General features: G+C 35.3%; 3 protein-coding genes and 3 non-coding genes across 8 annotated transcripts in view; 4 read left to right on the forward strand and 2 right to left on the reverse strand.

Moving 5' to 3' along the window:
• The window catches only part of LOC106109681, a 26,416-nt gene extending 22,421 nt beyond the window's left edge, over window positions 1-3,995 (forward strand). Inside the window, exons 9-12 of the mRNA XM_013291266.1 lie at window positions 207-901; window positions 1,022-1,247; window positions 1,429-1,571; window positions 1,744-3,995. Of these exons, the coding sequence (XP_013146720.1) occupies window positions 207-901; window positions 1,022-1,247; window positions 1,429-1,571; window positions 1,744-1,968 (1,289 nt within the window). The 3' untranslated portion in view covers window positions 1,969-3,995. The remainder of the gene's footprint in view (window positions 1-206; window positions 902-1,021; window positions 1,248-1,428; window positions 1,572-1,743) is intronic.
• Window positions 3,996-5,028: 1,033 nt separating this feature from the next.
• Window positions 5,029-18,216, reverse strand: LOC106109759 (senecionine N-oxygenase). The gene is made up of 8 exons (XM_013291359.1): window positions 18,064-18,216; window positions 13,277-13,475; window positions 12,183-12,321; window positions 11,751-11,934; window positions 11,117-11,392; window positions 10,505-10,668; window positions 9,858-10,001; window positions 5,029-5,317 (listed from the first exon to the last, which is right to left on the reverse strand). Exons 2-8 carry the CDS (start codon window positions 13,471-13,473, stop codon window positions 5,126-5,128), a joined length of 1,296 nt encoding a protein of 431 aa, XP_013146813.1. The 5' UTR covers window positions 13,474-13,475; window positions 18,064-18,216; the 3' UTR covers window positions 5,029-5,125.
• A 3,843-nt stretch (window positions 18,217-22,059) lies between these two features.
• LOC106109844 (sodium-independent sulfate anion transporter-like) lies at window positions 22,060-36,389 on the forward strand. 3 transcript variants are annotated; one of them, XM_013291478.1, is made up of 14 exons: window positions 22,060-22,235; window positions 26,038-26,172; window positions 28,603-28,673; window positions 28,906-29,098; window positions 29,507-29,611; window positions 30,219-30,337; window positions 31,198-31,348; window positions 31,950-32,114; window positions 32,762-32,923; window positions 33,279-33,416; window positions 33,888-34,033; window positions 34,546-34,698; window positions 35,869-36,022; window positions 36,239-36,389. In XM_013291478.1, exons 1-14 carry the CDS (start codon window positions 22,202-22,204, stop codon window positions 36,271-36,273), a joined length of 1,761 nt encoding a protein of 586 aa, XP_013146932.1. In that variant the 5' UTR covers window positions 22,060-22,201; the 3' UTR covers window positions 36,274-36,389. The 3 variants fall into 3 exon arrangements, with proteins under 3 accessions (XP_013146932.1, XP_013146933.1, XP_013146934.1); XM_013291479.1 differs by lacking the exon at window positions 22,060-22,235 and adding an exon at window positions 24,802-24,992; XM_013291480.1 differs by lacking the exon at window positions 22,060-22,235 and adding an exon at window positions 25,426-25,659.
• Window positions 36,390-53,943: 17,554 nt separating this feature from the next.
• On the forward strand, window positions 53,944-54,015 carry Trnaa-cgc. The gene has a single exon. It is a non-coding gene; the product is annotated as a tRNA-Ala (tRNA).
• Window positions 54,016-54,350: 335 nt separating this feature from the next.
• On the reverse strand, window positions 54,351-54,422 carry Trnaa-cgc. Its single transcript has one exon. It is a non-coding gene; the product is annotated as a tRNA-Ala (tRNA).
• A 1,492-nt stretch (window positions 54,423-55,914) lies between these two features.
• On the forward strand, window positions 55,915-55,986 carry Trnaa-cgc. The gene has a single exon. It is a non-coding gene; the product is annotated as a tRNA-Ala (tRNA).
• The last annotated feature ends 1,384 nt before the right edge of the window (window positions 55,987-57,370 follow it).

Below are 57,370 nucleotides of genomic sequence, written 5' to 3' on the forward strand. Positions count from 1 at the left end.
CGTCGCCCGACCCGCGCCACGACCACCTCGTGCCCGTAGAGTTCGACGACGGTGACTCCGGCCGCATCGCGCTTGAGGACATACGCTTTCTCGAACCTAACTATCCCATTGTTGGTAAGTCTAAATTTATGTTTTGTTTCTGGTGCGATGTCCAGGGTTAACCAATAACTAGGATATCAGATTGATTTTATTGTCTTTGCTTTCAGAATACGAAAACACGTTATTCACACTCGGCAAGCGGAGAAGAAACACGAGTGTCACAGAAGATAAAAAGGCTGTTGTCCCATCGACTAGCACAGAAGTTAAAACTGAACCAGCACCCCAGCCGCAGACAGCCGCAGAACAGAAAACGGAAGAAGAGGATAGACATAGAGATAGGAAGAAACTTAAGAAACATCGAAAGGAAAAACTCAAACGTCTCCATTCCAGTGAAGATGATCCAAATTCTACAGAATACGTGAAAAAGAAAAAGAAGAAACACAAGTGTTGCGAGGAGCACTGCAAACACAGGAGACATCACAAGAAACATCACAGAAAACACAAGAAAAGACATCATTCTAGTTGCAAGGAACATTCGAGTTCGTCGGGTGATGATCACCACAGGAGGAAGTCTTCCACAGATTATGTCGATTCTATCAAGTCTAACGAGGACTCCGGAGACTCCAATGACAGGCTGTCCACTCTAATAGCGGTCGAAAAATCTCCAGACGATCAGATGAAGACAGTCATCAAGAAAGCTGTCTTGTCGAAGAAAACTCTTGTGAAGAACGCCATTTTGGACTTCAGCAATCTCGGAAGGATAACTCTAAAGAAAGACGAAGATGTTAAAGATAATCTTAAGGACAGTGGAATTGGACTGGAAGCGGATGCACCGTCAACTTCCATGGACACCCCAAAAAAGGTATTTTTTCCCACCTAATCATAATTGCCTTTTTTATTTGAAATTATGTTGTTTTTTTAAAAGGATTTTTTTAAATAATCCTTCGTGTCATATTTAAAAATGGGTGTACTGGGATTGCAGAAAACAAAGAAGCGCACCGTGTCAGCTACGTCGACGGACAGTGGCGCGGCGTGCTCGGCGGGCGCGGGTGGCGGGTGCGGAGCGGGGGTGAGCAAGATGGCTGCGTTCCTGCCGGGCGGCGCGCTGTGGCGCTGGCAGGGCCCCGCCTACCGCCGCACCGCGCGCCCCCGTCACCGCAAGCTCTTCTACCGCGCCATACAGCGCGGCGAGGAGACCCTTCACGTGAGTGCAACAGCTTCTACAGTCCTGGTAGCTTATCTTGGCACACTAGTCCCGTAAATAGCTCACAAAAAATGGGGCTCGTATTGTTATTGTCCATTGTCCATGATATTTTGTCTCCTTTACCGGATTTTTGTATAATCTATAAAATCTATATTCTTTTTTGAGTTTGTGGTGTTTTGCTGCAGGTGGGCGAGGCAGCAGTGTTCCTATCTACGGGACGCGCAGACCGGCCATACATCGGGCGCATTGTGGCGTTGTGGGAGGCGCGCGGCGCTATGGCCGTGCGCGTCAGGAGACTGTCGGCTGCCGCGGACCACTCAAGTATCCGGTAAGTTAGACTTCTAAGATTTTTCTTAATTTTTAAGAGTCTAAATGAGTGTTTTTCATCGTTCCTTTTGTTACATTGTCACATCATCATATCTGATTTTTACAATAGGCTATTTTCGCTTTGATTGTCGTATTTTTTTAAGTAACTTATGATGGTGTTTCTTTTTTTCCAGGGTGGTTTGTTCGAATCCCCACACACGGACGAGAACGATGTGCAGACTATATCGCATAAGTGTGAGGTGGTGCCGCTGGCGCAGTACCAGGCGCGCATGGCCGCGGAGGCGCGTGCTGCCGACGACAACAACGACCTCTACTACCTGGCAGGGCGATACGAGCCCACGCAACGCGCCCTCACCATGCAGCCTGATGTGCCCTTCGCCGACGACCCTGCGCCGTAGTCCTGTGAGGCTTATGCACGCCTGGTACATACTAGTGTCATAGTCTCAATCTTTATTGACGGGGTAGGCAGGTCATATAAAAATATGACAATTGTTTTGAAATTTTACTCATGGCAACTAAAATTGTGAGAAAGTAAATTGCACTCAGGAGATATTTATACATATTTTCTAACTTCAACAATGTTTATGTAGTTTTGTCAAATTAGGGTTTAGTTACATTTCGTAAGGGATTGTTTCGGTCCCTGAGAGATTACAATTTGTCCCACGTTTATATTTAAAAGAAGTACATTTAAGCGCTTAAGTATTTATATTCTATATTGAACTGAGAAAATGATTTTTCAAGCGATAATTTAGTTGGTATAAGATACACTTTTGTCTATAACAAACCATTAAAATATTGCAGTGGTTTTGACTGTTGAACCATTTGTCATGAAATGTGTCAAAACAAGTGTAACAACAGTCGAAACGCGTAACGTAGCATTCAGTTTATGGGACTTTTTTGACGTAGTGTTTGCAGTCGACTCTCGGTGTTAGGGTAGCGGTAGTCCCCTCTCCCCGTAGCCGTAAATATACAGGTTTATAAAGTACAATTGTAGATCGTGAGGCTCAATAGTACGACATTACACCAGTTGGGGCATGCGTTGCCCCAGATGGTATATAGAGTACATTGCCCCAGTTGGGGTGTAGTACATTAAGTTATAGTTACCCTTGTTACGTTATTGGGACGTTATTGCGGTTGTTGTTGGGCCGTTTTCCATTGGCGGTGTTTTCGATGTGTAGTTGTGATCGGGAAAGTTGATGATATGTGATTTATTTTTTTATAATCTAGTTCTTAATATCGGTACGTAATTGATTTAGTCTTTTTTTTGTATATTTTCTAACATTGTAACTAATTATTTCTAAATTGCAATACTATTTCTACTAGTCCGTTTAGTTTCAAAATTAACCAGTGTCAACGGGGCTTTTGGAGATGCAAATTATTTAGGGGCAAATGTTTTGTTATTGTTTTTTTTTCTTTGATTCTACTTATATTTTCGGTTGATAATTTTATGTTTGAGGTATACAATTTATGGAAATGGTGCTAGATTGGTTTATTTCGGCGTAGATAAGGATGTACATACACGAGGCCGGTGCACGTATGTTGCCATTTTTCTACTTTATTATTCTTCGTAGCGTATAATTTACAGGGTACTATGAACCCTGCTGGTAATGTTTTTCATATCAGGATGTAAATAAGGTACTGAAAAGACAGGGATGTAGGTAGGTGGAGAAAGGATAGGTAGGTTTTGTACGAGGCGTTGCCAAAATTGTTACGGAAACTGAAGGAAAAATCCCATAGTCGGTTGTTGCTGTTTGTAAAGTACACTCACCGACAGAAGTGAATAAAAAAATAACTTTTTTTTTATTACAAATAAAAGAAATTCAAAGAAATTGTTATATAGAGTGTAATAATAAATCTAGTATATAACAATAAAAGTTGTTAGTGAAGATTTTTTTGCCAGGAATCACTAAGTTTTGGTTTAAATAAACAATTTTGGAGCATTCGTTTACTTTTTTTTCATAGATTTATGTTCAAAAGTGCTTATAATATTCTGTCGCTGAGTGTACCCTGGTAGGAAGCATAGTAAGGTGACTTTATAAGTACATTTCTGTTGTGAATAGTTAACATCCGCAGTACTCTAACATTGTTTCCCTGCATTGTACTTTTTTGTTATCGATTTGCTTGATTAAGTTACATTAAGTTCTAGTTTTAAGATCTTTTTAATTTTATATACGAAAAAAATGATATCGAAAACTCTAGAAATCTTAAAATTATTGGATACAAGATGAAAAAAAAATTACACAAAATTTTCGGAATTATATTTAGAGTGGTATTTTTGTATTATTATAAAGTAGTGTTTATTTTGAAATATCTGAAGCGTTAAGTACAAAGTTTGTTTGTACGTATGGCGGGAATGTTGCACTCGAATGTCAAATAGCAACATTTGAAAGGAAGCCATAAAATAATTATTAGATTTAAAAAAAAATAATATATCAAGCATTGATAATATAAAGATTATAAAATACGCTTAAATAAAAATATTTTTGGCTGAATTTTGTGTTTTATTTGAAATTCCATATCTTAGTTCACATAATACAACTTAAAACATATCATAATTTAGTATTTTTGTATAATATAAAATAAGTGTTGACACTTAGACCCTTCACTGAACCCTAAAGAGCGATTTCTATGAATAATTTTTAACTACAGGTCTGTATAGTGCGACTAATTTATCTGACCCGGTGTGTTTGCGGTTATTTCAGGAATTATATAACCTATTTAAGTATAGATAATGCGATAAAAAAAATTACAATAAGACAAGAAATCTTTTGATACTTTTATCATTAGTAGTGTTATGATTCAGTTTGACACCCGGTGAGCCGGGTCAAATAATTTTTTCGGCCTATAAACTAGAATTCCCTTAGATAACGTATAAATATTTATTATAAATAGCCTCAGTAATATAAATATTTAGTTTGTAGTTATGTAACAAACTTTTATATTTGCAGACAAAATGGAAAAGACCGCTTTTAACTAAGGAAGTTGTAAATTCGATATATTTTTATTTATAAATAACATTAACCTAAGTGAAACCTAATCTATAGTGTGTCTAAATAAGTTAGATTAGTTTAACAATTCATGTCAATTCATGTGACAATTTAGTAGGGATGGGTTGTGTAAAACCAAGCATGAATCTTTTCGATTTTCGATTTTTACTCTCATAGATGTTAGAATCGATAGATTCATAATTATACTTTATGGATCGAAATAAAAAAACACGATTTTTCATTTGTTTACTTAGCAAATTGATGATGTAATTACTATTTCCTAAATTAACTATGAATTGTTAATTAGAAAATATGAATCATGTTCGATTAATTTTATTTTTGTACCGATTTTCGATAGTTCATAGTTGTTCGGTATGCGCGTATGTTCCATCACTACGTTACCTGTCTATTAAGTACGACAATTTCCTTCATACAAATTTAATTTGATATTTCATATGCGTCATTTATCAAACTAATCTAAATTATTTAGACACACTATAACTGTGGTCTCCTGTGATAACATATTTAAAAAAAAATATTTTTCATACATGTTTCCAGTACTTGAGGGTCAACAAAGCACTTGCCGTTTTCCATCGCTGATGAGCTCGTAGGAGTTATCGTCAATAATGCGGTAAACATCACGTCGGTAGTTTTGTATGTTGTGTAAAAACCTCACAGAGCTTTCCTCACGGATTTTCGTCACCACCGGCGGCAAATTATTTGTACACGCTTCTGATGCCAGCGAAGAGTAATAACGATCCTGAAATAAAATTATTCATACTATAAATCTTACTAATATTAACTAACTCGTCCGGCGCGTGCACGAAGCTCGCGAACGCAGGCTTCAGGTCGCAGTACTATGCTGTGACCTGTCAAAGGCTTTCGACGTCGCGGACCACGGAGCGCTCGCCTGTAAACTGCGCCACTACGGTATAAACGGGAACTCTCACGCTTTACTTATAGATTTACTAAAACATCGGGAACAAGTCGTCGTCGATAGAGGGAACGAAATTAAATCAGATCCCCTTTGCACGAGCAGGGGGGTAGCGCAGGGTTCGTCGGTCTCCAACATCCTGTTTTCATTGCTACTTAATGATCTGCCGAATAATGTAACTTCGGGCGAAACAGTTATGTATGCAGATGACGTGGCCGTCGTCGTGTGCGCGTCATCGCCGACCGAACTCGAACGACGGCTGAACTCGGCCGCGCAGGAGGTGGCGCAGTGGCTCAAGTGGAACGGTCTCGTAATGAATCTTCAAAAAACACACTACGTCCATTTTGCAACGTCAAGTAGTAAACACCGGGAACTTTCGGTCTCAATAGGTAATACTAATATCGAAGAAGTAAACTGCACGTCATTTTTAGGCTTCGAAATTGACCGCGGCCTCGCGTGGGGTTCGCATATCGACAAACTGTGCGGTAAACTAGGCGCCGCGTGCTTCGCGCTGCACCGGCTCGCGCGTGTCGTCTCTGCTGACGTCGTCCGCACCTGCTACTTTGCGACCGTACACTCGCTGCTACAGTACGGCGCCGAGTTGTGGGGGCGCGCGGCCGACAGGGATAGGGCATTCCGGATGCAAAAACGCGCGGTTAGGGCGATTGCTAGGGTACCGCGGACGACTACAGCGAAGACGTTGTTTGTTTCGTATAAAATTCTTACATTGCCATCGTTAGTGATTTTCCAGGTTGCGATGTTTACACGGCAGTCGCTTCACGACTTTAAAACGCAAAAGGAGTCCGGCAGCTGTAGGATGGTGACTCGCGGCGCGGACAAGCTGGCTCCAGTGGTGCACCGACTCGCCAAGACAGAAAAATCTACCCACGTCATGGGGCCCGCCGTCTACAACCGCCTGCCGGACCACGTCACAGCGGCTACCAGCCTCGCGTCATTTAAAAATAAACTTAGGTCATGGCTAATACAAAAAGCCTTCTATAGTTTCGAAGAATTTTTGCTTCCATGATTGTTTTATGTACCCAATTCTTATTCAGTCATTTTTAATATATGTAAAGTTTTTTATTTTTTTAAAAAAAAATTATGACTTGTAATTCGATTACCAATAAAATATTTGTATTTGTATTTGTATTATAAATGCGAAAGTTTAGATGGATGGATGGATAGATGGATGTTTGTTTGTAGCCTAAACGGCTGAACGGATCTCCATGAAATTTGGCACAGGTTTAGAGCATAGTCTGGAAGAACACATAGGCTACTCTTTATTCCTGGAATAGTTACGGTTCCCGTGGGATTCATTAATTTAGTTTTTTAATGTTTACTCGATCATTCTGCAACGGTTCAACATATCTTATTGACATTTGGCACAGACATAAAACAAAGTCTGGAGTACACATGGGATAAGCTTCATCCCCGAGAAATGTCCGGTTCCCGAGGGATACGTAGCTTTTTGTAATTTTTATAGTTTGTATGTTTTCTAATACCACGCGTACGAAGTCGCGGGCAACAGCTCGTGATATGATAAATGCGAAAGTTTAGATGGATGTTTGTAGCCTAAACGGTTGAAAGGATTTCGATAAAATTTGACATAGATATAGAGAAGTCTGGAAGAACACATAGGCTACTTGTATTCGTTTTTAGTTCCGCACACGGAGTCGCGAGCGAAACCTAATCCATGTGTACTTCTATACTAATATAGTAAAGCGTAAACACACTACTTCGTGACGTAAGATGTCAGCAATCACAGCATATTTTTAAATAATTCTTTCTATAATAAAAAGCCCTACACTTACACGTTTAGGCTGTATATTTTCACGCTTTTAAACTTGAGGGGTCAATGGAAAAAAATTGAGAAACCTTCACGTGGGTAAAGGGACCCTAAACTGCCAACATTTAGGATGCTAGGTTATTATAGTAACGGTAATTTTGACATTTGCAATTGAGTTTGACACGCATGTAATATAATTTCATGCGGATAAAACCGCACGGGAACAGCTAGTATAAACAATAAATCTCAGTCTGAAAGTCAATGACACTAGAATTATTTAAAAGACTGGAAAAGTCTTGAGAGTATAATCAAACGGACTGGAGGCGATAAAATGTCCGTCCGGACATAAATCGTCCGTCAAATAAAATGTCGTCCGGAGCAAGGCTGATAACGTCACTGGTCAGCCGCACGATGTACTAGGACTGCATAAAGTGGACGGAGCTAATAGAGTGCGGACGCAGGACATGTGAGTGTTATCTGTTTCTACTGCCGAAACATCGGTACAAAATGTAGTGTCTTCTCTTTTATTCACGTTGAATAAAAAGAGATAACGATACAAAAAATGTGTGTTGGGTAAATTCGTAGTGATACTGGTTATAGTTTAGTGAACTCTTGTGATGTCATGTAAATAAAGATTTAAAAAAATCGGTTTAAATAAAATGTGAATTTTTAATGCAAAAAGTTTGTTTGTAAAATGTATTTTGTAATAAATGTATTTTTTTCTTGTTTTTTATTTTACCTATAAAGTAATTACTACGAATGGCTATTTTCACATACCATCCCTTAAATTTAAGGGTCTCCTAAGTAACGCTTAGGAGGCCCAATAATAATTATTTTCACCGAAGTTTTCTAAGTTTATATTTTTTTGGATTCAGGGATATCTTTAACCAAAGGGATGTTTGTTGAACACAGGCACGAGTCGTTTAATGGTCCCTAAGGGCGTCTGTTAATATAGATTTATTATGAGAATTCTCCACTAAGAGATTGCCTAATTGACCATTATACGTCTCTGAGTGAGATAGCTTTGAATAAGTGAACGGCAATCATAATGCAAGTAAAATAAACTTATTGTAGATTATATTATATACCATCTTTCGACTGCATCGTCACCTCCTTTAGGTGGGATCGTGGTCAAGCGCTAGCTTAACAAATAATAATTAAAAAAAAAGACAAGAGAATACTAAAATGATAAATGCGAAAGTTTAGATGGATGGACGTTTTACAGTTTGTAGCCTAAACCACTGAACGGATCTCAATAAAATTTGGCATAGATGCAGAGGATAGTCTGAAGGAGCACATGGGCTAATTGGTTTTGTTTTTTTTTCAATACAACGCGGACGAAGTCGCGAGCGAAAGGAAGTAAAGAATAAACCTGTAATCGCCTTTTACGTAAATAACAAGAATCGAGGTGAACGAAACCTTTAAAACGTTTCCTACTAATAAGGAATACTTTAAGAAAACTAAGTTATAAAAATTCTAGTTTAAATAATTAAGGTCATAATAAAAGTTATAACTTTTAACTTGATTAAATTTTTGAGCAATCAAAATTCTGAAATTGAATTTTGTAAAACTTAGTCATAGCTAAGTTGTATTAATATTTGATTGTTTACTAACTTTATTTTTTTTTTTGACTTTAAAATGTAAGTTATTTTTCTCATTTTACTAAAAAATTGCAATGTTTATTGTAATAAAAAGAATACCAAAGCATATTTGATATATTTATTTGTTTACAAGTAATTATAATTAAGTGAAGATAATTTCTATTACTGAGAGCCCTTAGATTACGTAAAACATGTTAATTCTCCACTAAAGGATTGCTTGATAACCGACTCTGGGAGCAAACAGATATATCGGAATTAATAGCAAATGAAATTTTTATCATCAATAAGACGGTATCTGTCCCGCCTATAGGAGGGCAGATTGTGTAGGAATTTCCCGCTGCTGTCGTTGTGCACGGCCGTCAGCACGGCGGGCAACGGCGCGGTGCCCGACTCAAGGGACAGCTCGCTGTAGTACATCTCCTAATCAACCCGACTAATGTAAAACCCCTTTTTCACTAAGCAGTCGTGACCAGTGGAATAGTACTTTAAAGAAAACGCCAGTGGAAAAAGGGTCTAAAGACACGCAAGCCGATCAAAGAATATCGCAATGCAGATCCTTTTAAATAAGGATTGAAGATATTTTACCGTGTTTTTTTAATACTGAGAATAAAGGAATAAGGAAATCGATAAAGTTTATGGAGTTACAAGTTGTTACATTGACCGTAAAAGGAGTACCTTTTTAATAAAAGTGAAGTTTTATTTACCTCGGTTTGTGGTAAACCTTGTAGATAAACTTAGCAACTTTTCTATTTTATCTTTGCTTATAATAAATAGTTACTGCCTTAACGCAATTTCACTAACTTATTAGCACTAATACTTCAGTAAATACTAAACATATCCTGCTAGAAGGACCAGAAATCTCAAATAAATGCAAATTTCTTTCTAAAATGGAAGTAAAAAACCACAAATTAAAATTAGGTCGAAGTATGTGTCTGACTATTGTAAGCAGACCTGTTATACCCATAGCGGGTGTGGTTACCTGGTCGGGGCCCATCATGTGCGCCTGCCGGCGCGTGTACCCGCGGGCGGCGCGCTGCAGCTTCTCCTGCTCCCAGTGGCGCAGCATCTGCTCGCTGCTCGGCAGACGGAAGCTGCCGTTCATCGACCGCACGTAGTACCGCACCTAGCATATTAAATTTGGTACCCCAATAGCCTCATTTCGGGGAATATTCCCAACCGTCATACTGCTCTGTCCCCACGGGGGGACAGATAAAAATGAAAGTTTCATCCGTCCTACGACGCGATGAGGGGACGGCTGGGCTTATTTTTGATCTTAACGGATCTATCTGTCACCTTATGATGATATTGACACTAAAAGGTGGGACGGATGAAACTTTTTATTATATTCTGATAGTTAGGAATAGTACCGATTAGTATGGACTATATCTTGCGTATTGCGGATTCTAAAAATCTTATCTTACTAAAATATTTCAATGTGAAAGTTTAGATACATAGATGTTAGAGTTTGTAGCCTAAACGGCTCAATAGACCTCGATGAAATTTGGCATACACCTAGAGGATGAAAGAACACATAGGCTACTTTATGTTTTTTTTTATTCCACGTAAAGTCGCAGGCGAAAGCCAGTAAATTGATATATTCACAATAAAGTCAGCATAGCAATATACCTGCAAGTCGAACATAGAGAATGCGCAGACGTAGTAAGGAACTCCGACAAGACACATGGAGGGATGGCGTACGTTCACCAGATGCTTGTACAGCGGCTCCACGCAGTTCTCCTCCACTACGATGTCACACGACTCGTGCAGGAACGGGAAGTTGTACAGATATCCTGCACACATTAACTGCTCTCAGAGTCGCTAAGTAATCCCTTAGTAGATTAACTTATGATACTAATTGAATGATTATAATGACTCTGAGTAGCCCTTTAGTTATGTAAATTGGAATTGTATGAATTTTAAAAGGACTAGGACCACATAAAATGTAAGTTGGGTTTATAATTGTAGGTATGAGAGCAGGCGCACACCTTTGACTAAACTATCGCACAACTGTTGTGCGATTTTCGATTGTTTCAGCCACATTAACTGTTTAGTTGCATATCTAAAAAGCGAGTAGTGAACCTGTATATAAGCTCATAGGATTCAAAGCGAGAGTAAACAGTTGTGCGATAGTTTTAGGTGTGCGCTCTCTAATACGACTAAAGTGAGGGCCTAATCTTTATCTCTTATCCTATTCTTTTGTTGGTTGTTAGATTTTTTTTATATTTAGTTATTACTTACCAGTACAAAGAAATACGACATCCACATCTTCTTCCGTGCCATCTTTGAAGACTGCAGTATTCCCATCCAATTTGACGACGTCAGGCTTCTGCAGCATGTTGTCGGGGAAGACGGAGCGCGGCTTCTCGCTGAGGTGGTGGCTGAGGAGGACCCTGGTTGCTACTCCGGTAACCTCCAGCGCGATGTCCATGCCGGAGGGACCAGCGCCAACAACTAACACGCGTTTGCCAGTGAAGATCTCTGGTACACGGTAGTCGTGGCTGTGCATTACGTCACCTGACAAGTCAAAATGATTCGTCAATAATTAAAGAAGTGGAAAAGGTTTTTGTATTTCTCCCAAATATCTACTCGTATAGAAATGTTATAAATCGTAAACACACTACTTCGTGACGTAAGATGTCAATCACACCAAATTTTTGAATAATTCTTTCTTTAATAAAAAGTCCTGCATTTACGACATACTCTAAGCTATATGTTTTCACGCTATTAAACTTAGGAGGTAAATGAATTGGAAAAACCTTCATGTGTGAAAGGGACAATAAACTACAAGCTGACAACACTAAGGAAGCAAGGTTGCCATGGTAACAGTAATTGTGATCCACAAATTCTAAAAAATAAACTCTTAACGAGGTACCTTTAAATTCCTTAAGTCCTGGTATACTGGGTATGAAGGGCGTATTGTAATGCCCGTTACACACAAACACGTAGTCATACTCGCGGGTCTCAGACACGCCGGTGCTGAGGTCCTTGTAGCTGACGTCCCATAGCTCCCCGTTGGGACCCGCTTTGGGCTTCACTAGCTGCACGTGGTGTTTGAACTGGAAACACAATTCTTATGGTGGTATATTCCCATACATCAGACAATCTAATAATAAAAAAATGGTCTAAGAAAAACAGAGATAAATGGACAGGTTGTAACTGTGGTATTTTGTGTTTATTTGGGGTTGATGGTTACGGTTTTCTAACTTATGTTAGTGACTTTACCATATCTATGGATAAGAGGATTACAAGAAAGAAGTTTACGAGAAACTAGTTCGTAAATTTTCTAGATATGGGAATTACTTACTTTTATATAAGGCGTGACGTTATGTTTGTCCGCGTAAAGTTGCAAGAAGGCGAGCATGTCCTTGGCGGGCAGGTAGGACTTTTCGCTGTCCGGTACTGGAAAGTCCGGGAACCCCATGATCTCCTTAGGCAGGTTGGTTCTGGAAAACAAGCTCATAATCATTCAGAAACTATTAATTAATAAAACTATTTGATTTTTTCATAATTCGTGCATCGCCTTAAGAGCGGGTGCACAACTATGACTGAACTATCGGACAATTGTGCGATTGTCGATTGTTTCGCAGACCATTCAACTGTTTAGTTATACAACTAAAAATCGAGTAAAGTGGACAACACCCTAGAAATCAATATGCGACTAAACAGTTGTGCGATAATTTAGTTTCAGGTGTACGCACGCCCTTAGTACTCCTTTAGGATCTCTGTCTATAAGTTTCATTCTATAAGGAAGTATAAATATTTGTTTCATACGTATTGATAGATTGCACTAATTATTTCCTGATAACCTTTGCCAGCTCTGGCAACATGATTACGCCAGTTCTTATCAGCTGTTGTTTTACCTAGGAAATATGGACTGCATAAACATGTCACATCTAGCGTAAACATCTTGAATATTTAAAAGATGGCTTTCAGACCCTGAATGGAATTTTAATGATCATTTCTTTCAAGCCCACATTATTATCATGGCCAGGATATAAATATGCTTCATAAATAATCTTATTTCAGAAACCCTTCGTGTATCACTCCGTTACAACTTTGTATGCATCTGACTTTATAATAATTGCATTGACAAAACGCAAAGAAATTACGTGGTTGACCTTTTTAATTGTGAGTGCATTTGTTATCAAGAATAAAGCTATGTTATCCTGGTACTTGATATCTATCTTGTTTAAACATTTATGAGTGTGCGGTTAATGTATGGAAAAACTTTCATTATAAAGTACTCTACCTGATTACGCGTTAGAAATACATACATTAAAAAAAATATTTAGTACTATAGTCTTGTTTCCTTGTCAGAATTTTTACTTCACTTATATGAATGATTCTTATTGAATGAAAATCTGATGAATGATGAGGGTGAATGAATGAATGAATTACCTTAGACTTTTATACATGCTGGTATGTATCGGCAGTCCGAAGTCGTCGTATCCCACTGTCTCGGTGTAGACCCAGGTGCCGCCGAGCTGCGCCGCTTGTTCCAGCACGTCCACCAGCGACACACACGGCTCCACCAGCAGATGGCGCGCCGCACACAGACCCGCCGCACCCGCTCCGATCACACACACGCGAGCCATTGCTAGAATACACGTAAGGTTATGATATCCTGGTACTTCTTGTACTTTGTACTTGTACAAATAGTAGAAGTAAACCCAGAAACTACTAACTACTACTACTACTAATATTATAAATGCGAAAGTTTAGATGGATGGATGTTTGTTTGGAAGTACACATATACCTTTTTGTTTTTTAATACCTCAAAAGCGTAGTCGCGGGAAAAAACTAGTTTAAAATAAGTTAATAAAAGTTTTATTTAATCGATTGTTAACAGTATCGATTACTCGCGAGAGTTTGTGCACGCAAGCTTGTAACCTATATAAACAAGTAGAAAGCGATAGATAACGGCTAGACCGGGTTTCAATTGCTTCTTATATAATGATATTTCCAGATTAACAATAACACAAGAAAGAGATTTAATTTAGAAGTAGTTATGTTCCCTTATCAGACAGTGACGTCATTTTTAAGCTATCTGAGTCTCTATCAGACAGTAGTGGGACATGCCCTAATTCGTTTATCAATATTTTTTTTAGTTTAGATGACAGACATAACTTGTAAATAACGTCATTTGTAGGATAAATCTTCGCTCAATTCCTATAAAATTAAATACCAATAAGGCATAATTGTTAGGAAAACTGCTTCCCAGGAAACAATCACGCGCCTTGTTTGGGAAGGAATCTTTTTTATTACTTCTTGGTTATTACTTGAAGTTTTATAACATTATCGATTGCAAATACACGTATACTCCACGTCAAAAGTAAAGAGTACATTTTAAAACTTTTGCGTATTTTTGAAATAGTTACAATAAAAATTGCAAACTATTCTACAAAGAAAGTTGATGAAATTTTGTACTTTGTAACTATATTTTTAAAACTTTACGATAAATAGTAATTCTAAAATAGTTACGTCATACCATATTTATGACATAAAGTGTATGGTAAACTATACTAATATTATAAAGATGAAAGAATTGTATTTTTGTATGTAGAAATAACTCAAAAACTACTGGGCCGATTTCAAAAATTCTTCCATCATTTGAAAGGTAATTAATCTGTGAGTAACATAACCTTTTATTATTTTTTAACTTCGCGGGACGAAGTCGCGAGCAACAGCTAGGTTTTATACAGATCGCGAGTATCGAACTTGTATTGTGAAGGGCTAATCATGCAGCCCTGACTTGTCTGGCCCTACGTTATCTATATTATATTTGTACTGTGGAAGCTATATCAGCTGTTTTTGAATAAATTCTTTACGTAGTTTACAATGTTACGTAGAACTTTCAATGTTCTACGACATTATGTATTCAAGTTATATATTTGTATGTTTTTATATTAGTTATTTTTTTAATTATTGTAATAAATTATGGAATCTATACTACTCGTAATCTATACTGATATTATGAAGAGGAAATATTTGTATTTTTGTATACATCGAAATAACTCAATAAATGTTGGGCAGATTTAAAAAAAATTGTCATAATTAAAAAGCTACTTTATCAGTGAGAAACAAAGGCTGATTTTTTTTATTTCCCCCTGGGCGAAGTCGCGAGCAACAGCTAGTACGTTATACTTTTGAAATTTAGCTTTATTATTTAAGACGATGTATATTTAAATTTCGTTTCAGAATACAACCGTAAATGTTTGAAGAAATTACTTATCCAATTACAGCAGAACCTGGGCAACTTAAAAACCTCTATAACTTCAAAAAATAATAAGTTACCTTATCAGAGCCCAAAACCTCTACAACATAGACCCTTGATAACTTAAAACCTCTATAACTTATAATATTTTGTGTTTTCCTTGGACTTTAACTTATCGAGGTTCTTCTGTATTAAGTTTATTATAAGTGTTTACTTATTGAAAATGATACCTTTGTACATAATAATAATCTCTGGAGAGAAATGTATTTTGACCTTGAATTAGAAGTATGCGGTTATCGGTCGTTAACTGTAGCTTGGCCATGAGGTAACATTCTCGGGGTTTAGGTTCTATTTGAGGATTAAGTTACCCTATTACCGATCTACCGCGAGTTCGATTCTCAACGGATTATAATGATCCATTTTGTACCACGTCATATGTAATACAAAACATGTGGTAATAAATTTTAATTATTCGTATACTCGCCCGCAACTCCGTCCACATGAAATAAAAAAACAAAAGCAAATAGCCTATGTGTTCTTTCAGACTATCCTCTACATCTATGCCAAATTTCATTCAGATCCGTTCAGCCGTTTATGCTACAAACTCTAACAAACATCCATCCATTCGCGTTTATAATATCAGTATAATAGTATAATTTATCATATTAATATTATAAATGCGAAAATTTAGATGGATGGATGGATGGATGGATGTTTGTTAGAGTTTGTAGCCTAAACTGTTGAATGAATCTCGATGACATTTGGCATAGATGTAGAGGATAGTCTGGAAGAACACATAGGCTACTTACTTTTCTTTTTTTTTATTACGCGAATAGAGTCGCGCGCGAAAGCTAGTATTGCAATAAACTTGAAATGCAGTCGATTAAATTAATTACTATACTGATCCAGTTAAATCCGGTTACGATCAGATGAACTTACATGCGAGACACAAGTGAACTAATTTTATTTAAATTAACCATTAATTTCACATCATTTCCCCCAAATAAAGGGGACTGCAAAAATTAAACCAAAATATGAAAATGAAAATATAAGGCTAGGTGATTAGGATGGAAGCGAACTAAATGTGTGACACAATATCAATTGTCATTCGAAATTTAGAATAGGAAAGTACCACAGAACTTCCAAAGTTTAGTTTTTTAAGATGTAATTTTTTTACTATTTATGTGTTATTTAAGAGCGTCTGTGGCTCTTGTCATCTTTGAGTCCTGGGTTCGAATCCCACTAAATATGTACCATTTTTTCGTTTGTACATTTACCCGAAGTTACGGTGAAGCATAACCTCGTTATGCAACCTTCACATATCGAAGATATTCAAAAATATGTGTGAAGTCAACTCGCAGTGGGCCAGAATGGTTGAATATGGGCTAGTCACCCTTAACCAGGTGTATTCTTCGAGCTCTCAGTGGGGACGTTAATTTAGTATTGGAAAGGGTATATGTATTGCTTAACAAAATTACGTGATACAAAACTGTCTCGGGAACTGAAACCTCTGACCCCTGTCACCGGGTCACGATTTAATAAGTCAATTAAAGACGCTTCTAGATTTGTAGTAAAATTTTACAACACTGACAAGAATAAGCTGATCTCTGAACTAGAGTTGAAAGCTATAAAACCGGTACAGATAAAGGGAATCGTCGTAGGATTGCGGGTCGACCGAGAGACCTTATTAAAATGGTTAAATGCCGGGTCGTTGACATGTTGCAAAAGCGAATCCACTTAGATAAAATTTGTTTTATCTGTGGCAGAGACTTTTGTCTTTTTTAATTATTAATCATATCTCTCGATTATTAGTACTTCAAACGAGAGAAAATCGGTTAAAATAAAGAATAAAATGTGATAGAAATCTTAATTTCGCGCCTTTTTACTTCACCTTCTATCCATGTCCCTATATTTCTGGTATTTGACTTACTAATACTTCGACGCATCATCATCATCACCAGCTCACTATATGTCCCCACTGAGGGGCTCGGAGCCTACCCCTAAGTAAGGACTAGGTTGTCACCAACCACGCTGGCCCAGTGCGAGTTGGATGACTTCACACACATCTTTGAATTTCTTCGCCGATATATGTAGATTTCATCATTATGTTTTTTTTTATAACATAAGGTGGCAAACGAGCAAGCGGCCCCATGAAATCGCCAAAATGGCGAAGCGACCGCTGCCCATAGACATCCGCAATTGCAGATGCGTTGCCTACCCTTATACGACGGAGGAGGAGATGCACATAAAGAGGATATTTCCCCTTCCTATGCATCTCCTCCACCGTCAAATCCACTTCCTCTTCCCAACATCTCCTTAAAAGAAAAGGGTGGTAAAGAGAAAGGGACTTAAATTAGGCCTCCGGCACCACACTCATCAGACGGTCAGTCTTCACATCAGTGTGGTATTACACCGGGTGTGCCGGCCCATTCGTGCTAAGATGTTAAAGCGGGCACTACCACTGTTTTCTTTCACCGTAACAACATCGGGTAAATTATGTACATATGAAATACGAAAATTGAAAATTACATTGGTACAGCGGGATTCGAACCCAGGACCTGTAGATTACAAGTCATGTGCTCCCGAATCACTGACGCTCGACGACTTCGACGTATACGAGGTTCAAAATTCGTTAATCGTTAACACTGTTTTTCTAATTATTTTTTAAATTATTAACTAGAATTTTAATGTAACTATCGGTTGATAACCATAAAAATAAGTTGTTTATTAATAAATTAATTATGAAAGAGAAAAAAAAGTCTCATATATTTTTTTTAATGTTGCTTAGTGGCTCGTTACTCTGAGACTAAGGTTCGTTTGTAGTTGTTTTTTTTATTATTTTTCTATTGGAAAAAACTTAATTTAAACGTTTATCTTTACATAGTAAGAAATTGATTTTATTGCACTTTTACTTATAAGATAAAAAAATATCTTTGATTATTTTTAAACACATAAAAATATCAAAACGTACCGTTAAAAGGTATTCCTGGTTTTCTTAAAAAAATGCACTTCACTGCCTCACTAGAACGCAAGGTAATACTTGAGTAATATCTAAATGTCAATTAAATATGAGATCAAGTTGTTTTTGTTGTGTTGACGGACGCAACGAAAATGGCGGGAAGCGTCCCTACGCGCCGGTTTTATGTGCGCGCGAGAAACACGCGAGTGATTTTTATGACAGCTATGCAGTTTTTTTTTCATTAAGTAGGAGTATTAACTAAATTATGCCAATTTTCAACATTTTAATGTTTTTTTTTTATAATAATGTTGAAATATTAGAAATTCATTTTAATTTAATTAAAAAAAATTAAGTGCAAGAAAGGTTGAAATAGATCGATAGAAAGTTATTTCTCTTGTTTTATTACAAGTTGATATATTTGTTTAATGATTTGTGCGAAACAAAGCAATTCTTGATGTCCTTGCTAGTACAATAATGATTGGCCTTGCTTCGTGTTATTCAGTATCAGATAAACAAACATCGATATTCCTTTCGATATCCCAATAAATAAATAAGAGATGATTTTGACTCAATATTATTTTGTTATAAAAATATATTAATAAGGGCGTAACTGTAGATTTAAAATTCACTTTTTAAATATTGTCTTTGGAAATCAAAGTAATTGAGATTCACCTATAGCTGTGTTTCGTTTGTTTTTTTTATATAGGACTAGCTGTTGCTCGCGACTTCGCCCGCGTAATAAAAAAAGTAAAGCCCATGTTACTCACAGATAAATTACCTTTCTAACGGTGAATGAATTTTGAAATCGGTAGTAGTTTTTGAGTTATTTCAATACATAAACAAAAAAAAACAAATCTTTCCTCTTACCAATAAAGACAGACAAAGGGGTAAATAAGGAAGCGGTTACCTAAATTCGCTGAAGTAGCGAATCCACCACAGTCTATAGATATCCGCAAAAGCAGATACGTTGCTTACTCTAGTCGACAGAAAGAATGCACAGAATATTTCCCGTTTTTGTAAGCAACATTTTTCAACCATTGACCACCGTAAACATTTATTACCGTAACATAATTTTGTATGAGGCAAGTAGTGAAGTAATTTCATGAGCTACGCAACTATGTTGTTCTAGATCAGTCTATATGATTGTCTTGTAACCAATTTTAATAGACACCTGAAAACTTTAACTTACACAACGATAATATCACAGAAAGGTGTCTATGAGGATCGAGTTAACTTGGACGTTTACTATGATGAAACTTGCCGGCGGTTTGCGTGAAGGCTTCCGTTGAAAGAGACGGCGATATAAACAAATATCTTTTGTCTCTTGCGTAAATTTTGGTAGAATTATGAAGGCTATTGTTTGATGTAATTAATTTCAAGCATTGATTTTTCTTGTATGCGCTTTTTAATTTTTAGAAGTAATTTCCATTTTTTTAGTATCTAAATAGGAGCTCACTTATGGACTATAACTGTCTGTTGTTAGAGTATATTTAATTTATCGATGTCGCCCGGGTGAAATTAAAAATATAACCTATGTTACTCACAGATAAAGTACCTTTCTAATGGTGAAAGAGTTTTTGAAATTGGCCCTGTAGTTTTTACGTGAATCGAATACATACAAAAATGCAAAAATACAAATCTTTCCTCTTTATTATATAAGTATAGAAGTATAGATATAGATAAATATACTATAATCTAGGCTAGGACTAGGGTTTCCCCTAGTCCATTAATATTGTTTTATTTTTAATAGTTATATCTTTTTTATATATATTTTTGTACTGTTTAAAATCAAATAAGAATTACAATACATGAGGTTTTCACGTGATATGAGCATTAGAAATGGTTTCTGATTGCCGTTAGACGCATCATGATGCAATATCGTTGCGCCTTGCACCACGTGACCTCCCCCCCAACTTCACACCCGCGGGCGCCGCGTTTGTTTAGAAAGGTAAAGGATTTTCGTGTGGGCCGAAATATTCATAAAATATAAGGTCAACACAGTATTTTATTTTTTTAACACAAGTTTAAGTAGAAATTAAAGAGTAAACATGAATAAACAAAAATCGTAACTTTTTAATAATATTGTAAATGTTTGGATGGATTTATGTATTTTTGTTTCTGTGTATAATATCTACAAGACGGCTATGTCTCGATGAAATTTGGTACAGATGTAGAACATAGTCTGGAAGAACACAAACATTTAGTTCTTAATTTCGAACCGATAGTAGTGAACAAAAGCTGGTATCAAAATATTTTTAATAGAACCCATACGAGTAAAAATTAACATAAAAAGAAGCATTTCAAGATAAAAATGTAGTAATCAAAATAAATAAATTGCTTCAACAAGAAAATATAGTGTTATTTAATACGTAATTTCCTCAACTACCAATAAGTATAATGAAATTAATTTAGAAGTTTACGGCAGAGCTAATGTGCGAAGTAAGTAAAAACACCTGACGGCGTAAACACATATCTGCTGTAATACGTATAACATTGTCATCAGAAATTAGACCCACAGACCATGAACTAGTCTACCTGTAATTTTTTAGGTTAAGTATATATCAAAAATTACTCAAGCAAAGACTATCCGTCACCATAGTAAATAATACGTTAATACCGATATTATTTTTCAAACAAACGATATGTGTCGCATCATAATACTTCGATGCATCATCATCATCACCAGCTCACTATACGTCCCCACCGAGGGGCTCGGATCCTACCCTAATAAGGGGTGACTAGGCCATACTCAACCACGATTGCAAGTGCGTGTTGGTTGACTTCACACATATCTTTGAATTTCTTCGCCGATATGTGCAGGTTGCATCACGATGTTTTCCTTCACCGTAAGAACGTCGGGTAAATTATGTACATATGAAAATTCGAAAAATCTAAAATCACATACACCGTTCAAATTAAACATTTAACAATACAATTAGTATGATGCAGGGATGTTTTACAAATGTTTTCTTTAATTTTTAAGCGAATATTTAATGCATTTATACAAGTGCTAACAAATAATTTTGCTGTATTTTTGGGTAAATTCCGTAGCGTAGGGATCATTCGCATTCGCTCTTCATATCACAATAAATTTTGTGATTAGTAGCGCGCCCAAAATATTATTCAGTTGACCACACCTGGTATAGTGCATATTAGCGGAGAAAACTTAAAAATTAACTTAAAAATTATTTCTGCAATAGGCTCATTGCATCGAAATTTATCTATAAGTTATCATATTTGCAACAATGTTGCTTATGTTTACATATTTTTTATGCCTATTATAAATTAACGCAGTAATTGATAAGAATGCGTTATGATTATTTTAATTACTATAAAAAGTGCATGTTTATCCTAAAAACCGGATCTGTTTAAACGACGCCTGGATGAATAAACTAGGCAATTGATTATTTAAAGCATGTGCATGTAGAAATTATAAAAGCAGTTATCTACGCCCGGTATTTACCGCTTCTAAGCTGTAAGCGTAAGCGGCTTTAACTCATCTGTGACATTCAATAGGTTATCTGTCACGCGTCAGGTTTGCAATCGGCCTAATTAGAGATCGTTCGCACGCGCACGCGCATCTCATTATCAAATTATGTTTACGTCTTTTTGATATCTGCATTTTTAATTACTGTTTTACATAAAATATAAAAGAGTGTAAGTACATTTATAATGATGAAGATCTACTTTATTAACCTAATTTAGGAAACAAACCCATACGTTTGAACGTCTCAATAAAACTGTCTTGTTGTATTCGTAACTTTTTACGGATTCATTTACTTATTGATATCGTTAGAACTTTCAACGTGCTAGCTATATAGCTAGTTTGGGATTAAAATTTAAACCAAAATTACCTCGTTTTTGGTATCTAATAAAATTACGTTGAATTAAAACTAAGACCACATGATGTTGTGTTTTGTTGGCAGAAGGTTTGTTACTTTTGTTTTAAAACTATAAATGTCATTATTTGTTTGACACTTAAATGTCATATCAAATTGACAATGACAGCAAAACATTGTTTCTGTAATAAACAATCATGATAATAGGACAAAGTAATAACAATCGATAGCAATGCTCTAATGCTACGTAATATACTATGATTTTATACATCGTCCGACAATGAATCTGTTCACACAGAATTGTTTAAAACATGGACAGCGATGATCCGCGAACACCGCTTTTAGGTATGTTTTATGAAATCATTATGTTTTATTGCCAAAATTAATGCAAAATTACAGTACATCGTGTAACTTTTAAATAGTAAGAGGTTGCTATACTCGACACTTTAGATTTTTTAAAATTTTATTTCCATTGTGTTCATTTTTGTCATTGTTTATCGATTATTGATTTCGAAATTGAGCTAAGTGTGTTAAGGACGTTATTCAGTTATAATTAAATATCTAGCTTTAGGAGACATGGAACTTTATACTTAAAAATACATAACTGTATTCCATTAAAGAAGAAACTAAATAAAACAAAGTTTAAAACAAGATTTTGGTGACTACAATATTAAAATCTAAATGGAAGCTATGTCCTAGAAAATGTACTATAAAACTATGCTGATTATTGTTAATTAACGATTAATGATTGGTATTAATTTGGACAGTTCGACAGTAGCATAGGCCTGTATGGAGTATCTTACTGCCACTTGTTAGCGCTCATTTTGAGTTTTGCACTACTTTACTAGCATAATGTAAACCAGGTATAAATATTGTTGGTTCCTTTAATGTTAATGTAACATTTAACTGTATGTAATACTAGCTGTTCCCATGTGGCTTCATCCGCATTGTATCATAATAACATTATTTTGTTGTTTATATTTGTCAAATTCTTAATTGCAAATGTCATGACATGTGACAAACCATGGCAACCCTGCATCCTTGATGTCGGAAGCAACTTATGATCTCTTTCCTACATTAGGGTTTTGATCCAAAATATTTACCACCTAAGTTTAATGGCGTGAAAATATATATCTTAAAGCGTGTTGTAAGTGTAAGGCTTATTATTAAAAAAAATAATTTTTTGAAAATATGCTGTAATTGCTGACATCTTCGGTAATAACAAAGTAGTGTGTGTTTATGCTTTATTATAATAGTATAGATTGTCTAATTCATATAAAAATATCTTTGACCGTTTTCAGACTTCACTATTGATGCAATATAAATGACTATGTATGGTAATGATTGATTTTTTAAATTGAAATAATTGCTGATTTTTCACATTAAAAAAATCCTTTAATGTGTGATGCATGTAATCAAATGTTATTTCTTTGCGTTACCGAGAATGTTTTATTTAAATGCAAATAAAAATTATGTACAAATTGATGGATCCAACATTTTGCATTTTACACCTTGTTTTATGTTTCTTTCTCAACTAATTTTAAAAGTATAGATTTCTGTATAAATTTGAAAGTAATATTAGGAAGCAGAGGATTGCAGATTTTAGTTGTCTTATATGATCATGTTAAATGTGGTAGAAAATTTGTGTTTCAAACTTACTATAGTTTACTTAGAAGCCATGGTTAAAAAAAGCTTTAGTTCATATTTTTTACTGAAATCTATTGTCATCCATTTTTTATCAGCCCTTTTTTATGTTGATTTAATTTTTAATTTATTATGTAAGAATTGTTACATTGTATGTAGACATGTTTAATGACTTAAGATTTAGTTCTTATCTTTATTAGATTATTCACCTTCATTTAAATTGAGAATGTTGAATAAACAGTTAAACAATTCTGGGTTGCCAGTAGCAATATATATGAATATTATTAGAGGAATAAGTATCTCTGAAAGTCTCTGACAAATCTACCGCGCGCTCAAAGAGTAACTGCCAATTCAAAACTCGGTGTCACCCCAGCGGTCATGTGTTTAAAATCATTCGCTAATTTTTAGACCAATGACAGGCAACCATGGATTTCAGTGTTACCATCTAATAATATAGTATATTTTTCAATCTTTATAAAAAAAATTAACGCCCATGTGTTGTTAAATGTTTTGCAGAACAACTACCAAAGAGACAAACACAGAATTTCTTCTTGAGATATTTAGGTTTATTCGCGACCTCTTACACTTTTTACTGGCTTAAACTTTTTAAAGCAATCAACTAATGATCGTTATTAACTAGTGTTTAATCTGTATTTAGTGTAACATTTAAACTATTCAGACTTCCCAAAAAAAGGAGGTACTCAATTCGTCTGTATGTTTTTTTATGCATGTTACAGCATTACTCCGCCGCTAATATACCGATTTTGATGATTCTTTTTTAATTGTTTAACCATATTACTATGTAGAATCCTTGAATCATTTTGAAGTTAATTGTGTTAATTTAGATTAAGTACTTTATAAGGCTTAGTAATATTTGTACATTTCTGATTACAAAGAAGGCTTTATGTTTAAATATGCGTGTTCATTGTCGTTATCATTATAACCTTATACATATATCTATACTAATATATAAGAGGAAAGATTTGTATTTTTGTTTGTATTGAAATAACTCAAAAAACTACTGGGCCAATATCAAAAATTCTTTCATCATTAGAAAGGTCATTTTTCTGTGAGTAACATAGGCTATTTTAATTTTATTATTATTTTAATTTCACGCGTACGAAGCCGCGAGAAGCAGCTATTTAGTATTAAAGGCACAACATGGCACGAGATATATATTTTTAATTAAATAAAAAATTGACAGTCTAAATCATATTTTTAATGATTTTTGTAATTTTAATATTGTATGAATGGAATTTTTACTATGCATATATTTTACATGACAAATACCAAGACGTTAGGTTTCGTAATTTCATATCAAATATCGCCTCGCTTGCAGTGTGCGCTTACTTTACACGTGTCATAACTTTTTATGTTTGATAGTTTGATGTTATTTTGCGGTTTATTTTACAAGAAGACGCACTGTTTAGCTGAAGCTTGTAATGGGAGATTGGAACGGTAAATATATATTTTCTTATTTATTTTATGCTATATTTTGATCTAGTTTATTAAAATGTCACCTAGTTTCACCTAGTTTCACCTAGTTTATAAAAATCAAGCGCCAATAGCCTAATGGTTTGGGGTACGGACTACCGACCTTGCGGTCGAGGGTTTGAATCCCGCCATTCGACTGTCGTGAACCATATCCTAGGACAAGTCTAGAGCTTAGTTGGAATGGTTAAAGCAAATATTAGTAAATTAACAAAAATCTACTAATATTTTTATTAAAAAAATATTACTACGTAAGTTTTTTTTTCTAATACAATTATTTATTTACTATTTATACATATTTGTATTCAATATCGCTGGCTATTAAGAAATTTTTACACCTTTAAAATATTTTGTGTTTTAAAATGAAAAATACTAACAGACATTTGTGTTTTTGTTTTGTTAATAAAAACCCTTTCATTCTGCCATACGAGTTTTTAAACTCCATAAATGTTTTAGTTATGATTGTGTGTGCGCGTGTTCAGTCGTATGAAAGATTCCCCATACGTTATACGTCTTCTAGGTTTCTTGTGTGTCTACATTTGTAGCATATTTGATTTATTATTCAGTATACTAGTGTAGTTATATCTGTGATTTACATTAACCAATGTTAAGAGGTCTGCAATGTTAGTACCTGGTAAGGGTATTTTTTGATATTAAAAATATATCTTTTATAATATGTTTTATAATACTTGTTTATAGAAATACAATCACGATGTCTACTAGCTTTTTATGTCAGTGGTAATAGTAGAATATACATATATTTAGTTTTGAATATAGGCATGAAACCGTATTAATGTAGCTGTTTTAATATTTCATCTCTCCGTGGACACTTACATCATAGACTATTGTCATACTAGCTTATGACCGCGTCACCGTCCGTAAGGAATTAAAAAAAAGAGTAATCTATGTCTTTTACCAGACTATCCTTAACATCTATGACAGTTTTCAACGAGATCCGTTCATTAGTTTAGGCTACAAACTCTAACAACTATCCATCTAGCTGTTTGTACAGGTCACGAGCGTGAGAGCCGGCTGGTCCGCGCGGCGCGCAAGCTGTGCGGCCTGGAATCATGGCGCAGACGAGTGCCCATCTCCATCTGGCTGCCCAAGTACACCCTCCAGTGTTTGTACAGAGACATCATTGCCGGTCAGTCTTCACTTTAAATAACCACAGTAACACTTAACACATTGTTTTAATAAGTGATACATATGTCATAAATTGAAACCTATAGTAGGTAATGTTGCTTACTGTCGAACTCTTAGCAAAGTGTTAATTATGAAATACGAGCTGTTGCCCGCAACTTCGTCCGCGTGGTATTAGAAAACATACAAACTATATAAATTACAAAAAGCTACGTATCCCTCGGCAACCGGACATTTCTCTGGGATGAAGCTTATCTCATGTGTACTCCAGACTTTGTTTTATATCTGTGTCAAATTTCAATAAGATATGTTGAACCGTTGCAGAATGATCGAGTGAACATTAAAAAACTAATTTAATGAATCCCACGGGAACCGTAACTATTCCCCGGATAAAAAGTAGCCTATGTGTTCTTCCAGACTATGTTCTAAACCTGTGCCAAATTTCATGGAGATCCGTTCAGCCGTGTTGGCTACAAACGCTAACAAACATCCATCCATCCATCCATCTAAACTTTCGCATTTATAATATTAGTAAGATTAGTAAGATATACCCTTCAAGGCTGCATTACAAATGAAAGAAATTGGAATAATCTTGATCGGATTAATCCAAAAGTTGTGTAAAATTGTTAAATAATCTTTACAAGAGAGCTTTGGAAGTAGTTCACTTTAATAATTTTGGGAAGGGGCTAGAGGGGTTTTGCGCCATTATTCCGCTTGTATCTGTCAATGATTTTAAATTGACATTCATTTAAACACGTTCCATTTTATTAATGACACTTGAAATAAATGACAATCGTAAGATGGTTTAGGTGATGTTGTTTATGATTAAAAAGAAGATATATTTAAAAATAGCTTTCGCTCGCGACTCCGTCCGCGTGGGATTAAGAAAAAATAAAAGTGAGTAGCCTATGTGTTCTTCAGACTATACTCTACATCTATACCAAATATCATCGAAATCTGTTTAGTCGTTAAGACTACATCTAACAAACATCCATCCATCTAAACTTTCGCATTTATAATATTAGTATGATAGGAAACTGATGTCACTTGTCATCCTGTTTTTACTAAAAATGGTTCTCACATATTAAATTCATTAATTCATGATTTTCGTTAATTTAAACATGGTCCTTCGAGTCGGATTTAATGATTGATTGATTTACATGATGTTTTTAATGATTTTTTTGTATTGTGAATTCAAAACTCGTTTTTCAAAATTCGCGAAATAAGCAATGTTGGTTTTCGTTGCTTCAAATTTTGATATATTACATCGGTATATCTTTTTAATTCCACATATTAAATGTTAATTAAAAGCTTGTTAAGTCATGAGATCTATAATATTTTCAATTGAATTGAATTGAAGAAGGACCCCCTACGGGTTCGAAACTGGTCGGTGCCTACACCGAAAGTTCCCACGTGAGTTTTAGCCGTGTTATAAATAAATAATATAGTATAATGTCTCACGAAAGTTTTAATAAGTTAATTTTCAATTGAGTTCATCACATGTAACATTATCGTGTATGAATGATCCTTTCATTTTAAATTTTATAAAAGTTATTGGTGTTAAATACGATATTAACATTAACATAATCAAGAATAAAATGTAAAATATCATACTTTTCATAATCATACTTCATACTAATATTATAAATGCGAAAGTTTAGATGGATGGATGGATAGAAGGATGTTTGTTAGAGTTTGTAGCCTAAACGGCTGAACGGATTTCGATGAAATTTGATATCGATGTAGCGGACAGTCTGGAAGAACACATAGGCTACTCACTTTTGTTTTTTTTTTAATTCTACGTGGACTGAGTCGCGGGCGAAAGCTAGTAATATTATGAATGCGAAATATAAATATAATAATATTGCGAATTGGCACAGACATAGAGGATAGTCTGGAATAACACATAGGATAATTTTTTTTTAATTCCACGCGAACAGAGTCGCTGGCGACAGCTATTAAACATAATATTTAAGTTTTAGGTAACATATAAAGTTTTGTCATTTATGTCGTAATCAGTGAAAGTGAAATCTGATGAATTAACAACCCGATGATTCAAAGAAAGCAACCAAACAGGTTTAAAGAGAATTCTTTCTGTAGTTCAATGTTCCGATTTATTCGCGTTTATTTATACTTTACGATACATTCGTTTAATTTTATAACATGTCTACTTATATCTATATTTTAACTAGCTTACGCCCGCGACTCCGACGTGTGGACTTAAAAAAAAGTATGTGTTCTTCCAGACTCTCCTCTACGTCTATGCCAAATTTCATCAAGATCCGTTCAGCAGTTTACATTACAAACTCTAACATCCATCAATTTAAACTTTCGCATTTATAATATTAGTAAGATTAAGATTTCAATTAATTACCACATTCAGTACTTTACTATGTAGTAATTGAATTAAACTCTTGTTTAATTTGTGTTTCAGGTATTACAGTAGGTCTCACGTCCATCCCGCAAGGAATAGCATATGCAATGGTAGCTGGCTTACCACCACAGGTAAATAAGACTGCTAAATAGTAAATGTTACTAATATTATAAATGCGAACGTTTAGATAGATGAATTATTGTAAGAGTTTGTACCCAAAACTGCTGAAAAGATATAGATGAATGTTGGCATAGATGTAGAGGATAGTCTGGAAGACATGGGATACTTAATTTAGTTTTAATTAAGCAGACGAAGTCGCGGGGGAAGGCTAGTTTTTGGTATAGTGTGTCTTTCGTATGCTAGGTGGGTCTGTACTCCAGCATATTCCCTGGCTTCGTGTACGTGTTATTCGGCAGCTGCAAGGATGTGACGGTGGGGCCGACCGCGGTGCTCGCGGCGCTGCTCGCCAAGTACGTGGCTCTGTCCCCCGACTTCGCCTGCCTCGCCGCCTTCCTCTCCGGCTGCATCATTCTGCTGCTGGGAGTACTGCAGCTAGGTACAAGTGGCTCTTGGCGATTACGCTAGAGCCAATGCCTTACACTCATACTAACTGTGGATTGTAGAAGCGTTGCCTGCCCTTTATTGATAGAGGAGGAGACGCACATAAAGAGGATCTCCCCCTTCTATGCGTTTCCTCCTCCGCCATATCCACTTTCCCTTCCCATTCTTTCCTGATAAGAAAAGGGTGGAAAGAGGAAATGAGTATAGTTAGGTCTCCTGCACCATACTCAGACAAAACGCAGAATTGCTTCCACTCCACTCCTGTCTTCTGTATGGTAGAGGACTACTACTGGTAAAATTATTAATTTCGAAGTTAACTCTAGCTGTATTAACAGATTGCCATGTTCAAACAGTCGCTTATGGTGGATTTTCTGTACAGTGTGATATAGAGTGAGTTTTGCAGGTTTCCTGTTGGACTTCATCTCGAAGCCAGTGATCAGCGGCTTCACGACAGCCGCAGCGCTGCAGATATCCGCCTCGCAGTTGAAATCATTGTTTAGGGTAACAGGTGAAATTACGAGAGTCGATTTAAACAGAAATCATCTCAAACTTTCTGATAATTTACAATTTATATAGAAATTTATACAAAGTACACTCGCGGAAATCCGCGGTGTCACACTTCAGGAAAAATTGCCTTGTTCATTATAATGTAATAAATTCCGCCTCGTCCTACTAAAAAGGACCTTAATATATTGTAACTAGCGTAATTAACATAAACACTCGGAGCCAATAATCATGTGTTGCGCCAATCCTCCAGCGCAGTATTTTCTTTTTTTAACAGTACAAATAACTACTTAGATAGCAGCAAGTGACAAAAGTTAATAATAAAAAGAAACTATCCATGTATTCAACGACTTTTTTGTACAGACACAAGCTGCGATGAATTAGTTTTTGTTTCGCGCCTTGTTTTAAAATGTTTAAACAATTGGAACACGGATAGTTTCCCTGACTGATGTAACAGTCTAGTAAATAAACATGGTATAAGTTAAACTTAGGAATAATCTGAATATAAAAGTACTAATATTGGTACAAATTTTGCATATATTCAGTTTATTTCTAAGTTAAGCTTTATTTGTAAGGCTATTAATATTAATTACAGTATTCTTTGTGTTCAGGGTCATCAGGTAACACTTTCATCCAGGCGCTGGTAAACTTCTTCAAGAATATAAAGACAATACATCTATGGGACAGTGTTCTCGGCATCGCTTCTATTATATTCCTCTTATTAGTAAAGGTTATAAATTTTCTAGTATTACCCATTCTATTTTATCTTTAATCTATGTTTAGAGACAATGAACACATACAACAAAAATTAAACAAAAAATGGGACCCACCTGCAAGCATTACCTTTCGGATAAAAAGAGAATTATCCAAATCGGTCCACTAGCGGCGGAGTTATGCCGTAACACATAAAAAAAAAAATAAAAAAAAAACATATCGACGAATTGAATACCTCCTACTTTTGGAAAGTCGGTCAAAAATAATTTCTGTTACACTTCTTGCCTTATATATCTTATTTATTTATATATGACTATTAAAAAAAAGAGCTTTATTTTTTCCTTGATCTATGTTTAATTTACTAGTCGTTTCAATTTAGGGTATTTAAAAAAAATCATGCATTAGATGGTTAAATGTGTTTGTATAATATATTAATTATTGGGCTATGTCTAGCAGTGTACTGCTATATATAATATTACTATTCAGCCATATAAGCGTCGGTGGCTCAGTGGTTTGAACATTTGACTTGTAATCTAGAGGTCTTGGGTTCGAATCTCGCCATGTACCAATGTGATTTTCGATTTTTCAAATTTTCATATGTACATAATTTACCCGACGTTCTTACGGTGAAGGGAAACGTCGTGATGCAACCTGCACATATCGGTGAAGAAATTAAAAGATATGTGTGAAGTCAACCAACCCGCATTTGGCCAGCGTGGCTGACTAAGGCCTAGTCACCCCATATTAGGGTAGGCTCCGAGCCCCTCGGTGGGGACGTACAGAGAGCTGGTGATGATGATGATGATATGACGTCATATGGCTAAATAGTAATATATTAATTGATATAGTAATTAGTTAACAAATCTTGTACAATAGCGTGTGAAGTTGCGCGGGCGGGTGTGGGGCGGGTGGGGCGCGGGGGCGGCGCGGTGCGCGGTGCGCGCCAGGAACGCACTGCTAGTCTTCCTCACCTCCGCTCTCGCGTACATCTTGTACAGGAGTGGTATCTCTCCGTTCGCGCTCACTGGTCAGTTGGTAACACTAAATAAATCATTAACGCCCTAATTTGAATCCTATTGACATTTTCTACCCTTTTCGTACAAAAGAAAGTGGATTTAGAGGGTATGAGGGATTATTGAGGGTAAAATCTTTCTGTGCGTCATCACTCACTATAACACCAAATGAGCTTGGAGCCTTTTTTAATCTAAAAAAATGTATATTTATTTTTTAATACGACTTGTATTATAAGTTTCTTATTCGGAGTAATATTTTATATCCTGCTCGAAGGACTTACTGCAAAATCTCTGAATTTTTGATATTAAAATTTCGTGGTGTATGGTATTATTAATAGGGAATATGCATGTATTTTTTTTAAACGATCCTACTTGTTATAAAATAACCACAAAAAAAATTTGACGCGAAAATATTCAACCATTGAGCTAAAAATAATGAAATGAAATTGCGACCATTTTCGAGCGACTAAAACGCGACCGGAGTTATCATGAGACGATTGACGTCAATCGTCTATTCCATTAAAAAGTTTGGTACAATTTGGCGTCATATGCATATTGCCTATTGTTATTGAATGAATTAATCGGTAAATTGTAGTAATCATTGTTAATATCCAGGTAAGATAGAGGGCGGGCTGCCGCAGTTCGGTCCGCCGGCGTTCAGCACGCGGGTGAACAACCAGACCCTGGGCTTCGCGGACATGCTGCAGAGCTTCGGCCTGGAGGGGCTCGCCCTGCCGCTCGTCGCCGTGCTCGAGAGCATCGCCATCGCTAAGGCATTCGGTAACTACCTCACATTACTTAACACTTAAATGCATTATGCATTTATACACCAGTCTTCTCTCCATACCCAATAGACTAATTTAAAAAAAAATATTTTATTTAAAAAAAATCTATATTTTTCCCTTGTTCTATGTTCAATTTACTACCCGTTTTAATTTAGGGTATTTAAAAAAAATAATGATCGATATTAAGATCAAATATTAAGACAAATATTAAGATCGATATGATTTTTTTATATAACAAGATAATTATTTTTACTCGCTATTCGTTTACATATTTTTATTTAAAAAATAAATAATACGTACAGTTTTGTTACATGTGTACAATGAAAGCCTTTGTCGGTTATAATTGTTGGTTTCCAACGTTAAAACAATAACATTGTTAATACTTATCTCCTAAATGATTTAACGGACTTAAAATAGGCACATTTATAGTAATATTTGTTAGAGTTAGCCTAATCTGATCTGGATGAAACTTGCGTTCTTACCCACATAGAGGATAGTCTAGCTAAACAACAACTAATACAGGTCATTTTGTTTTTTTAATTCCACGCGGACGGAGTCGGGGGCGAAAGTTACTTGGTAATTTTCTTAAATTCCGGACAGAGTCGCGTGCGATAGCTATAATAACTTAGTATGACATTCCAGCGGGCAGCGCGGCCGTGGACGGCACGCAGGAGATGCTGGCGCTGGGCGCCTGCAACCTGCTGGCGTCCTTCGCGCAGAGCATGCCAGCCACTGGCTCCTTCACGCGCACCGCGCTCAACCACGCCAGCGGGGTGATGACCCCTGCCGGCGCGTTCTTCAAAGGTACTGGTGTAAACGCGAGATGTATAAAGGTTAGATTGTATACTACTACTGAATGTATCTCGATGGAAATTGCCAGATGTAGAGGACAGTCTGGAAGAACACATAGGCACTCAATTTTATTTTTTTTAATTCTACGCGGACGTAGTCGCAGGCGAAAGCTAATATTAATATTAGTGTGAAATAGGTGGATATTTGTTAGTTTTTATACTAAACTGCTGAATGAGTCTCGATGGAATTTGCCAGATGTAGATGATAATCCGAAAGAATACTTAGGCTTATTTTTTTAATTCTACGCGAACGGAGTTGCAGGTGAAAGCTAGTCCTTAACGCCAGTAATAATAAGCAAGTATTCCAGCGTGCGTGGTGCTGGCGGCGGTGACGCTGGCGTCGGGCGCGTTCGCGTGGATCCCGCGCGCCGCGCTGGCCGCCGTCATCCTGGTGGCCATGCTCTCCATCATCGACTTCTCCGTCGCCGCGCTGTGGCGCACCAGCAGTCAGTACACACATTACACATTACACAAATACACTACACATACTGAACATTTTTCACCGGTAACTTCTTTGAAAGGTACTATGTTAGTTGCCATCTTATGTCCTTGTATTGATGTTGAAAATATTTTACAAAATTATCTCTTATAAAATAAACTAAACAGTGTCACAAAATAAAATGTAAACATTCAAATATGATTTAGTGACATCTATTGACACGAATTGTAAATACAATCAATGAGGATCTGTTAATAGACAGTATCACCAAGAATGACGCTGACTGTACTTACACAAACTGCAAACAAGTAATCTTGCTATGGCCAAGTATTTATTGCACAAAGACATAATAACTAAGGGATAAGTGTAAGCGATGTTTAAGTGGCCGTAATGTATCTTAGCATGAAATCTATACTAATCGATTGTTTATGTGATCATGGAGTCATAGTGTCGTTAAGGGTCGGTTTCCACTGTTCAGAGAGCGAGGTGTGCGTGTGGGCGCTGACGCTGTGCACCGGCGCAGCTGCGGGCCTGGAGTACGGCATCGCGGCCGGCGCGTGCGCAGACGTGCTGCGCTCGCTGGCGCACGCCGCGCGCCCGCACATACTGCTGCAGCCCTGCAAGGTACACTAGTATACTGCTGGCGGAGTGTGCACACCACTAGGTATTACTTATTAGTATACTGCTGCAGTACAGACATTTTATTGCATCAAATTTAATACGTCCTTAATGTTCACATATACGTCGGAGTGATGAGTGGTATTATTTTGGTGGTGGTATTATTAGAGCTCGGAGCCTACCTTTAGCTAGTGACTAAGCTTTAGTCAATCACGTTGCACTGCGGGTTTTGGCCGACAAGTGACGACATCACGATAATTTCCTTCACCGTAAGAACAAATTATGTACATATAAAATACAAAAACCACATTGTTACAGCGGGATTCGCACCCAAGACGCACAGATAACAAATCAAGTGCTTAAACCCCTTAGTCACCGACGCTCTTTGCAATCGTTCAAAAATTAGTAATCATTTCACATCGTTATTTAAATTTTTAAGTCTACGGGGTTGTATCTAACCCCACGGCTGGCCTTACTAAGCTTACATATGAATGGAGCTTAGTATAGCGATGTGTCAGGTGGGGGCGGCGGCGAGCTCGCGCGCAGTGCTGCCGGCGCGGCTGCAGTACATGTGCGGCGCGCGCGCGGCGCGGCAGCTGCGGGGGAGCGCCGCGCAGCTGCTGCTGCTGGACGCCAAGCACCTCCTACACATCGACATTGGCGTCGCAGAGGTATATCTTACTTATATTATAAACGCGCACACAGAGATTAAACTATCGCACAACTGTTCGCTTTGATTCTGTTCAACTTGTTACCGACAGCGCGGCAGCCAAAAATACAAAACACTTTTTATCAAACTAACATATCTTTATTCAAAGTTATTTACACAAATATATACAAAAAAAACTCAATACTATCTGGATCACATCTTGACTTCTTATTCTTCTTTTTCTATATATTTCTTTATCCAACGATAAATGCCTTGGTGGCCAGTATGCAACCTCTTTGGCTGACATACTGCTTGTCAGCCAAAGAGGTTGTATTTTGCACTCAACAGATTCCTATGAGCTTATTTAGGTTACACTACTCGATTTTTACTTGTACAACTGAACAGTTGAATTTGCTGCGAAACAATTGACAATCAAACAACAGTTATGCGATAGTTTAGTCAAAGATGTTCGCACGCTCTTAATGTGAAAATTTTATGGATATTATTGTTGGAATATGAAATTTGACACAGAAATAAAACATAGTCTGGAAGAACATAAAACTACGAAGTTTTTTTTAATTCTGCGCGGTAAAAATCACTAAATTTCAAGAAGCGTAGGGTGTTTAAAAGTGTGGTGGTAGGTGGTGATGGTGTCGCTGGGGGCGAGCTGGTGATGGTGCAGATTTGAATGATGCGACCGTTATTCTTCAACCAATTTATTCACACCAAACATACTAAATCCACAACACTATATATAATAAAAAGAAGTAGAAGGAGAGTGCAACACGTTACAAGTAGAAGAAGATAAAAACACAATAATAATAAGCTAGGATATCAAGAGCGAAATTAACAGTGGTCAGCGCGGGCACAGTTTGAAAGCGACTGTTAATTAACCGCGCGCGCCGCTCGGTCAATGACCCCGGTCAGCTGTGCAGTCGCGAATTTAAATGCACCAATGACAGGTCACAAAAATACAAGCGTTGCACTATATTTCGACCACTCGTCGTGCACCGTGTTTATATGTGTGAGTGAATGTACGTGTGTTATGTAAGTGTATATGTGTGCTGTGTATGAATGTTAAGTGTACTTGTGGAGTGTTTTGGCAAAATGTATAAGGTTCCCTATAAAAGCTTTCACGTGTTTGATTCTGCATGTTTTTCAATGTTCTGAAACTTGTGTTGTTTGTTTTCAGGATATAATAACTGTGATATTAGAGTTAGAGCAGGAAGGGCGTAGGGTAGTGCTGTGGAACTTCGAGGCTAAACATCAGCAGCTGTTTGAGCAGATCAACCCCAATGTGAAGGGGAAGTTCTTCAACGGAATCAATATAGAACAATATTTATTAGGTAAGTTATATAAACAAAAAAAAATGAAAAAAATCTATAATTAAAAAAAAATGTATGAATTTGTGAAATGCGAATACAATAAAAAAAATTTTAGCAAAACAAAAAGTCTGTTTTTTTATTACTTACAAACCAGTATCAATAAACAAATTATATTTTTCCTGGGTTTTTTATTGCAAATGTTTTTTATTATGTAAAATGATTTTTCCTTTTTTTCAGAAGGAGAGGCTGGACGTACAAGTGTTAATTTTTAGAATTTTTTTTTTAAAATAACTTCGTATTAAGTGAATTATATAAATTGTTAAGTTTGATGAATGTATTTTTAATGTTGATTAAAGTTAAACTTTATACAATAAAAAGAATAATTAACATTATAGTTTTTTTTACTTTATGCCCAAAAAAAATTTAACCTGATTTTTACATAGCCGAAAAATTATGTGAATAATATAGAAATTAGTAATTCATACATAGGTTACATTTAAAGTTTTTTTTAATACCTATTTCAAATTCAAAGAAAACTAAAGGCAGTAACAATAAAAAGTAACCAAACGTAGCATGCGAACATTATTTTTTGTTATTTCCAGCAAATAACAGAGTTCCGAGCGTTTACTGCACCTTAATGTCATCTACGTGCTGAGGGTAGATGTAAAAATGCATTCCGTGCGATAAAACGTACAGCGAATATCACCGCACACGACATCAGGATAAGCCCCCGTGTTTATTTCCAACACGCGAGATACGGAATATCGCATGACTTATTTAAATGAACAAGTTAAGTCAGAATAGCTTGATAAGTGTTTACTTTTATGGGCGTCACAGCCATGTTATGCTTTTATAAAATATAGTCTTCATTACCTCTTATGTTTTCTTCCAATTTGCACAGAATACCTTACCGATATGGCCGTCGTCTCGTCGAGCTAATGCAACACCCTTATTTTTGACATCCGACTACTATTCGATTATTAACATAACAAGCACAATTACGACATTTTAAAACCATGACATAAATATTTTAAATAATATTTTGGATCACCATTACAAAGTTATATCGTTATTTCAAACTATGACCAATGACATTGATTTATAGCACAGACTAAACAACCTTCAAGAATACAGAATACATCAAAATAGTTAAAAAGCTAACACTTTACACTAGTTTAAGAAAACAATATTGAGTTGACTGTGTATTCTTCCAGACTATTCTCTACATTTATAACAAATTTTATCGAAATCCGTTTAGCGAACAAACTAACAGACATCCATCTCTTCACATTTATATTATTAGTACGTTTATACAGATTTACAGTTTCTATTTTTAATAGAGAGAAAAGGATGAAATCTCACTTACTAATACATGCGAAAGTTTGTATGGATGTTCGTTAGAGTTTGTAGTCTGCTTAACGGATTTTGACGAAATTTGGCATATATGTCTAGAAGAGCACATAGAGAACTTATACTTACTATTTTTTTAACTCCGCATCTCTCACTGGCCATGTCAATGTAAGTAGTGTTATTCCCATAGTCCATTTTGATCGAATTTAGTTTGTTATCGGTCGTTGCGTCCAACAGTTGCAAATAAATGCACAACATTCGGCGCAGCGGGAGTTTTTTTGATAGCAAATCCCATAAACTGGCCGCGTACTATTCCAATCAAAATTGAGCGGCGAATATCTAGTGGCTGTTTGGAAATACAAAAATGTGTAATATAGAAACTAGCTTTCGTGCTAGTACGTCTAGTACGTACGTAGGAATTAAAAAAAGCAAGTAGCCAATGTGTTCCTCCAGACTATCCTCTACATCTATGCCAAATTTCATCGAGATCTGTTCTCCCGACTATAAAAAACAATAGGATGACTCACGCTTAAAGTTAGAAGGGTAATCAGAGATCATGACGATGTTAGAGTTTGTAACCTAAACTGCTGAACGGATGTTGATGAAATTTTGCATTGGTATGGAGAACTCATACACTACTTCTGATCCTAAAAATAGTTACGGTTCCCTCAATTAAATTAGTTATTTTCGTGTTTTCGGTTCAACATATATTTTTGAAATTTGACCCATATTTAAAACGAAGTTTGGAGTACCACATGGGCTACGGTCTACGGTTCATCACCGAAAAATGTCAAGTTCCCGAAGGATAACTATAATAGTTTTTGTTTTTCGTGTGTGTGTTTTTTTTAATAATGCACGGCTGAAGTCGTAGGAAACAGCTAGATATAATTAATTGCTAGAATTAATTGCGTGGAGTAAAGTATACGATGGGTATCGCATTACAACGCTCACATCCGGAGAATGACGCGTCGCCGCCATTTTGTTTGCGTGGCGTCTGATTAACTGATGCCGAGGGACAGGGGGCGGGGGTAGTGATAGATGATCCTTGACGTCATTAGCTCGGCTTTTACCACTAAGGAATCGACATATCTCATGTAAATGCTATTTTTTAATTTTTTTTTGGCAATGTACATGTTCATAGGAATAGGCATTGCTTCAGAAAAACATTATCTGTGGCAAATAGCATTTTAATTAATAAAAACGGAACAAATGTATAGAATATATGAAACACATTTTGTGGCATCGCGACTTATTGTACCATAGTTGTTTGCAGAAATAAATTGTTGTCGAACGCAAACTGTTTGCCAAATTACTGTTGCAAATTTCTGGCACAATATTGTAGAATTGCAATACAATATTTATGTTTAACTAGCTTTTGCCCGCGACATTATCCACGCGGAATTACAAACAGTAAGTAACCTATGTTTTCTTCCAGATTATATTCTATACCTGTGCTAAATTTCATCGAGATGAGTAAAGCCCTTAAGGAGATGCCTTCTAATAAACATCCATCCATCCATCTAGTTTAGATCGTGTCCGTATATTTTATATGCGTTTTATTAATCCACTTTTTTTTGCATTTAGTATACGGAGAAATATATGGTTACAGTGTACTTTTTGATGTGATATTTTTGTTATTAAAATGTAATGTACAGTAAATTACTTTGGCTAAACTCATGGCCTGTTTCCCAGCTAAGTTTAACTATTTGGTAGTTTTTGTTATGAGTTTTACTTCCTTGAAACTTATGACAACCTAACACTAATCAATAATGTAATGGAAAAATAAGTGGTAACTTCAGAAACCTAGAATTAGAGCTAAATTCTAAATCGTACTCAATCTATGGACTATCTCATGAATATTTGCGGAGTATCGTAGAGCTCTAAGATGTCTGAACATGAATCATAAGACAGCGGCGTGCCAACGTGACGTCAGAGGGGCGATAAATCCCGCCGAAGCCCGCGGCCGTGATACACGACCTGTGAACTCTTCCAAACTTGTCCGATGTAACTTTACATAGAGCGGAATTAATGGTGACGTTTATGAACTTTAGAGATCTTAAAACTGTTATAGATGTTATTAAAAAGAAAAGTTAAGTAAATAAGATTAAAATATTTAAATTTGAGTCTTAAAGTAGTTAAATAGTTTTATAATCTATTACGATAAAAATATGGATTAAATCCTACTTGTTTTAAACGGGCGTGAAGTGGAACCAATTCTGCGTTTCGTCTGATGAGTGTGGTGCCGGAGGCCTAATTGGAAAAGGAAAGGGACTAACCCTTTCCATTACCACCCTTTTCTTAAGAGGAAAGGATGGGAAGGAAAAGTGGATTTGACAGTGGAGGAGACGCATTGGAAGGGGAAATGTCCTCTTATGTGCGTCTCCTCCTCCGTCTATTAAGGGTAGGTAACGCATCTGCAATTTCGGATGTTTATGGGCAGCGGTCGCTTTCTATTCCAGTGGATTCAGGTGGCCGCTTGCTCGTTTGCTATCTTATATTATAAAAAAGACACTTTGAGATCTTTTTTTAATTTTATTCACTCACTGATAAACATAAAAAAGTGTGATCTGTCTTTTTATTTTATTAAAATAATGTAAGTTTGTATATTCGGATAATTTTAACCAATTACTTTGTTCAATTCAGTTATATTCGTTTACGAAATTGAATGGACGCTTAAAATAATTGATTTAATACGTGCCTTGTCAGTCGAGCTTTTAAAATTATTGCGTAATGTAATAATCTTTGTATTATCTTTTAATTGGTATAATAATTTATACGTTTAACGTAGAATACAATATTATAAATGATACAGTAAATATGCAAAAAGCGTCTTTGCGATGCTTTTAAGGTTTCGAAAGTTACAATTGAAACTTAAAAAGTACTAAATAAATCGAGTTTTACTATTAACTTAGTTACATTTACTGAACTTTTAATAGAATTACATCTTTAAGAGACTTTAAGGAAATCTTTAAATTCGTTTTTAATAATATATTACAACGTCTAAGCAACATAATTATCTAGAACGGCATAGCGGGGCTTAGCCGCTCTGAGCTTGGATTAGGCACATCACAGACCTCTTATCTTTTGAAGCAGAAATATGGTCGTTATAAATTCTGGTTAAATTCATTTTATATCGGCTAAATTGAATCACTGCGAAGGATAAAATTATCCACATAATTACTCTTATACCTTTACCGCATTGAAAAAGAAACATTTCTCTAACTTTAACGTTAACTAGCTGTTTCCGTGTAGCTTCATATAAGAAAATATAAAAACTTGTTTATTGTTTACATTTGTTAAATTATCAAATGTCAAAATGATTGTTACCATATCTTGTTCCTTAATGTTGACAGCTTGTAGTTTATAGTCCCTTTCCCACATGATGGCTTTTTCCAATTCATTTATCTCCTAAGTTTAATAGTATGAAAACATATAGCCTAAAGCGTGTCGTAAGTGTAGGGCTTTTTATTAAAGAAAGAAGTATTAAAAATATACTGTGATTGCTGACATCCTACACCAAGAAGTAGTGTGTGTTTATACTTTATTATATTAGTAAAGATATCGATTAGATGGTTTATTAACTAATAGCTAAAGATATCCCGAATTATTATGAATTTATTATAAATCGTTACGCGTTTGAATGTTTGTCAGAGCGTAGCTTGCGGTTACGATCGCATCTGCTACGCCGTAGAACCTTAACCGCTTCAAATCGTCGAATTGTTAACGAATGAATTTTCACTGCGATATTCGACATTTCTATGAACAGATCGGATCAAAATGTTTATGACCATTTTATTAAATCGGTTACATTGAAGTGTTTCAACAATGTCTAAATCAGTGTAATTCTTTAGTATTAAAAAACTTAATAGTATCAAGAATGTCTTAGTCTTTGTCGTAGATGCGACAAAAAAGTTTACTCTATTGAAGCTTTTTGTAAGAAATGTATCAAGTAAATTAAATCTTTGCTACCTGATTAGAGAACCTCATCCGCGAATAGTGTTCAGATATTGATACACCTCACACCTCCAGCCTCAGACCTCACACCTCACAGTTTACGGCGGTCGTGGCGCTAAATAATTAACAATTCACATGACGAGGACTCAAGACTTACGACCCGCTGCTTGACTTATGCAACAACTTGTTCCGACACGTCGCGTCGCCTTCAAATTTAGGATTAACTTCAACAGTACTTAATTCTGTATACATCTAGATTTTATGGCTTAGCTTAGATTACTTAAATTGGTACTATTATTAATTCATCCCTTTGGAGAATTATACAAAAGTAGCTGTTCCCGTGCGGCTTCATCCGCATGAAATTATCAAAATTTTGTTTTATTGTTTACATGTGTCAAATTGACATGACATTACAAACCTTGGCAATCTTGTTTCCTTGATGTTGGCAGCAACTTATGGTCTCTTTCCCACATTAGGGTTTTTATCCAAAATATTTACCCCCTAAGTTTAATGGCGTGAAAATATATAGCCTAAAGCGTGACGTAAGTGTAGGGCTTTTTACTAAAAAAAGAATTATTCAAAAATATGTTGTAATTCCTGACATCTTAGGCAACAAAAGTGTGTGTTTACGCTTTATTATAATAGTATAGATATATAATATATATAGTATAGTATAATATATATTAATATACAAAACAAATGTTATCGAGGTTTGTAGAAGACTATAATAATATAAAAAAATTAATAAAGAGTTGGTTATACCTTCCAGGTATTACGTTGATACTTTTCCAATAAATATTCTTTGTGCGAGGCAGACATTCTCTCGGAATACAAAATTACAAATCTCTATCCCGCGTCCTCCAACTTTCCCTGTTTATTGGACAACTTGTGTAATTCAATATTTCTCTTTGTTCTTTATTTACTTTGCATGTCACATCGTCTTGACACTATTTTCTTGTTGACACGTTTCTGTTTGAAGGTTTTGTCGACGCTTAATAAACGAATGTACAAATAACATTTTTAAATTGATCTTAAACGATACTATACAAATTATAGTCGGCGTAATACTACTACCACATAGAAGACACTCAAGTAGCCTAATTATAGTTCACTTTCCCTTCCCACCCTTTTCTTATAAGGACAGTATGGTGAGGAAGAGTATTTGACGAGGAGAGGTGCATAGGAAGCAGAAATATCGTCTCTGTATCCGTCTACTCCTCTTTTGATTAAAGGAAAGCAACGAGTCTGTAATTGCGGATATCTAGGGCCAATTGTCGCTTCGCTATTTTGGCGAGTTCAATTGGTCGCTTGATTTTATGATATATCAACCTCCGTATCCCAGAAAATTAGAATTTAAGCATGTCCATTTAGTTTTTGATTGACTTCCCAAAAGAAGGAGGTACTCAATTCGTCTGTGTTCGGGATAACTCCTCCTCTGGTAATTTTGAAAATTGTTTTTTTAAAAAAAAAACAATTTCCTCGCCTCTTCCACATTCATTAGCGTTACAGTGTGAACATGGTATCATTTAGAATATTCGTTTCGAGAACTGTCAGTTCAAAACCACTGAGCTCTACAGTTCATTACTTGGGTTGACAACTATAATTTGGTTTTTGCAATTTTCACACGAACGTGAAATTGCATTAATGGTCCGATAAAACGTGCAGCGAGTGCCGCATGGAAATTAGCCCGATATTCAATGGACGTGAGGTAGATTATTAAGGATTTTAAGAAATGAAGATTAATAGTGGAACTATTGTTGTCGGAAACAAATAAGAGCATTATTAGAATAAACTAGGAGATATCTAAACATAGATCGCTTAAGCAACCATACAAAATACCAATGACCTTACTATGGCACTCTTGCTTCTTGATGTTGGCAACTCGTATCGTATGGTCTCTTTCCCATATTAGGGTTTTTATTAAAATATTTACCCCCTAAGTTTAGTGGCGTGAAAATATATAGCCTAAAGCCTGACGTAAGTGTAGGGCTTTTTATTAAAAAAAGAATTATTCAAAAACATGCTGTAATTGCTGAGATCTTAGGCAACAAAGAAGTGTGTGTTTACGCTTTATTATAATAGTATAGATAATAAAACAAAATGTAATTGTATGGAATGTATATAAAGCTAAATAAATAAAATAAATAAAATAAATAAATAAATAAAGCTTTGATATTAATGACTGTACATTGCACCAAGAAGATGATGGCTAGAAAGAGATGGATGTATTGCGTAAAAAGTGACTTGATCAAAGGATCACTCCTTCGATCGACAGAGATGACGGAAGATAAATTAAGATGAAGGACAAAATCCTAATGGCCGACCTTACGGGAGTAAAATAAGGCAGATGATTATCTACCTTAGTTACCTATTTTAGTCTAGTAATTATAGGAATTCGATTTGTATTATTAATTCTGCTACATTTCTGTTAAGACATTGACAAAAGTGATGCGTTTTACAGAATTTACAAAAGCACAAGTAACAAAGATGTAACAAATTATTAGAGGATTATATTTACAATTCTAATAGGGTATTTAATTAGCCCCAAATTCGTAATCCGAGGCTTAGCAAAATCCATGAAATCTGCAAGGGATTCATTGTAAGGCCGCCCGATGACAACAAACCCTTTATTAATTCTAAAGCAATTAACAAAACGGTCGGACCGCACGGGAATATTTGTCCTTGTTCTAACAAAAGATAATCCTTAAAACATGCGAAACTTAGTGAGAATATCTACTACTTTTATATTAATTTAACAGAGAATTGCTATTTTTTCTCTTGAGTACTACTTTCAAAAAGATACTGGTTACGATCTCTGCTGATACTACTTTAAAGTTTTTGAACCCTTGACTATATTTCCCGTAATAGAATACAAAAAGATTTACTACTCAGACTTTGAGTGTGAAAAGAGTTTATTATGGTAGCTGTAGCTTTAAGATTTGAGAGGCAAGATGCTATCGTATTTTTAAATGTGCAACAGACAGGAGGCACAAATTACCTTTATTTGTCTCTATCCAGTGCATTATACAAAGCCCTTATAGCAGTTATTTTAGTAAAATGTTGCATTACACAGATTTACAAGGACATCAAGAAGTGGTAAACTTTGCGGTGAGAAAGCGTGTAATGACGCGAGACACATTAGCTGGCGTTCTCGTCTTCGTGCGGTGCTAGTGATGTAAATCCTTATGATACCTTTGCCCTATCTTATTTTTTTATTTTACTTATCTGTACAAATATTGTGATAATTCCAAGTTATTCCAAAAAGGAATCGTGCTCTCGAATGCTCGAATTTATTCCTGCAGAAGTATTGAATTTTGGTTATTCAAGTTGTAGTTAAGTAACTACTAATGTCTTTACTTTTCTACCGATTTATTAAAGGATAAGAGGAATTAAGATCTAACTTGGCTATTGTCTATAGATTTGAAGTAAATCCTGATAAATGAGGCCTGCGTTGGCGGCGTACGCGGCGCGGGCGTGAGTTCCGAACTCACAAATTGTCGTTTGTTTATGAGGTTTATTTGCGAGACATAACAGACGTTCTCTCCGCGCCCGACCACCATTACTCAGCCGGGTTTAACTCGTTGAATTTTAACCGAGATTTAATGTGAAGCTACGTTTGAATGTGTCGCATTACTTGAACAAGTTGAAGCTAAATTTTTACTGGATGATATAAAATTAATTCTTCTTCCAAAGTAGATCTATAAAACTTAGATTTTGCTTTAAGTTAAATATTAAATGTGTTTTTCTCCTCACAATTCGAGCTGTATTTAGATAATCTAAGTTGTATGCATTGCTGAATATTATACTAAAACAATAATTATATAACTTAATAAGATGATTTTTTAAATGTCATTCCAGTAGAGTAGTTCAAACGCTCCCCAAAGACACAATCCTCGCGTCGTATTTGCGATCCAAAACAAACGCCAGCGCCCCCGCCCGCGCCCTCCCCCTAGCGGCACCAAACACAATTGGGGATGAATGTAGGATTCTGCTGTTTCGCCTTTAAAATATATTGAAGCACATTAAATACGATTCTCATTCAAACAAGGGATTTTCGATGCCGCCTAATAAATCAGGTTAAAACCTTAAGACACATTAAAAATCTAAACCTTACCAATCTATTGTAGATTAGATGGATTGTTGAGGATTTAAATGTCTTAAGACTGTAGTTCTTCGCATAATGTACCGTCGACGTCAATTGAAGTAGGATATTTTGAAAGAACCATACTCAACGTCAAAACTAACAGTACCCATACTTTTAAAAATAGAAACGTAGACTTATTTTGAACTCCAAGTAACCATGGTTTGCGAAAATCCCATTTTTTGTATCTACTTTAATCGATGGAGGTGCAGACAGAGGATATTTCCCCAACCTACCCGTCCAATACCCTGTCAAATGCACTACCCTTACCCATTTTTATCTTGTACGAAATGGATGACCCGCTAAAAAAACTATTAGTTGTTACAAATGAAAAATAATGTTAAAAATCTGATGAAACATTGTTTTTTTTTTTAAATTATATTTGAAATTAAAATGGACCGCAACTAATCAGATAGTGTAAGTTAGTATAGCTTAAAGTAATAAATCTAGTAATATCCGAACGTCAAGGGATCACTCACGAAACTCATACTTTGTTGTAAATCCTTTCTGATTCCAGACGAAAGGTTTATATCGTTCAAGTTGAAAGTTATACCATCCTTGTTTAAGTCGACGTTAGATCAACGTTTATTTCTTCAGGGAGCTCGCGAGCTTTATCGCTTTTACTTCGCGCTATTTGATATCGTTTTAACGATAAATATTAAACTTTATGTACCACGTTTACTTTTTACAACTGTAAAGTGTATGAACTAAAATGAACAACTACAAGAAGTATTACAAGTCATAAGTAAGTTTATTACAAAACTGAAAGACTAACACTTAGTAGAAATAATAAACTTAATTGATTTTATATAAATACATACAGATTAACATAACTTGTAAATAAGGGATGAATTTTTTTTCGATGATTGTTACCAAAATGAAAAAATTCTACAATTTTAGGATCAAGGATAGTTAAAATATATGTTTTTTCTTAAAATTAAATTAGACTATTTTTTACGTATTTCAATATGGAAATTTTGGAAAGATTACAATCATCATCTCCCCTACATCATCTTAATAACTCTGTCATCCGTCATCTCAGTTACTCCCTTCTTCATGTCACCTTTCACGCAATCCATCCATCCCTTTTTAGCTCTACCTCTACCGATCTACCACATTCAAACGATGTTATATAATTTGCTGTTATATTTTTATATACATTCGTAAAGTAAATATATCGTTGATAAGCTATGTAATATCAGAAGTGAGATGAAGTCTACAATGGCGCTGGCAGCGTAACTCAATATTCACGAGGGACGTTTGTGTAGTGAGTTGTGACGTCACGTGTGACGACATTCGACACGCGCATATTGGACGACGTCTCCCTTGTGGATATTTTAATATTAAAGTATATTTAACTAGTTCGTGTACAGACTTACGCATGGTTATTCTCATCAAAATATATAGAAGGATTCGAGACTCTCCTAAGTAGGGTAGCTAGGCATAGTTAGATTGATTACGTAGATTCCATAACGTTGTGCCTACACTTGATATCAGGGTCGATAAAATGTTTCTGTTAATATGATGTTATTGTACATGAAGCTTTAAATATCCAATCAAATAAAGTGCTTCAGATTTTATAGCGTGACGCGATAATTGATATGAAAGTTCGATGGCCGATTAAATTTTGCACAAGCAATCGTATGCAACTAAATATGTGATGTTTCCACAGATGCAATAAAACTGACGTAATAGTTGTAGCTTGAGTTTTGTCAGTGATCGTAGTCGTAGTACTATAGTTTTTTTTTTCTAAAAAATATTAGTAGATTTTTGTTAATTTACTAATATTTCCTTTAACCATTTCAACTTAGCTCTAGGCTTGTTGCTAGGATATGGTTCACGACAATAGTCGAATAGCGGGATTCGAACCCTAGACCGTAAGATCGGTAGTCCGTACCCCAAACCATTAGGCTATTGAGGCTTTATTTATAAAATAATATAATAAGGATGCATTTTTCGTTTTTTATCTTCAAATCTTTCTATAGCTGAAGGCTAACTTTTTTACTTTAGAGAGTTTATAACTGGCTGTATTCAGGTTACTTAGGTTTTATTCTTCGCTAACTAGGTCATTTACAATGAAGTCGTGTTCATTCTTCTGTCTGTGACACTGATTTACGTATCGGGTGCTTGGCCCTGCTTTTATCTGTTTTATTTTACTTCTTACTAATATTATGAATGTAAAAGGTTGCATGGATGGATGTTTGTTAAAGTTTGTAGTCAATACTGCTGAGTTGACCTCGATAAAATTTGGCACAAATGTAGAATTTAGCCTAGAAGAACGTACAGGCTATCCGCTTTTGTTTTTTTAATTCCATGCAGAGTCGCGGGCGAAAGCAATTTCTATTACATCGATTGTAAAGAATAATAATGAACCTTGTAGGCCACAAAATTAGTAACAGAATTCAATAGAACCCTACTATGTAGTCATCGCGAATGAATGAAGTAGTGAGCGTGACGTGCAATCACGTTGACGACTCGTCTACCGTCAATTGCATCCGATACCCGGTTATACCCGGCTCCGCTTCACCCGGGTACAACCGGGTACATCCGTCTCCGCTCTCAGCGACGAGGAATTCAATTTCAAATCTCATAAAAGAAAAGAACAACATTTAACAGGTATATCTATTGCATGATCTCATTTTAGACTTGTCATGTAAATATAAATAAGGGTAAGTTAGAGGTTAGTTAAAGGCAGCAAAGCCTAAAAAATATATATATTATTGCTATTTTATATTTACAGGCGCATATATTCCTTGCCGCTGCATATAAACGACCCTCGTTTTGCAAACAAACAGCAGTATGAGGTCACGTAAGACGATTGCTGACGCGTGCGAGCTCATCCCATAGAGATGCAGTCACCTCGCTCACGTACCTGCAGTATGGAAGCACCTTTTGTATGCTACTGCTGTGTTATCGCACAATATATTCTAAGCAGCCGGCAGCACGTAGCAAAAATTAAGGTGTGCAACTCCAGTCATAAATATTTAAGCACTAGCTGTTCCCGTGCGGCTTCACCCGCATGAAATTATGAAAATTTTATTTTATTGTTTACATGTGTCAAATTACCAATTGCAAATGTCAAAATGACATGACATGATGACAAAGCATGGAAACCTTGGAAAGGAACCATCCTTGATGTTAGCAGCAACTTATGGCCTCTTTCCCACATTAGGGTTTTTATCTAAAATATTTACAATCTAAAGTTTAATGGCGTGAAAATATATAGCCTAAAGCGCGACGTAAGTGTAGGGATTTTTATTAAAGAAAGAATTATTCAAAAATATGCTGTGATTGCTGACATCTTAGGCAACAAAGAAGTGTGTGTTTACGCTTTATTATAATAGTATAGATATAGATAAAAATTTAAAAGTTGCATGTGTTTATTTTGGACGTTATCGTTATAATAGCGACGGCTTTCTCTTGCCGTTTACTCAACTAAAGGCATTTTATCTTAATAAAAGTAAACTAAGCTGAACCGAGAGAACTACATCGATAAATAAACGATAAAACATTATTAACGATCTTCCGCATACGATAATCCATCATTCGTCTTCCACTCGGTTTACCGACGCTGTCAGATGACGCGGCAAATATGGCGGCGGCAACATGGCGGCTGACAACTGCCAAATGACAGATTGATAGATGCTGAATCCATGCTGTCAATTAGATAGTTCTCATTATGTAAATCAATTTAGTTCAATCTTAAAATGTATTCAATTATACCTTACTACTAACTGTTCCCGTCCCGATAAAACTTTAGTTTAATGTTAACATTTGTCGACAATGGCATATGTCGAAATTACTGTTACCATAATAAATCTGCTTCCTTAATGGTTGGCATATGAAGGATTTTTCCAATTTATTTACCCCCTAAGTTAACTACTTTGAAAATATATATAAAGAAAGAATTATTCAAAAATATGCCGTGATTCTGACATCCTACACCACTAAGCAGTGTGTACTTTATTACATTAGTAAAGAAGTAAAGATACTAGAAATAATAGTATTTACTAAATACCGTCTTTGCCAAGCACTTACAAAAATTGTAATAACAACGTTTTTTTTGGTTGTGAATTTTCCGTTCTCCGTGAGGCCACAACGACATACTTCAGACTCATGAACTAGTAATTGTATTACGTCCTAACTGCTATACTTGGACGGGCCACGAAAACAGAGAAAAGCGATAAACTGATTACCTTTAATTAAAAACAAAAATACATCATCTTTAGTTGATCGCAACACCAACTGCAAAAATCATCAGTAAAGATTGATTTTTGAACTGAAAATCAATGTGAGCCATTGCCTTGTAAACACCTTATAGACATAAAGGTGGCGACAGTATTTTCAGTTCTCAATTGACAAAAATTGACTATTTTTCTCGAAGACACTCTCGACCTTCGTAACGTCTTTGGGTCTTATAGGACAATTGCTTAATAATGCTTGGAGCAATACATTAAACCGCATTCTTAGTGGCCACAACTTACCATCAAACTTTTACAAAACCATTTAACTTCGTTTACAAAGTCTTTATTTGATGAAGGCGGCTTTTACCAGATATGAAATATTCATAACCTCTGCACTTTACCGAAGTACTCTCGTAAGATGTGTTCCGCGGGCCGCGGCCATAATACCTCATAGGAGCTGTTCATGAAACAGAATATCGTAAAATATTGTTTTGAAGTAAATTATGGTATTAGAACATACATACGTCAAGAACATAAGGTATAGAGAAATTGTAATTTCTTCAGGAGAAAAAACATATTTCTAGTAACAATAAAAATAACTGTAAAGTGTTAGAAATAAAGCATTTTATGTCAATAACTAGCTGTTGCCCACAACTTCGTCTACGCAATTTTATGTCAGCTACCCTTCAGTGAAAATACATCATCTTCTCGAAATCAGGAATTTTTCTTATGTTATTACAAACAGACATTCCAATTTTATTATATGTATAGATTTAATTAAGTCTTCTTCGAAGAGTTATTCCAGCGCTCATACTTTATGCAACGTTATTACTTTAATGTTCTATTAAATATGGTTAACATTTTCCAGAGGGTCTATTACGAATAGATGCGTGATAGTTTCAAGAACGCATCCGTAACGTAATCGACAGAATTTGTATGAAGGTGTACTTTGGCGCTGCACAAACTAAAACCACTTTTATCGTTGACGTTACGAAAACGAATACGAATACGAATATTCGTTGTAACCCCTCAGAAGTCAGCGTTTTATTTCCGTCACATGATTAATTGACATCTTGCGACGGGTTCGTTGATAAATATATCATACACGATGTCTTAACATGTTTTGTGACACTTGTCGACTCTGTAACTTTATCTTTGGCGTTATATGATATTTTTTCACGATCTTGATTTACCGTTATTTGTGAAAAATTAGCTTTTGCTCGAGACTATATCCACGAGAAATTAAAAGATATAGTCTATGTTACACAGCATAGCTTTTTAATGGTGAAAGAATCTTTGAAATCGGACAATTAATTTTTGAGTTACTTCAATATATATCAAATCAATGAAAAGTTTTCATTTCACTGAAAAAACAAACTTTTCATCTTTATAATATTAGTAAAGATATAGATATACATGTACTTACTGCATTGGCGCAGCGACCCGAAGTGAGTCTTGGCCTCCGACACGAGAGAGATATGGATATAAGGAACATCAAGTCACAATGAGTTATAGGTTATGATGGTTAATCAGGTCATTTTAAATGATTAATTTGCACGTATTCATACAACATTTTTAGCTTACTATTTATACGTATTCCGAGCACTTCTAAATTGGCAGATAAAATCTACAGGGAGACAACGTGATCGCATCGAATCCATTAATTGCAATAAACAAATATTTATTTACCGCTCCAACTACTTTGAAAATTGCCAATAGTCGACTACTCGTGTATTTATTCGCACGGTGAAAGCGCTTTTAAAACTCAACACAGAAAAAAGGCCTGTTTTATTTTTACGTATACCGTGTTTACACTTTTTTTTATTTCGATTTATGATAAATTTTTCATCTATCAGTTTCCGTGAATAAACCACAAAAAGATTCATGGAAGTGAGAAATAAATTTTACGTTGCGTATATTTGCTATTACATTTTGACAGGCGTCTGTATAGTCGGAAGGTTTTTTCCACAAAATGAATTTTATATTAATTAAAAGTGAAATCTCTTATACAAAAGTTATTACGAACAAGCTATCATCCGAATTCAGAATATTAGCACCACCGATTGGAATTCATAACAGAGATCACAGAAATTTATTTAAGCAAGAAATCACTAGTATCCATTTGGTCACAGCTTCACGGTACTTGTAATAATTAGGTAGTCGGTGCGTAGGGCGTCGTTGCGTGACTCAGTTGCAAATCGCTGGCCCAAAGAGTTGTACGTGACTGTCGTAGATCTCACTTTTGTACAAAGGTGAGGTAAGGAATTTCTTGTACGGGCTTTTGATCTTTTTGTCAATTCAATAGGCGTTAAGGAAATGTCCATCATTTTAACCTATTTTTCACTAACCCGGTAGCATGATATACTTCTCATGCATTTTTGTAGTACCTGTAGTTAGGCTACAGGATGTTTTATTACCGATAAAATTATAAATTATAAAGTAAACTTATTTTTCTAGTAAATTGTTGAAGGATGTGTCTACACTTTTAAAAGGTAATATTAGATTAATATGCGGAACCACGAGCGTTGGGTTTGCGGTGATGATTTATCGAGAAACTAGAATTTTACTTTGCTATAATATCTAGCGACTGCAAATATCTCTACATAGTGGAGAGTTTAAGAATGTTTTTAACCACATGCATAAAACTAGCATTCCAGCAACACTTTATTTTACTGGCATGTATTTTCGCTTTTACATTACATCAGCTTTTTAGGTAACGAGTAAATGAATCTTTTTCAGCAAGGTTCCTGTTCCTCAGTGAGGATAATCAGGATATTTCCGTAGTAAATTAGCATACTTAGATATTCCTTTCCTTCCACGGCTATCAATAAAGTCTATTCTTTTATTTTTAAAATGCTTCCGATGGATTAGTATGCGCCAGCACGCGCCAACGCCGACCCATCCGATAAAAACGCTCCGTCGATTTATTACCCAAGTATTGGATTATTTTAGATACTGTAATTATTTTAAAATTGGACCTCCTTACTATTTATAGAATCCTTTGAACATAGGAAGTTTAATAACAATGGGAAATAAATACTGTAATGCCTAATTTAAGTAAAATGTAACTACAATTTTGATTCTTTGAATGAGAAAATATATTAAAACTAGCTTCCGCCCGCGACTCTGTTCGCGTGGAATTAAAAATACAAAAGGGGGCAGCCTTTGCGTTCTTCCAGATTATCCTCTACAGGTATACCAAATTTCATCGAAATCCCTTCAGCCATTAAGGCTACAAACTCTAACAAACATCCATTCATACTTCTAAACTTTCGCATTTATAATATTAGTATGAAAAGTACGTATGATGGAAGGAATTTAAGTAATCTATTGCTGTTTTTGACAATTACTTATCTGCATTTATGCGATTTCTCTTTGTATGTTTTTCTTTGCATTTTTAGTAGTATTTTTGTAATAACTTGTAAATCTTAACTTACTAATATAATGGGATTTTACACATGTATGATCAATATGCGCTTAAGCATACTTAAGTGAGAGCTTATTTGAATAACTCTCGTTTGTACTAGGAGATCAGAACTTCGAATGTGGGTCGCGGCCGCGCTGTCCGACTTCTACTCCAATTGATTAGCAACTTCTGTTTTTTTTTCTATTAATTAACAACCCACTTATATTTGTTTCGATATGATTATTTTGTAATATAATTTTAATTACAGAATTAGAACATAGATGAGATTATTTTTAATCATACTTCATACTAATATTATAAATGCGAAAGTTTAGATGGATGGATGTTTGTTAAAGTTTGTAGCCAAAACGGCTGAACGGATTCCGATGACACTTGGTATAGATGTAGAGGACAGTCTGGAAGAACACATAGGCTACTTACTTTTGTTTTTTTTTTAATTCCACGCGGACGGAATCGCGGGCGAAAGCTAGTTAATAAATAAATTGTTACAATATTTATTTTTTAAAATTGTTGATTCTTAACTTACATCTAAAGGAATTACGAATGTTTTTACATCCCAAGTTATAAACGTAAATAATTTTTTCTTAAGTCAATTTTCTTATTTCATGGCAAAAGTAATAATATTTTGTGATGGGATTGGTTAACATTTCAATATGTGACATCTGTTGCCACCGCCCGCGCCGTGTACGTGGCCCTCAGTATCACTGCATCTCATATATTTCCTGTATGTTTATCACAAAAGATATCTACTTCAGCAAGTTAAGTATATAATAAGTTAGAGAATCATTACATTTTAACCTATAGACTTAGAAGTGTATATTTTAAAGAGTCCTTACAACAATAAATTTTTTAAAATTCATGCCTTATTTTCGTGATTATTGTAACAGGGGGTGTAACTCAGTGGTAGAGTGTCTGCTTCGCATGCTGAAAGTCCTGGGTTCAAATCCCAGCACCTCCAGATTATTTTTAGATAGGTTCCTTTTTGTATGATGTTTATATTTTGAAGGTAATATTTTTTACAATGGGAATACACGTTTTGTATTGTACGTTTATTGTGATCTTGTTATTGAGACGTTATTTTTATCGTTGTATGGTCTAATCTGGGTTTATTGGCCTTTCACTTTTTAAAGAAGACCTCACGTACTTGACGCAACACACTGCGCACTGATACTCGTTCGTAACTAGTTATTATATCGTCCGATATTTTACGAACTTTAATGCAATTACAACTTAAGTAAAAAATAATTAAAGGGATTTTAAAGAAATTTAGTGTTAATTTGCAAAAAAAAATATTGGAGGTGCTGGGATTTGAACCCAGGACTTTCAGCATGCGAAGCAGACACTCTACCGCTGAGTTACACCCCCTATGACGTTTGAAACGAATAAACACTTCACTTACTTTACCATGTCTCTTTATGTGACATTAGAATCCACTTTTTGTCGAGACTACTTTCTGTTGTAAATAACAAAATTTAATAAATATCACAAGCCTTTGTAACAGGACAGTATGATACGAACATTTCAATAAAGCACTTGTTAACTGACAGCTGTCACATTGGTAGTTCTAGATTTTACCGTGCGTGTCGCTTTGTCGGTTGTCTATTGTAAGAGGTAGAAAGGAATCCACATGAAGTCCACTAAAAACGAACGGCTGCGAAACAAAGAGAGAGTGTTTTATTTATTTCTTACGAAAACTACAATTAAAAAATCATCAAATTAACACAATCTGTTTTTTCATACAAAGCTGGCAACTTTGTAGAGCCATCATACATTTTTTTGTCATTTCCCTGACCAGTATTATTATAACTTATGCAAAAAGAATGGATGGATAGATGAATGTTTGTTAAAAGGTATCCAGAGATGTCAGGAATAATCTTGATAAAATTTGGCGTAATTGTAGAACATAGAATAACAAATCGGCTACTTATTATTTTTTTAATATCGTGCGAACAAAGTTGCTAGCAAAAGTTAGTCTAAAAATAAATACAAGATTTAGTCAACGTATATAACTTAGATGCTATTTGGATAAGAGATTTTAGTATTTCAAAGTTATATTAATCTTAGTTGCAACGCTTATTTGACGTGGCTTCCGAAGTTTATAGCTGGAATCCAAGTTTTGAACTTAAGTTTAAGTCAAACGCATGTCAAATGGAACTCTACTAGTTATGAACTGATATTTTATATGATTAGTGTTATAACTAGTAGCTTTCGCCCACGACTCCGTTCGCGTGGAAATAAAAAAAAATAAGTAGCCTATGTGTTCTTCCAGACTAACTTTTACATCTATGCCAAATGTCATCGAGATCTATTTAGCTATTTAGGCTACAAACTCTAACATCCATCCATCTAAACTTTCGCAATTATAATATTAGTAAGACGAAAATAAGAGTGTTTAAAATTGTCTTACTACGTTGCATTCAATTTGCAAAAGGCAGGAATTTATTCTCCTTAAACCTTAAATGTTAATTATAAAATTTTCACCACGAATTCCTTAAAACTTGTGGATTAGTGATTTCCTTACATATTGTCTTATCAAATATACATAAGGGATTATATAGTACATAGTTTCGGACTGCATATTGCATGAAGCGTAAGTTCGCAACATAACCGGTTTCGGAGCAATATAATAGAGAAGTTAACTGACCTGTCAATTGCCCGACAACAAAAGGGTTATTGTACGAGGGCAGTTATGATGAAAGTTTAATCAAGGTTGTCGACTTTAGAATCGATATTAACTGAGGCTATAACAAAATACATATATATGATCTATATTAGGAAATAGTTTATCATTATTCAAAATGAGATTAAAAATAATAGCTTAAAAATCTGATACTTAATTTCGGCGACACTTCCAGCCGGGGGTGTAACTCAGCGGTAGAGTGTCTGCTTCGCATGCTGAAAGTCCTGGGTTCAAATCCCAGCACCTCCATTCTTTTTTTTTAATTAATTTTGAAAGTAGAAATTACAAAATTCACATTAAAATTCTAGCATTCTTTTAATAAAATCCTACATAAAATAAAACGGTAAAAATGTAATTCAGCTTTTTGTACAAGAGTTTTTTTTACCGAAGTTCATGCGAATTTAACAAATGAAAATGTAAAACGTTTCTAACTAAAACATACATCAGATAAAGTAACATTTCCATTAAAAACCTGTTATTTTAATTAAAAATAACTGCAGTTGTCACATAAGTTTTTGCCGTAAAATGCTCTTAAAAAGCTTTGAAACAAACCATATTTTTTTTTGTTTCCAACCGTTAATGTTAGTTTATTACAATGTTTTGTATTTTTTTACAGTGAAATGTTGAAAAAATGTGTTTGTTGAATATATTTTAAATAGCGATACTCGTACAGCTAATTTAAAAGTAAGGTTTACTTCAAGTTTCTGTTTATTTTATTTCTGATGTTTACAAGGGAAAGAATTCAGATATGACGGCTGATAGAGATGTATGGAAGAGCAGCACCTGGAGTCGATTTTATCAGATTAAAGCTTATTTAAAAAAAAAAAACTAAAGGCAGTCTTAGCTTTATCTATACTATACTATTATAATAAAGCGTAAACACACACTTCTTTGTTGACTAAAATGTCAGGAAATACAACGTATTTTTGAATAATTCTTTTTTTAATAAAAAGCCCTACACTTACGTCACGTTTTAGGCTACATATTTTAGCGCCATTAAACTTAGGGGGTAAATATTTTAGATAAAAACCCTAATGTGGGAAAGAGACCATAAGTTGCTGTCAACATCAAGCAAGGTTGCCATGCTTTGTCATTATGTTAAGTCATTTTGACATTTGCAATTGATAATTTGACACATGTAAACAATAAAATAAACTTTTTACAATTTCATGCGGATGAACCCGCACGGGAACAGCCAGTCTGTTAAATAAAGAGATTGTGGCAACCTTGACTTGAAGTATGAGTTCAAAATGTAACGAAATTGCTTTTTGTATATTTTCTTTTGATATAGTCATTATCCGTGTGTAAACAAATGTATCGCTTCACAGTTTTTCCAATAACGTTTTGTTTTCATTTTCTTCGTGATTTAATCAAATTGGATGTTTGTGAAACATTATGCGTTTTCATTGGCGAAACATTTCTTTGGAGGGAACAGATTAATTTGACACGAGTTTCAAAACATTGAGTTTATATTCTTAAGTTAAAGTAATATTTATGCCAAATAACTTGTATTTTGTTCTCTTATTACTATGATAATTGATTTATTTATTTATTTATTTATTTATTTATTCATATAAGTATACACAACAGCTAATTTAATCACACAATTACATAGGAAAATAGAACAAGTATA

Source organism: Papilio polytes, unplaced genomic scaffold (assembly GCF_000836215.1).
Source record: "Papilio polytes unplaced genomic scaffold, Ppol_1.0 DF821067.1, whole genome shotgun sequence".
Taxonomy (NCBI): Eukaryota; Metazoa; Arthropoda; class Insecta; order Lepidoptera; family Papilionidae; genus Papilio; species Papilio polytes.

Bases quoted from the DNA above. Each gene is read 5' to 3' on its own strand.
- LOC106109844 (XM_013291478.1), top strand. From the start codon at position 22,202: ATGGACAGCGATGATCCGCGAACACCGCTTTTAG. The intron at 22,236-26,037 runs GTATGTTTTATG...CTGTTTGTACAG, and splicing joins TCCGCGAACACCGCTTTTAG to GTCACGAGCGTGAGAGCCGG. The intron at 32,115-32,761 runs GTAACTACCTCA...ATGACATTCCAG, and splicing joins CGCCATCGCTAAGGCATTCG to CGGGCAGCGCGGCCGTGGAC.
- LOC106109759 (XM_013291359.1), bottom strand. From the start codon at position 13,473: ATGGCTCGCGTGTGTGTGATCGGAGCGGGTGCGGCGGGTCTGTGTGCG. The intron at 12,322-13,276 runs GTAATTCATTCA...CTTGTTTTCCAG, and splicing joins AGCATGTATAAAAGTCTAAG to AACCAACCTGCCTAAGGAGA. The intron at 10,669-11,116 runs GTAAGTAATAAC...TAATGTGTGCAG, and splicing joins TGTCGTATTTCTTTGTACTG to GATATCTGTACAACTTCCCG.